Source organism: Stegostoma tigrinum, chromosome 6 (genome assembly GCF_030684315.1).
Source record: "Stegostoma tigrinum isolate sSteTig4 chromosome 6, sSteTig4.hap1, whole genome shotgun sequence".
Lineage (NCBI taxonomy): Eukaryota > Metazoa > Chordata > Chondrichthyes > Orectolobiformes > Stegostomatidae > Stegostoma > Stegostoma tigrinum.
Window position 1 is genome coordinate 93,605,886 of NC_081359.1, and position 72,089 is coordinate 93,677,974.

A 72,089-nucleotide genomic window follows, 5' to 3' on the forward strand; every position below is an offset into this window, starting at 1 on the left:
GGCTATATGACAGGAAACAGACAGCAAGCATAAATCAATCATTTTCTGGTTGGTAAGTTGTAACGAGTGGTGCGTCAGAGGGATCAGTACCAGGACATCAACATTTTACAATTTATATAAATGACTAGGATTAAGGGACTAGAGTTACAGTTGCTAAATTTGCTGATTATACAAAAATAAGTAGGAAATTAAGTTATGAAGAGGACATAAGGAAGTTACAGAAGGATGTAGAAAGGTATGATGAGTGAACAAAGAGCTAGCAAATGAAATATAATGTAGGATAATCTGAAATTGTCCATTTGGTGGGAAAAATAAAAGAAGCACATTATCTAAATGGCAAGAGATTTAGAGATTTGAAATGCAAGGGGATCAGGATGCCCTCGTGCATGAATCACAGAAGCTTAATATGACAACACAGTACTGTAATTAGGAAAATTAGTAGAAAGTTGTCCACTGTGAGTGAAATTGAATACAAAATTAGTCTACAGAAGGCTCTCTGGTCTCAAAAAATTAACTCAGCGTTCCCATCACACATCTGGAGAGTTGTTGCTGAGTTTCTCCACCAATTTCTGTTTTTGTTACAGAAGTAAGGATGTTATACTTCAGCTGTACAGGACATTGGTGAGACCATATCCTGAGCTCTGTGTACATATTGGTCTCCTGATTTAAGGAAGGGTGCAAATTGGGAATTCATGGCCTAGTGGTATTATCGCTGGACTGTTAATGCCGAGCTCCACATAATGTTCTAGAGACTTGGGTTTGAATCCTGCCACGGCATATTGTAGAATTTAAGTTTAATAAAATTCTGGAATTAAAAGTCTAATAACGACCATGGATCAAATGCCAATTGCAAGGAAAAGCCAATCCGGTTCACTCCTGCCCTTTTAAAGATGCCCTCATTCCGTGAATGAAAAAATGTATTAGAAGCAGTTCAGACAAGTTTCAAGAGGCAATACGTGAAATAGGCAGTTATGTCAAATAGGGAAAAGTTGGATAGGCATCTGTTGGCATTTGAAATGTGCTGGAGATTGATTGAAAATTATAACTTATTTGAAATATATAAGATTCTGAAGGGCCTTGATAGGATGCATGTGGAAAGGATGGTTTTTGTGAGCGATTCTAGAATTAGAGGTAGTTGTTTGAAAGTAATTTACATAAACAAGTATGAGGGGCATAGATAAGGTGAATATCCACGGTCTTTTCCCCAGGGTAGGGGAGTCCAAAACTCAACGGCATAGGCTCAAGGTGTGGGGTAAAGATTTAAAAGGAACCTGAGACCCCACCTTTTCACATAGAGGTGGTGTATGTATGGAACAAGCAGCTGGAGGAAGTGGTAGAGGCAGGCACAATTTCAACATTTAAAGAAAATTTGGATGGGTACATGGATAGGAAAGGTTTAGAAGGATATGGGCCAAATGCAGGGAAATGGGACTAGCTCTATCTAGCAATCCTGGTCGGCATGGACAAGTTGGGCCAAAGGGTCTGTTACCATGCTACAGGCCTCCACAAGTCCATATGTAAAAACAAAGGGTGTACCAGAAGATATACAGATAAAGGACAAAGTTCCAGACCAACAAAATTGGTGAGTGTTAGTCATGAAAGAGTCAACATGGCAGAGGAAACCATCATTGGAAAAGATACTGGAGGCATTTCCAGAAGAAACTAGTCATTCAACTGCCTCAAGTTCGATAGAACTTCTTTATGCCAATGGACATCGCATTGATTTTAAGCTTGATACAGGAATGCGTGTCACTGTCTTGTCAGATCAAATATCAAAGCACTGGAGACATGAAGCTAAATGGTACAGGAGACATAAGTACTAATATTAATTATGTGCTTTGAGTAACACTACAACATAAAGGGTACCAGATAGAAAATACATACACAATTCATATTCCCAACCTGACTCTTTGGTATTAACTATAAAACAGTGGTACATGATTTTAGAAACAATGGAAGTCAGTCTGAGACGTTTATGCTCATATCTTTGAGCAGGAAACATTCTGTAGTTATCAGTTCCAACTTAAAAATAACTAGCAAAGCTTTAGTCTTAAACACGATCAAAGAGTAGTTTATTACACAACTACTGTGAAAAGTTACTAAGTACAAAGTTGTTAGTAAAAATCTCGATACAAAGACTGCAGGTAGGCATGGATAAAAGATATTCATAAAAATCAGAGTAAGATTATTGCAGAACTGGGTTGCTTGAAGATTTGTTTCCAAGTTGAAAACTTGAAGCCAGAATTCTGCAGCTACTGCAGTCGAACAGATGGAGGTTTCTTCCACACGTGGACTGAGAAGATTCTGAAAGACAGTGAAGGATCCATTGTTTTACTTTAACATCACTGTTTGCTTTGATCCCTCTCAACCTTGTTCAGCATAACAGTCCCATTGCTAGTACACCTCCTTCCATTTCCTTATTGAGAATACCTACCCTCTGATTGTAACTTTCAGATTTCTTCTTGGACTTCTGAAAAATGAGTGCCTCACAGCTTGTCTTACCAAAGCAAAATGACTGCTACGTGAACCATTGTTCATAAAACAAAGTAAGTTACCCTGGAATTTCCTATGGTGTCCTTTCAGTCTCTTGTTCTCTGAGAAGTTTTGAATTCTTATAGAATGGATCTATAGAAGGATCCATTGTGTATCAGATTTGAAGTGTCTCCCTATGTGATTGATGCAGAGATGACACATCAATCTGATTGTTTGTCTGGCTGCTGTGAATCAACAACAGCAGTCATCTGACATCAGCTATGGTCATATTAAATGGTGATGCAGGCTCAAAGGGCTGAATGGTCTATTCCTGCACTTGCGGTCTACGTTTTCTATCTTGGGGGCACCTTTTTACTTTTCTGTGCCCATTTAAAGTTACATTAGCCTTCTTTACAAAGTAGGAAGGGAGTCAATTCACTCAGTTGGCAAGTTTGCTATGCAGTGATACCAAAAGCCTGGGTTCAAATGCTGCACCAGCTGAGATTGCCATGAAGGACTCTCCTTCTCAACCTCGCCCCTCACCTCAGGTGTGGTGATCCTCAGGTTCAATCACCACCAGCTGCCTCTCTCCAATAAGAGAGCCGCCCTAAGCACTTAAAGAAAAACACTTGCGATATTATAATTACATGGTTGTGACAATAAACTGAGCATAAAGTTGGACTCACACTGATTCCCTGAGCTCTCACCTTGCTTGAATGTGAGCACCCACTTCTCCTACTGGCGATTAAATTTCTATCCATGCTGTTGTTGTCCTTTCTGCAACAAATGCCTGATTTTTCTAACAAGTATCTTAGAAGACACCATTTTTTTCTTCTGTTGTGGATATGAGTGTTGCTGGTGGCCAGCATTTTACACCCAACCTTAGTTGTTCTTGAAAAGGTAATGGTGGGCTGCCTTCTTGAATTACTGCAGTCCATGTGCTGTAAGTAGACCCCAATGCTGTTAGGGTCTTTGACTCAGCAAGTGAAGGAATGGCGATATATTTCCAAGTCGGGATGGTGAGTGACTTGAAGGGGATTTGCAGATGGTGGTGCTCTCATGTATCTACTGCATTGTCCTTCTAGACAGAAGTTATCATGGGTTTGGAAGATGCTGTCAAAAGATCTTGGATGTATTTTTGTAGTTATAGATTGTAAACACTGCTGCTATTGAGCATTGGTGGTGGAGGGAGTTGACGCATATGGATGTGGTGCCAATCAATCTTTGTGCAGGATGGTGTCAAGCTTCTTGACAGCTGTTGGAACTCCACACATCCAGGCAAGTGGGAAGTACTCCAACGCACTCCTGGACTTGTGCCTTGTAGATGGTGGACAGGCTGTGGGGAGTAAGGAGATGAGTTACTCACCACAGTATTCCCAGTGTCTGACCTGCTCTTATAGCCACTTTATATGGCAAGTTCCAGTTGAGTTTCTGATCAACCATAGCCTCAGGATGTTGATAATTGGAGATTCAGTGATGGTAATGCCATTGAATGTCAAGGGGCAGTGGTTAGATTGTTTCCTATTAGACATGGACATTGCTTGACATTTGTGTAGCATGCATGTTACTTGCTGTTTGTCAGTCCAAGCCTTGATAATGTCCAATTCTTGTTGCATTTAAACATGGAGTGCTTCCATATCTGAAGAGTTTTGCAGAACATTGTGCAATTATCAGTGAACATCCCCACTTGTGACCTTACGATGGAGGAAGGTCATGAATAAGGTAGCTGAAGGTATTTTGGCCTAGAATACTACCCTGAGGAGCTACTGCAGAGAAGTCCTGAAACTGAGATAACTGACCTCCAACAACCATAACTATCTTATGTGCTAGGTATGACTCCAACGAGCAGACATTTTGCTCCATGATTCACAATGATTCCAGTTTCATTAAGATTCCTTGATGTCACATTCAGTGGTATGTAGCCTTGATGTCAAGGATTGTCACCCTCACTGTACCTCTGGAATTCAACTCCTTAGTTGGTGTTTGAACCAAGGCTCCAATGAGGTCAGGAGCTGAGTGGCCCTGATGGAATCCAAATTAGGCTTCAGTGAGCAAGCTATTGCTCAGTAGGTGCTGTTTGATTGCGCTGTTGATGACACCTTCCATCATATTACTGATGATTGAGAGTAGACTAGTGGGGTGATAATTAGATGGGCTGCTTTGTCCAGGATGGTGTCTATCTTCTTGAGTGCTTTTGAGGTTGCTTTTACAGGATATACATGGGCAAATTTCTACATTGTCAAGTAGATGCCAGCTGTACTGGAATAGCTTGGCTAGGGATTAGGCAAGTTCTGGAGCGCAAGTCTTCAGTACTATTGCCAGAATGTTGTCAGGGCACATTATTACCCTTTTTGGTATCCAGTGCTTCCAACTGTTTCTTGATATCACATGGAATGAATCGAATTGGCTGAAGATTGGCATCTGCGATTCTGGGAACCAGTGGCAGAGGCCGAGGTAGCTTATCCACTTCTGGCTGAAGATTGTTTTGAAACCATATCAAAAACAAAAACACGTGCGACAAGTACTGTGTTCCCTCTGATGAATTGGTCTTTTCTACGAAAAAAGTAACTCAAACTTTTAAATAAGATTTACTATTAATGTGTGGCTTACTCAACACCATGCAGTGTTCTAGATAACCCATACGATTTAAACAGATTTTAACTTGAACAAAGTTAGCCTTGAACCAGAGGATGTCAGAGTTTGCGCATGACTGGTGTTAGATTAGTTAGTTATTTCATAATTGATAAACTTCTTAAAACAATACATTATATTGCCAATCATGGTCCCATTAATTAATGAAATGAAGCAGAATAAAGTTACAGCCTGGGCCACCTCCACTCTTAAAATATCATTTTTATTTGGGAACTCTGCTATATTTTCTGAAACTCCAGGTAATTGTGATGGTACCAGTTCAGACTAAACCTTAAAACTGTACTGACAGCTTGTCCAAGGAATTTGCTCTCTAAATCTCTCCACATAATATCCAGAGATGTGCAGGTGGGCTTGCCATGGGAAAAGCAGGGTTACAGGGACAGGGTAAGGGGTTCGGCTGGGTGGGACAAGTGGCCTGCTTTCACACTGTAGGGATTCTACAATTCTATGATTTCATCTCATCTCCCCCTTCTCCTTTAAGACAGTCTTCAAAATTGACCACCTTTTTCAAGTTTTAGGTCATGTATACTTCCACTTCTCCGCATTTAAAAAAAATCTATTATACTGCCCTGATGTTCTGTGGGATCTTTATTCCATTAAAGGCGCAATATATATTACAAATTGTGTCATTATTGTTTTGCTACCATCTGTCTATACCCACTAAGTCAGTCAGCAAAGGTAGTATGTCACATTTCTACTCTGAGTTAAGATAGTTTATCCAGCATTAGAAGCATTTTAACCGTTTCCAGGAAGCAACACAAACTCAACAAAGATTTCTGAAGAAGGGTCCTGAGCCGAAACCTCAGCTTTCCTATTCCTCTGATGCTGCCTGGCCTGCTGTGTTCCTCCAGCTCCACACTTGTTATCTCTGACTCCGGCATTGGTAGTTCCTACTATCTCAAAGGCTCTGTTGCTGTGATTATCCAGTGATCAGGGCTAAAGCGGGCATGTAGAAATTTGGTGCTGTGATTGTAACAAGGTCAACCAGCTGGACCCCATAGAATATGACATCCCTGATCGAGGCTGTTAACCTGATCTGTTCAGGGAGCCCTGGCCGACAGGGAAGAACAGGAGTCTCAGACAGTCCACTCTGTGTGCTGACTCTGATGAGGCTATGCTAGGGTGAAGGAGTTTTCATGTGTAAGTAGAGAGTGACTTGGAGTTATTTCATCGGGTAAATCTGATTTAGCTGTGAACATTAGCACTGGTCTGCCAATATTCAAAACCTGCAGTAAAAAATGAAAATGAACAGGTTGGATGATTTAGAAGAGAGCCCCTACAATCCAGTGAGTCCCACCCTATGCTTTTAGAAAAAAATATTAAGGGAAGTGGCACAAATAGGAAGCAGTGAAAGAAACATTCTCGCAATTCTATAGGAAACAGGAAAAATAACTTGTCAACAGAGGCAAAGACACAACGAGCTCTCTAGAAAGTCTATCGTTAGTTGTGATCAATTTTCTTTTTGCTGATGTTATTAAGCCTGCTACTTCAGAGCAGACATCATGAGCTGCTTTAACTTCTCAACATCACATTTTGTCATAATAAAAGCTTGATTTTCTTTTTGTAGTAGGTTAAGTGTATCCACAATCATCATCCCTCTGGTCACTGAACCTTGTAACTCCACGCTTACTCCATATCGTATGTGTTCTGTGACAACACTCTCATCAATTGCAGCTGCCATTGCAAAAGAATCACAGGACACAAAGCCAGGTTCAAAATACATCTCTCCTTTGCTTTGCTTGCCTTTGGCAAATTTTTTACTGTGAGCAGTTATCTTCTTCATGAAGCAAGCTTTCTCAGTGTCTTGGTTTACCCACTCCTCAAAAAACTCCTATAATGGATACAGAGAAAAGCAATCAATTTCATACATCATCCAAGGTAATTATCTGGAAAATGAAAGAACAGTCAATCAAAGGCTAAAATTCTTTGCAATACATGGAACCTCTCAATATAACAATGAATATCTTAATAAGTTGAAAATCTTCCTTGTGGTTACTAGGCAAATTCAAAATCCATATGCTTTCCATTTATAGCCTCAAAAGAAAGGGCAAAACCACTGAATTGGTGAGTAACCATAGAAAGCATACCATCCAGTTGCATAACGGCCTGGTACAGCAACTGCTCTGCCCATGACTGTAAGAAACTACAGAAGGTGATGTGTACAGCCCAGACCATCACAGAAGCCGACCTCCCATCCATGAGCTCTATTTACATGGCTCACTGCCACGGAAAGCCTGCCAAAATCATCAAAGACCCCTCCCACCTCAGAAATGCTCCCCATATGCTCTTCCATCAGGCAGAAGATATAGAAGCCTGACCACACGCACCAACAGGTTCAAGAACAGCTTCTTCCCTTCCATTGTTGGACTAATGAATGGAGTCTCTAACTCAAGCAATGTTGATCTTGCTTTGTGCACCTCCTGTGCAATGTAACCTGTATACCTCAGTCTGTCTATGTACTCTATGATCTGTATGTCCTTGCTAACTATGATCTACCTGTACTGCTTGCAAACAAAGCTTTTCACTGTACTTAGGTGCACGTGACTACAATGAATCAAATGGAAATGCTGAGCTGTCTTGTTACAATGGTAAATTTTGGGTTATATTTTCAATTAGCAACCTCACATTAAATCACTATCATTTATAAACAACTGTTGCTCTACATTTGTGAATGGTTTTGAGATAAAATTAGGTATGTATTTGAAGGAGATAAAACTACAGGGCCAAGGAAAATGAAGAAAGGAATGGTGTAATTGGATTGGTCCACGAAAAATCAATTAAAGGCACAATGAGTTAAATTCGATCCTTCTTTCGCATATTATTCTATAATCCTAAGAAAGGAAGCAGACAGCTATGTAATTCAGAATTGAAAAATAAGCAGTGAGAGCAGACCGTTGTAAGTGTAAAATGGCCCACATTGACACCAAGATCAATGAATACAAATTGGACAAGTTTGTAGGTGGTGACAAACCAGGAGAACTAATGGATTGAGAGGAGGCACTTCTGAAATTGTAAAAATAATTGGACATGTATGTCATGGGAGAATAATGGGTGGTCAGATTTAATGTTAGGAAGTGCATAGTCCTACCCATGACAAGCATCAGCGGCCTTTCAATAGTACTTCGACCAAAGACTCTTCTTCCACTGCCTTTTGATGAAGAGAGTTCCAAAGACTCTCAAACCTTGAAGAGCAAAGATTTTTCATCAGCTCTGCCTTCAATGGGTGACCCTCAACTTTGAAACAATGACTCCTGGTTCCAGATTTTTCCACAAACAAAAATATCCACATTCCACATCTTGTCAAGACCCCTCAGGATCTTAAATGCTTCAGTCATTTAAGTCACCTCTGAGTCTTCTGAACCCCATGGATACACGCACAGCATGTCCAAACTTTATTCATAAGGGAACCCATCCATTCCAGGTATTAGTCTAATAGGCCTCTGAACTACTTCCAATGCATTTCCATCCTTCCTTAAATAAAAAGACCAATACTGTACACAGTGACCCACTTGGAGTGTCACCAAAGTCCTGTATAACTAAAGCATAGTCTCCTTGATTTTATGGTCAATTTCCCTTCCAATAACCAATAGTATTCTGTTAGATTTCTTAATTAATTGCTGTACTTGCATATTAACGCATTGAGATTTATCCACCAGGCACACAGATCATTTTGCATTTCAAAGATCTGCGATTTCTCATTGTTTAGATATTATGATTCCTAATTCTTCCACCTGAAATTTATAATTCCATATTTTTTGATATGACCCTAGCTTGGCCCACTCACTTAACCGAGCTATATTCCCTTGTAGCTTCCTTGTGTTCTTCTCACAATGCGCTTTCCCTTTGGTCATCAGCAAATATCATACCAATTCCATTAGTGCCTTCATCCACGTTTTATTATAAAAATTTGAGGCCCAGCACTAACACCTGTGGCACATGATTAGTTGCAACAATTACACAAAGACCCGTGTTATGCTCCTCTTGCTCAATGTGGTAGGTCAGAGACGTGGCTGATGTCCCTGACTCCTAAACGTGCAGGAGATGTGTCCAGCTGCAGCTCTTGTTAGGCCACATGACGGCTCTGGAGCTGCGGATGGACTCACTTTGGAGCATCGATGATGCTGAGGAAGTCATGGATAGCATGCTCAGTAAATTGGTCACACCGCAGATTAGGATTGCTGAGGGAGAAAGGGAATGGGGGGCCAATAGGCAGAGGAAAAAAGCAGGAAGGCAGTGCAGGTGTCCCCTGCAGTCATCTCCCTCCAAAACAGGTGTACTGTTTTAGATACTGCTGGGGGAGATAGCTCACCAGGGGAAGGCAGCAGTAGCCTGGACAGAAGGGCGGGAAAAAAGTAGAAGGGCTATAGTCATAAGGGACTCGATTGTAAGGGGACTAAATAGGCGGTTCTGTGGTCAACAACGAGACTCCCAAATGGCGTGTTGCGTCCCAGGTGCACAGGTCAGGGATGTCTCAGATCGACTGCAGGACATTCTGAACAGGGAGGGCGAACAGCCAGCTGTCGTGATGCATATAGGCACCAATGATAGGGGTAAAAAACAGATGAGGTCGTACGAGCAGAATTTAGACAGTTAGCTTTAAAAAGTAAGACCTCAGAGATAGTGATCTCAGGATTGCTACCAGTGCCACGTGCTAGTCACAGTAGAAATTAAAGAATAGGCAGGATAAATGAGTGGCTTGAGAGATGGTGCAGGAGGGAAGGGTTCAGATTTTTAGGACATTGGGACCGGTTCTGGGGGAGGTGGGATTATTACACATCAGACGGCCTACACCTGGGCAGGACTGGAACCAATGTCCTAAGGTAATAAAATGTGAGGCTGGATGAACACAGCAGGCCCAGCAGCACCTCAGGGGCACAAAAGCTGACGTTTCGGGCCTAGACTCTTCATCAGAGAGGGGGATGGGGTGAGGGTTCTGGAATAAATAGGGAGAGAGGGGGAGGCGGACCGAAGATGGAGAGTAAAGAAGATAGGTGGAGAGAGTGTAGGTGGGGAGGTAGGGAGGGGATAGGTCAGTCCAAGGAAGACGGACAGGTCAAGGAGGCGGGATGAGGTTAGTAGGTAGCTGGGGGTGTGGCTTGGGATGGGAGGAAGGGATGGGTAAGAGGAAGAACAGGTTAGGGAGGCAGAGACAGGTTGGACTGGTTTTGGGATGCAGTGGGTGGGGGGGAAGAGCTGGGCTGGTTGTGTGGTGCAGTGGGGGGAGGGGACGAACTGGGCTGGTTTAGGGTTGCAGTTGGGGAAGGGGAGATTTTGAAACTGGTGAAGTCCACATTGATACCATGAGGCTGCAGGGTTCCCAGGCGGAATATGAGTTGCTGTTCCTGCAACCTTCGGGTGGCATCATTGTGGCACTGCAGGAGGCCCATGATGGACATGTCATCTAAAGAGTGGGAGGGGGAGTGGAAATGGTTTGTGACTGGGAGGTGCAGTTGTTTGTTGCGAACTGAGCGGAGGTGTTCTGCAAAGCGGTCTCCAAGCCTCCGCTTGGTTTCCCCAATGTAGAGGAAGCCACACCGGGTACAGTGGATGCAGTATACCACATTGGCAGATGTGCAGGTGAACCTCTGCTTAATGTGGAATGTCATCTTGGGGCCTGGGATAGGGGTGAGGGAGGAGGTGTGGGGGCAAGTGTAGCATTTCCTGCGGTTGCAGGGGAAGGTGCCGGGTGTGGTGGGGTTGGAGGGCAGTGTAGAGCGAACAAGGGAGTCATGGAGAGAGTGGTCTCTCCGGAAAGCAGACAGGGGTGGCGATGGAAAAATGTCTTGGGTGGTGGGGTCGGATTGTAAATGGCGGAAGTGTTGGAGGATGATGCGTTGTATCCGGAGGTTGGTGGGGTGGTGTGTGAGAATGAGGGGGATCCTCTTGGGGCGGTTGTGGCGGGGGCGGGGTGTGAGGGATGTGTTGCGGGAAATACGGGAGACGCGGTCAAGGGCGTTCTCGATCACTGTGGGGGGAAAGTTGCGGTCCTTGAAGAACTTGGACATCTGGGATGTGCGGGAGTGGAATGTCTTATCGTGGGAGCAGATGCGACGGAGGCGGAGGAATTGGGAATAGGGGATGGAATTTTTGCAGGAGGGTGGGTGGGTGGAGGTGTATTCTAGGTAGCTGTGGGAGTCGGTGGGCTTGAAATGGACATCAGTTACAAGCTGGTTGATTGAGATGGAGACTGAGAGGTCAAGGAAGGTGAGGGATGTGCTGGAGATGGCCCAGGTGAACTGAAGGTTGGGGTGGAAGGTGTTGGTGAAGTGGATGAACTGTTCGAGCTCCTCTGGGGAGCAAGAGGCGGCGCCGATACAGTCATCAATGTACCGGAGGAAGAGGTGGGGTTTGGGGCCTGTGTAGGTGCGGAAGAGGGACTGTTCCACGTAACCTACAAAGAGGCAGGCATAGCTGGGGCCCATGCGGGTGCCCATGGCCATCCCCTTAGTCTGTAGGAAGTGGGAGGAGTCAAAAGAGAAGTTGTTGAGGGTGAGGACGAGTTTGGCTAGGCGGATGAGGGTGTCGGTGGAGGGGGACTGGTCGGGCCTGCGGGACAGGAAGAAGCGGAGGGCCTTGAGGCCATCTGCATGCGGATTGCAGGTGTATAGGGACTGGACGTCCATAGTGAAGATGAGGTGTTGGGGGCCAGGGAATTGGAAGTCCTGGAGGAGGTGGAGGGCGTGGGTGGTGTCACGGACGTAGGTGGGGAGTTCCTGGACCAAAGGGGAGAAAATGGAGTCCAGATAGGTGGAGATGAGTTCGGTGAGGCAGGAGCAGGCTGAGGCGATGGGTCGACCAGGGCAGGCAGGTTTGTGGATTTTGGGAAGGAGATAGAAACGGGCCGTGCGGGGTTGGGGAACAATGAGGTTGGAGGCTGTGGCTGGGAGGTCCCCTGAGGTGATGAGGTCATGAATGGTGTTGGAGATGATGGTTTGGTGCTCGGGTGTGGAGTCATGATCGAGGGGGCGGTAGGAGGTGGTGTCGGAGAGTTGGCGTCTGGCCTCGGCGATGTAGAGGTCAGTGCGCCATACTACCACTGCGCCACCCTTGTCTGCGGGTTTGATGGTGAGTTTGGGGTTGGAGTAGAGGGAGCGGAGGGCTGCCCGTTCTGCCGGGGAGAGGTTGGAGTGGGTGAGAGGGGTGGAGAGGTTGAGGCGGTTAATGTCTCGACGGCAGTTGGAGATGAAGAGGTCGAGGGAGGGTAGGAGGCCTGGGGGTGGTGTCCCGGAAGAGGACTTGTGTTGGAAGCGGGTGAAGGGGTCAGTGGAGGGAGGGTTAGGCTCCCAGTTGAGGAAGTAGGCATGGAGGCGAAGACGGTGGAAAAACTGCTCTACTCCCTACGAGTCCTGAAACAGACACTCGCGGCCATGCGCCGACACCTCCAGGCACTGCAATCCAGCCTGCCCCAGCTCAGAGCCTCCCTCTCCCAGACCTGCAGAGGACCCCTGCTGTTTTTTATCCTCCACAGGATCCACAGACTAAACACCCAGTTCCACTCAGCTTTACTGGACACCAAAAATCGTAAGTACAACCAACTCACTGGCCCCTGCCACCCACCAGAGGATTCCTGCGCCTCCCAAATCCCAAATCTGTCCTGCCCCTCCCCCACCATGCACCCGCCACCATTGACCATGAGGACACGGCCGGAGACCCCATCGATGACGTCACATCCGCCTCCGCCGGCCACAGAACTTCCGGAACCGCTGCTGCAGTCACCACCTCCACGTCCAGGTACTACAGCCCACAAACCACCCTCACCGCAGCCGCTGCCGCCCACCCCGATCCTCCAACCGCCGACGGAACCCCGCCCACAGCCGACGCCGACAGAACCCCGTCCACGGCCGACGCCGACAGAACCCCGTCCACGGCCGATGCCGACAGAACCCCGCCCACAACCTCCACAGCCAGCAACCCCAGAGAAGACAGCCACACTGAGCCCTGCCGCATCTTCACCATCCCCCCAGACCTCCCACTGACTGAGGACGAACGGTCAGTCCTGAGCAAGGGGCTCACCTTTGTCCCCCTACAACCACACATCAACGAATACCAGTCACGATTGGACATGGAGCAGTTTTTCCGCCGTCTTCGCCTGCATGCCTACTTCTTCAACTGGGAGCCTAACCCTCCCTCCACTGACCCCTTCACCCGCTTCCAACACAAGTCCTCCTCCTGGACACCACCCCCAGGCCTCCTACCCTCCCTCGACCTCTTCATCTCCAACTGCCGTTGAGACAATAACCGCCTCAACCTCTCCACCCCTCTCACCCACTCCAGCCTCTCTCCCGCAGAACAGGCAGCCCTCCGCTCCCTCTGCTCCAACCCCAACCTTACCATCAAACCCGCAGACAAGGGTGGCGCAGTGGTAGTATGGCGCACTGACCTCTACATCGCCGAGGCCAGAGGCCAACTCTCCAACACCACCTCCTACCGCCCCCTCGATCATGACCCCACACCCGAGCACCAAACCATCGTCTCCAACACCATTCATGACCTCATCACCTCAGGGAACCTCCCACCCACAGCCTCCAACCTCATTGTTCCCCAACCCCGCACGGCCCGTTTCTATCTCCTTCCCAAAATCCACAAACCTGCCTGCCCTGGTTGACCCATCGCCTCAGCCTGCTCCTGCCTCACCGAACTCATCTCCACCTATCTGGACTCCATTTTCACCCCTTTGGTCCAGGAACTCCCCACCTACGTCCGTGACACCACCCACGCCCTCCACCTCCTCCAGGACTTCCAATTCCCTGGCCCCCAACACCTCATCTTCACCATGGACGTCCAGTCCATATACACCTGCATTCCGCATGCAGATGGCCTCAAGGCCCTCCGCTTCTTCCTGTCCCGCAGGCCCGACCAGTCCCCCTCCACCGACACCCTCATCCACCTAGCCAAACTCGTCCTCACCCTCAACAACTTCTCTTTTGACTCCTCCCACTTCCTACAGACTAAGGGGGTGGCCATGGGCACCCGCATGGGCCCCAGCTATGCCTGCCTCTTTGTAGGTTACGTGGAACAGTCCCTCTTCCGCACCTACACAGGCCCCAAACCCCACCTCTTCCTCCGGTACATTGATGACTGTATCGGCGCCGTCTCTTGCTCCCCAGAGGAGCTCGAACAGTTCATCCACTTCACCAACATCTTCCACCCCAACCTTCAGTTCACCTGGGCCATCTCCAGCACATCCCTCACCTTCCTGGACCTCTCAGTCTCCATCTCAGGCAACCAGCTTGTAAGTGATGTCCATTTCAAGCCCACCGACTCCCACAGCTATCTAGAATACAACTCCTCCCACCCACCCTCCTGCAAAAATTCCATCCCCTATTCCCAATTCCTCCGCCTCCGCTGCATCTGCTCCCATGATAAGACATTCCACTCCCGCACATCCCAGATGTCCAAGTTCTTCAAGGACCGCAACTTTCCCCCCACAGTGATCGAGAACGCCCTTGACCGCGTCTCCCGTATTTCCCGCAACACATCCCTCACACCCCGCCCCCGCCACAACCGCCCAATGAGGATCCCCCTCATTCTCACACACCACCCCACCAACCTCCGGATACAACGCATCATCCTCCAACACTTCCGCCATCTACAATCTGACCCCACCACCCAAGACATTTTTCCATCGCCACCCCTGTGTGCTTTCCGGAGAGACCACTCTCTCCATGACTCCCTTGTTCACTCTACACTACCCTCCAACCCCACCACACCCAGCACCTTCCCCTGCAACCGCAGGAAATACTACACTTGCCCCCACACCTCCTCCCTCACCCCCATCCCAGGCCCCAAGATGACATTCCACATTAAGCAGAGGTTCACCTGCACATCTGCCAATGTGGTATACTGCATCCACTGTACCCGGTGTGGCTTCCTCTACATTGGGGAAACCCAGCGGAGGCTTGGAGACTGCTTTGCAGAACACCTCCGCTCAGTTCGCAACAAACAACTGCACCTCCCAGTCGCAAACCATTTCTACGCCCCCTCCCACTCTTTAGATGACATGTCCATCATGGGCCTCCTGCAGTGTAACAATGATGCCACCCGAAGGTTGCAGGAACAGCAACTCATATTCCGCCTGGAACCCTGCAGCCTAATGGTATCAATGTGGACTTCACCAGTTTCAAAATCTCCCGTTCCCCAGCTGCATCCCTAAACCAGCCCAGTTCGTCCCCTCCCCCCACTGCACCACACAACCAGCCCAGCTCTTCCCCTCCACCCACTGCATCCCAAAACCAGTCCAACCTGTCTCTGCCTCCCTAACCTGTTCTTCCTCTCACCCATCCCTTCCTCCCATCCCAAGCCGCACCCCCATCTACCTACTAACCTCATCCCACCTCCTTGACCTGTCCGTCTTCCCTGGACTGACCTATCCCCTCCCCACCTCCCCACCTATACTCTCTCCTCCTATCTTCTTTTCTCTCCATCTTCGGTCCGCCTCCCCCTCTCTCCCTTTTTATTCCAGAACCCTCACCCCATCCCCCTCTCTGATGAAGGGTCTAGGCCCGAAACGTCAGCTTTTGTGCTCCTGAGATGCTGCTTGGCCTGCTGTGTTCATCCAGCCTCACATTTCATTATCTTGGATTCTCCAGCATCTGCAGTTCCCATTATCTCCAATGTCCTAAGGGCTGCTTTTGCTCATGCTGTCGGGGAGGGTTTAAACTAATGTGGCAGAGGGATGGGAACCAAATGAGTAGGTTAGCAAACAGTAAGGAGGTAGTAACTAAAGCCTGTAAGGAAGTAGATAATGAAGTCAATGTGACTAAGGGGAAGAGTAGGCAGAGAATAGATGATGAACGCAGAGGGACAGGTGGTCTGAGGTGCATTTGTTTTAATGTGAGAAGTGTAGAAGTTAAGGCAGATGAATTTAGACCTTGGATGAGTACCTGGGAGTATGATGTCATTGCTATTACTGAGACTTGGTTGAGGGAAGGGCAAGACTGGCAACTAAATATCCCAGGATATGGATGCTTCAGGCGGGATAGAGATGGAGGTAAGAGGAGTGGAGGAGTGGCATTACGGGTCAAAGAGGGTATCACAGCTGTGCTGAAGGAGGGCACTATGGAGGACTTGAGCAGTGAGGCAATATGGGCAGAGCTCAGAAATAGGAAGGGTGTGGTAACAATGTTGGGGCTGTACTACAGGTCTCCCAACAGCGAGTGTGAGACAGAGGCACAAATATGTAGACAGATAACAGAAAGATGTAAGAGCAACAGGGTGGTGGTGATGGGAGATTCTAATTTTCCCAACAGTGACTGGGATTCGTTGAGTGCTAAGGATTTTGATGGAGCAGAATGTGTAAGGAGCATCCAGGAGGGTTTTCTAGAGCAGTATGTAAATAGTCCAACTCAGGAAGGGGCCATACTGGACCTGGTTTTGGGGAATGAGCCCGGCCAGGTGGTTGAAGTTTCAGTAGGGGATTACTTTGGGAAGAGTGATCACAATTCTTTAAGTTTTAGAATACTGATGGACAAAGATGAGAGTGCTCCTAAAGGAAGAGTGCTGAATTGGGGGAAGGCCAACTATAGCAAAATTTGGCAGGAGTTGGGGCATGTGGATTGGGAGCAGCTGTTTGAGGGTAAATCCATACTTGATATGTGGGAGGTTTTTAAAGAGAGGTTGATTAGAGTGCAGGACACACATGTCTCTGCGAAAATGAGGGATAGAAAGGGCAAGGTTAGGGACCCATGGGTGACAGGTGAAATTGTCAGGCTAGCAAAGTGGGAAAAGGAAGCATACATAAGGTCTAGGTGACTGAAGACAGATAAAGCTTTGGAAGAATATTGGGAAAGTAGGACCAATCTGAAACAAGGAATTAAGAAGGCTAAAAGGGGTCATGAAATATCCTTAGTCAACAGGGTTAAGGAAAATCTCAAAGCCTTTTATTCATACATAAGAAGCAAGAGGGCAACTAGAGAAAGGATTAGTCCACTCAAGGACAAAGCAGGGAAGTTATGTGAAGAGTCAGAGAAAATGAGTGAGATTCTTAATGAGTACTTTGCGTTGGTATTCACTGAGGAGAGGGATGTGAAGGATATTGAGATTAGGGATAGAAGTTTGATTACTCCAGGTCAAGTCAGCATAAGGAGGGGGGGAAGTGTTGAGTATTCTAAAAGGCATTAGGGAGGACAAGTCCCCAGGTCTGGATGGGATCTACCCCAGGTTACTGAGGGAAGCAAGAGAGGAAATAGCTGGGGCCTTAACAGTTATCTTTGCAGTGTCCTTGAACACGGGTGAAGTCCTAGAGGACTGGAAAATTGTTAATGTTGTCCCCTTGTTTAAGAAGGCTCCAAAGATATTCCAGGTAATTATCGACCGGTGAGCCTGACGTCAGTGGCAGGGAAGCTGCTGGGGAAGATACTGAGGGATAGGATCTATTTACATTTGGAAGAAAATGGGTTTATTAGTGAGAGGCAGCATGGTTTTGTGCAGGGAAGGTCATGTCTTACCAACTTGATAGAATTCTTTTGAGGAAGTGACAAAGTTGCTAGATGAGGGAAGTGCTGTGGATGTCATATACATAGGCTTCAGTAAGGCGTTTGATAAGTATCCTCATGGTAGGCTGATGGAGAAAGTGAAGTCACATGGGGTCCAGGGTGTACTAGCCAGATGGACAAGAGAACTGGCTGGGCAACAGGAGACAGAGAGTTGTAGTGGAAGGGAGTTTCTCGAAATGGAGATCTGTGGCCAGTGGTGTTCCACAGGGATCCGTGTTGGGACCACTGTTGTTTGTGATATACATAAATGATCTGGAGGAAGGCACAGATGGTCTGATTAGCAAGTTTGCTGATGACACTAAGATTGGTAGAGTAGCAGGTAGTGAAGGGGACTGTCGGAGAATGCAGCAGAATATAGATAGATTGGAGAGTTGGCAGAGAAATGGCAGATGGAGTTCAATCCAGGCAAATGCAAGGTGATGCATTTTGGAAGATCCAATTCAAGAACGAACTATACGGTAAATGGAAATGCCCTGGGGAAAATTGATGCACAGAGAGACTTGGGTGTTCAGGTCCATTGTACCCTGAAGGTGGCAACGCATGTGGATCAAGTGGTCAAAAAGGTGTATGGTATGCTTTCATTCATCGGACGGGATATTGAATATAAGAGTTGGCAGGTCATGTTATTGTTGTATAGGACTTTGGTTCAACCACATTTGGAATACTGTGTACAGTTCTGGCTGCCACACTAACAAAAAGGATGTGGATGCTTTGGAGACGGTGCAGAGGAGGTTCACCAGGATGTTGCCTGGTATGGAGGGTGCTAGCTATGAAGAGAGGTTGAGTAGTTTGAGATTATTTACATTAGAAAGATGGAGGTTGAGCGGGGGGACCTGATTGAGGTCTACAAAATCATGAGAGGTATAGACAGATTGGATAGCAAAAAGCTTTTTCCCGGAGTGGGGTCTCAAATACTATCACAACTTCAAGGTGAGAGGGGAAAAGTTTAAGGGAGATATGCGTGAAAAGTTCTTTACGCAGAGGGTGGTGGGTGCCTGGAACGCATTGCCAGCGGAGGTGTTAGAGACGGGCACGATAGGGTCATTTAAGATGTATCTAGACAGATACATGAATGGGCAGGGGGCACAGGGATATAGATCCTTGGAAAATAGGCAACAGGTTTAGATAGAGGATCTGGATCGGTGCAGGCTTGGAGGGCTGAAGGGCCTGTTCCTGTGCTGTAGTTTCCTTTGTTCTTTGTTCTTACACATTTCTGCCTACTTCCTGTTTTTAGTTAGCTAGCCATGTGGATAGGTTACCCATTACTCCATGAACTACTAGGACAATATCGCCTTTCTCACTCAAAATCCACCTAGTGGGTGCAGTGGGTTCTCAATTAACAGAGTTGGAGTTAGATCTGGTCCAAGTGTATTGTGATCTAATATTAATTGGCAAAACATTAACTCAACAACGAGATTCCTTCAATGAGAATATATTTCAAGTAGACAAATTCCCAAGATGGGCAAAGCAAGATTATTTAAAGCTCAACTGCCGAGATGAAAAAAGACATTGATGTTAAAATGACACAGAAAGGGAGGGTTAGGATAATTGTAAGGTACAGATGCAAGACGGCAGCAGGGTAAGTGGCTCCGTTTAGCGCATCATGCTGCATACCAGTTCCCTTTCCTTTTCTTTTTTCTCTTCTTCTTCTCTCCAGTTTAATCTGTCAAGATGCATTTTGAATTTGTTTCCTATCTGGCTGACATAATGACATACGACTCAGTCGGTGCTATTGTGGACATCTCCCACTCCCTAACACCCCACTTTTTGCCAACCATTCTGCTACAGCCTGTCCTGCTCCCAAACCTATTCTCTTGCTGGCAGTCAATGCTTGTGGCCTTTTTGCTACCTAACATATGCTTCCTGTTCTCGGGATTGTGACCCTTGCCACTCCCAAAGTCACCCATTGACTGAGTGCCCACTTCCTGGCTGTCCTGCTCATTCATCTCCTGCTCTTGATTTGGTGTTCATGGTCTACATTCATGTGCAATTTGAAGCTGAGCTCTAATAATGCAATATTGTCGGCCCTGAAGGTGCTGAAATGCCAATGTTTTCACTGCTTTCCTGTCCTGAACTCTCACTGTCAACAATAGCTTTGGAAATGAGCAATTAGAGGCAGGAGTACCAGCTTTAACCATCAATAGCACTGTCAATAAACTGGCAAAGGCATGAAGGGCCAAATGGCCTACTTGTATGAAATATCAAAATGAAACTCAGTTTTACAAAAATAACTTGCATTTATAAAGTGTTTTTAATACAGATAGCAATGTGTCAACATAGTTTGTAGATGAGTGTGGAAAGAATGAATGCTAAGCTAAAGAAGGAGATATTGGGATGGGTCAAAAGGTTTTCAAGAGGATTATAGGAGAACAGGGAGTTGGATGGCTTGGTGAAAGCAGAGGAGATGACAGGACAATAGCACTCATGAGTCCATGTGAAAAAGTGGATCTGAGTGGCAGACAAATCATGTCTGTGAAAGGGCAGCAGGATTTTGTATCACAAAGGCATTGTAGAGATGCAAGAAACATTTTCTGGTTAGAAACAGTAATGCTTCCTCTTATCAGAAGTGTTTTGTACTGAATAAACCAAGGAATAAATAAATAAATAAACAAATAAATAAATAATCAAAAACACTACCTTGAGGCCCTAATGTGATATTTAATAAACATACAGGTGCAAAACATCACAGATTCACTTCTAAAGATCCCAGATGTGATTTGTTCGAGATCTCTCTTAGATTAATAATAAAACATGTAGTGCATTGAAACATCTGCATTTCCCTCCAGATGCAAATTTTACTATTAGATTAAAATCTTGTACACCACAATGAAGCCAGCAATTCACTCCTAAGATCCCAGCATCAGCCAACTGCTGTTACTTGTTGTAATTACCCTGTGGCAGTAGAACTTTTCTCTTCCTCTCTTTAGGTTAATAAAAACCAGTAGGGGAAATGAGTCTAATTATCAAACTCCACAGCAAAGAGCACTACTTTCATCTGGGATGCATCTCATGTCTGTCAGCAATTTCTCTATTTTCCAAATCAAAAGACGTGTGCATGCATTGTTATGATCCTGGCTGATATTATTACCAGTTAAGTCAGGTCCCAGATTAAAACTTGGCTTGATAGATAACATTTTGATTTGTTTTGCTTCTATCAAAGTGGTCTCCTGCTGGAATACGAGTACAACAAGCTGCAGATTTTGCCTTAACAATAAAAAAAGTTATTAATAAAATAAATGACGATAAAACAGAATAAATCAAGCTGTCTATTTATAACGTAAATTCAAAACTTTTTAAACACACAAAGTATAATCCCCATTAACCCCCAAAGATCTCCTTTATAAACTGAAAAAGAAAAGGAATAGCTTCTGTATAGTATTCAAAATCATCCAGTACTCGTAACAGTGTCCCTACCTTTAATTTGTTGGTTGGTTTAATTCATAGATTAGAACGACAAGTAGCTTCTTCCTGGAGCTGTTGTATTTCTGAGTTTAAATGTGCTTTAAGTAACTTCTTCAGGATTTTATCTCAACAGCTCTTGTCTACGACTGTAACAAAATCCTTGCTCTAAAATAATCTAGTATCACCTTTCCATCTCAACCACATTGGTTTATACAGCAATCTTTATCTAAGAACTGCACAGGAGTATTCAAAATTCCAAGTAAAGCTAAAAAATAAGTTCAAAGCTATCCTTAAGCTTGAAAAAAAACTCTCCTTCTAAACTGAAGTTAGATATTCTTGTTAGGTCACTAATCCTACTAACATGCGCAAAAAATAATTCGTTCTAAAGCACGGCCTCAAATATGTTTCAAGAGAAATCACCTTGGCTACAGTTAGTTATTAACTTTAAACATACTGAAAATCCACATGTTAAAAACAGAAAACTAAAACCCAATTTTACAACAAATTATACTAAACATATATATAGAATTAAGAACTATGATGAACTGAATCATGATTTTACATTTACAACTATTGTTTTCAATAGCTTACCCAAGGCAGTACATGACGAATACAGTATTCCCAAGTTGCAATATACATGGGGCAAGCAAAATGATTCAAGACAATATAAGCTGCTTCAGGGTCTGATGCAAAGTTAAATTCAGAACAGATCGCAACATTCCCCCTGCCTGTCAAAGATAAAAACATGAAATGAAATTAGTTCATTACAATGTCAACTTCCTGATCCAGGCACATTTAACAGTCTGGTCAAAACATAAATGCTTGGCATTGATTGATAAATACAACATTGGGTGGAATTTTCAATAGCCTAAATATCAAATGCACACTCTTTAGGAAAACAAATATACAACAATACCATTGTCACATTTCAGAAATTCTGAAAATGTTTCCATGGACCAAGTTTGATGCAGCATTGGTTACAAAATACTACTCCTGAGCTGAATTTGACTTTGAAGATTTAAACTTGATCAGGATAAGCCCGGAAGGTACGGCAACACACTGATAAGGTAGAATTGTAACTTACACATTATTTTGCATTCATATATGCAGATGTATTGAATGGAAAAATTGATGATGAAATATTTCCTTTATATTAACCTTCTTCTCCCTGAGTGTGCTAGCAGACCACCTTCATGAAAACAATGCAAACAGGTGCATCTGCAATATTTTGATCGTGCTGTTCTAGATGCTGATAAAGGGCATAGTAAAAGTACTTAGAATGCTCATAAGAATGCTTGATGCCATAAAATCTAGAAGGTATGTATGGCAGAATAAACTTGTAAAAGCTATTATCTGCAGTAATACTGTTATTCCAGATGTAGTTCACTAACACAGGAAACTGCTGTCTGTTCAGCATGATAATATGGTCCAAAGACATACAAGATGATGAATTCTATTGAGACAAAGATGACTGAGAAAATATGAAAATGGATTACGATAAAATAGCCCAGTCATTAGGAAAATTGCATGCACTAACAATACAGAATCAATTGCGTATAACAAGATAAATGTCCTATACTCTAAACTAGAAAATATTATTTTCTGAGTTTCCCCAATGTGTCATTGAACAAGTGCACATGAAGGGCTGCTGTATTGTAATGATCAGGAAGCAATCAGCATGAATCTCTGCTTGCCGTGGTCATTGCCTTACATCAATCAACATTGCACTGTAATTAGGACATAGGAATAAAAAAATTTCCCAAGCGTGGATTACTGCTAGTATATATATTCAATATCAGGTGAGGGTGTAATCAGGCTCAGGTGTGATGCCACCCACATTTAACAGAATGATGCAATTAGCTCTTTAGCATACTTTCCATGTTTCCTCCCATGATGTATAAATGCTTTAACTTCGATGGAAATGTGCGGTCCATTTTAAATGCCAGAGCAACATTGGTCAGGGGGCCAGTAGCCACAAGTGAGACCTGTTGAGTAACACATAAATACTGATCAAAGTGACTGAGAGATACAGAAGTCACATTAGTATATTGTAAACTTCAGAAGTTTAATAACTGTTCATGGATTGACAGAATCCACACAAATAAGCACAAGGAAAGCAATATCTCTGTCTGGAATAAGCTGTAAAGGGACAAAGAGAAGCAGTTACATAGGGGATTGAAAGCAATTAGCCATGTCTGGGCATATAAGGAGTCAAGGCAATTTGAACAAAACTGTTTTGACACCTGATTGATAACAGGCTGCCTTATGCCAAAAGGACAAATGAATGATTGCTAAAGAATTTAAGGTGTTAATTGTAAGACATGCTGGGTTTTCAATAGACAGTTAAGGCCAAATGTAACAAGGAACAGAGGAGTTACTTCTGATAAGGAAGTAAGCTGCAGACTCAAAAACGCCAGAACAGTAATCAATGTTTTGGATGGAAGAATCCAAATGATCACCAATAATGTCACCGCACAGATATGTAGATTGAAAAAACTATGAGAATCCAATACTTGAACTCCTCAGCAGCAGAACTTTGAAGATCAACACTGCACAAGAATCAAACCCTGGACATCAGAGGCAACACTGTTGGTTGGATTCACAGCTAAATTCCACCATGAATCAGGTACTAGCCAAATTGAATTGTAAGGCTAAACTTGCTTATGTGAGGTGTCCTAATTTAGTTGCTACATACATTAAAGATTCCATCATTGTTTCAGCTTTTGATTGTGAGATTTTGTAATATGTAGCTGGACTAAAGGTAGTTTGTGTTGATTTACCCATAACAGTAGCCTTTCACAATGGACTTGTGCAATAGGAAACTGTACATGTTTTTATCTCTTTTAAGATTAAGTTCAAAACAAGGATGGCATTACTTTAGAATTAGGGCTAGGCTGTTCAGTGGTGATCTCAGAGAGTACCATACTGTATAAAGTCTTGGCTAAGTTGGCAATTTAGCGCCTTACAAGTATTGGAGAATAAGTAAATTGAAAATTTAAAAAACTAAGATTTACATATTTTTGTTCAGTAACATTCAGTAATACAGTGTCAAGGTGTGTTGTTATGTATCAGTCATGATCTAATTGAATGATGGAACAGGTTTCAAGAACTGAAATATATCCTATTCTCTGTCGCACTGACTACCGAATTGTATTTCATGATATATATACATCTTACCTGACCAGGATGTTCAGTGACTGTTCTTATGATGGCATTTACTGCATGTTCAGCTTGTATGTGTTCCAAACCTGGAGCATTACAATCTGGAACATCACCTAGACCATCCTTTCCATGGTACTGGCCACCATTTAGCTGATCTTCTAGAATAGATGCATCTGCACCACGATATACAGGAATCTGCAATCATAAGGATAAAAAACATCTTTAACAAAATTCATGGGAATGAAATGTAGTGGTTGTTACATAGAATGATACCACATAAATATATGGTTCTGGACTTCAAAGCCCTGTGTTACTAAAGTGTCATAAGGCAGGATTTCTGGTCACAAACTGGCCTATCCTTACTGCCAGATGGCTACCCATCCCAGGAGCTTGATTCTTTTTACTTTGGGAGGAGGGAAATGATTTTAAAAAGTACCCTTTCTGCTGCTTTTTGGAAACCAATCGGCCTGTGATTGGTTGGCAGCTGTAAGCTTATAACTGACACAGTCACTGTATGAGGCAGGTATTCCTTATATTGGCCACAGGAGATTTTGACCAGTTGAGGTTTTTAATCACAAGCATCAGTTCACTGCTTCTGCATTCATCTCATCTGTCAGAAATTTGAATTCAAATTAAGATACCCCTCCTAATTCAATTTCCCAGCACCATATTCAATCCACTTTGCTTCTGTCTTCGTAGGTTCAAGAATTCTGGGGCAGTGGGCCATGAGGTTGTGAATTGTGTTTGAGTACAGTTCTGCTGTTGCTGCTGTGAATGGACTGCAGCAGCTTATGGATGCCGAGGTTTGAGTTGCTCAGGCTGTTCAAAGTCTATCTCATTTAGCACAGTGATCGTGGTGCACAACAATATGGGGGTCATTCTCACAACAACATGGGACTTTGCCTCCACAAACTATGTGCAGCAATCACTCTTACTTTTCCAGAATGGGCAAAAATCTACCAAACAGAGGGATTTAGGAGTTTTCATCCATGAGTCACAAAAGGCTAACATCCAAGTTCAATGGGTAATAGGGAGAGCAAGTGGAATGTTGGCTTTCGTTTCAAAGGGATTGCAGAGAAAATAAGGAGGCTTTGTAAAAACTATACAAGGCACTAGTCAGACCACAACTGGAATACAGCAAACTGTTTTGGTCATCTTATCTAAGCGAAGATATACTGGCATTGGTGGCAGTCCAGAGAATGTGCCAGATATGGAGTGACTGTCTTATGTGGATGGATGGAGTATGTTGGGTTTGTGCTCATTGGCATGCAGGAGAATGAGAAGTGACCTTATTGAAACATCCAAGAATCTTAGGAGACTCCACAAGGTAAATGCAGTACTGTTGTTTCCTCTTGTGGGAGAGTCTCAGATCAGATGCACAGGTCACACATTTAAAACAGAAATGAGAAAGAATTTATTCTCTCAGAGGGCAGTAACTCTGTGGAATTTTTTGCCACAGAGAGCTGTTGAGGTTGGGTCATTAAGTAAATTTAAGGCTGAGAGAGACAGATTTTTAATCAGCAAGGCAATCAGGGTGAAAAGAGAAAAGGCAGGGAAGTGGAGTTGAGAATGGTCAGATCAGCTATGATTTCGTTGAACTGCGGAGCAGACTTGATGGGCTGAATAGCCTACTTCTGCTCTTACATCTTCTGGTCTCCTGGTTTGACCAGCCATTGAAGAAAGTGCAGCAGATGATGTTATTTGACCTTAGACTTCTGAGATTGCATTCCCAATACCTACTGTTCACACATGGAAGAACAACAATCCTGTCAATCATTTTAATGGGCAGATTATTATTAATGGTGTTCAAAAGTTTTATATTGGGTCTCAAATATTCACAAGATTTATGTACAAATTGGAATAAAAAGCCACATTTCCAAATATGCAAAAGACAAGTAGCACATTAATCATTGTAAATTAAAACATGCAGTTTCAAAGAGATATTAATAGGTTAGCACATTTCAGGGTAAATGTGAGATCATAAACTTTTGGGTATCTTTTAATCAGGCAAAGGCCTGAAACAGTGGAGTTCCAAAGAGATTGGGGTCTGGGTGTGGTCATCATTCAAATGTAATGAGCAGTGAATTTTACAAGACAATTGCATTTTAAAACGTCAGTTCAGAGAAATACCCCAATGATCCAGTTGCTGTTGGGAGTTAAATTCAAAAGGAAAGCTATTAAGATGTCAAGTGACTGTTTAGACATGTTTGAACAATATCTCACCAATAAAGGACAGCTGCAGGTGAGACAGAGAAACAGAGAAGGTACTGCTGCCATGCAGAGAGAGCTACTTTGTGTTACTAACCAGACAGGATGGTTTCAAGAGATAACAAGGTGTAGAGCTGGATGAACACAGCAGGCCAAGCAGCTTCAGAGGAGCAGGAAGGCTGATGTTTTGGGCCTAGACCTTTCTGGGGAAACAGAACAGGTGTGACTCTTGAAGATTTAAGGAATGGGGAGCCATTACAATCTGCCTTGATGTTGACAATTATACCCAGGAAAGCTTGGAGGGAGAGGAATGATTGTTGAAGGACACTGGAACTTTCCACTTGGATTGGCATGGAGAGCTGGTCCTCCACTGACAAGCTCACTTTGAGTGGCTTTGGTACTGTTCCTGTAATGTTAAGGATGTATTCCTTGGAAGTAGAAAGATTGGGGTGATTTTACAATTTTCAAATTATTAAGGAATCCATAGAAAATAGAAAGGAAAATGCTATTGGCACTGACTAGGGAAGGTGGGGAGTAGGGACATTGTCTGAAATTTAGAACATAGAACATAGAACATAGAACAGTACAGCACAGAACAGGCCCTTCAGCCCACAATGTTGTGCCGACCATTGATCCTCATGGATGCACCCTCAAATTTCTGTGACCATATGCATGTCCAGCAGTCTCTTAAATGACCCCAATGACCTTGCTTCCACAACTGCTGCTGGCAACGCATTCCATGCTCTCACAACTCTCTGCGTAAAGAACCTGCCTCTGACATCCCCTCTATACTTTCCACCAACCAGCTTAAAACTATGACCCCTCGTGCTAGCCATTTCTGCCCTGGGAAATAGTCTCTGGCTATCGACTCTATCTATGCCTCTCATTATCTTGTATACCTCAATTAGGTCCCCTCTCCTCCTCCTTTTCTCCAATGAAAAGAGACCGAGCTCAGTCAACCTCTCTTCATAAGATAAGCCCTCCAGTCCAGGCAGCATCCTGGTAAACCTCCTCTGAACCCTCTCCAAAGCATCCACATCTTTCCTATAATAGGGCGCCCAGAACTGGACGCAGTATTCCAAGTGCGGTCTAACCAAAGTTTTATAGAGCTGCAACAAGATCTCATGACTCTTAAACTCAATCCCCCTGTTAATGAAAGCCAAAACACCATATGCTTTCTTAACAACCCTGTCCACTTGGGTGGCCATTTTAAGGGATCTATGTATCTGCACACCAAGATCCCTCTGTTCCTCCACGCTGCCAAGAATCCTATCCTTAATCCTGTACTCAGTTTTCAAATTCGACCTTCCAAAATGCATCACCTCGCATTTATCCAGGTTGAACTCCATCTGCCACCTCTCAGCCCATCTCTGCATCCTGTCAATGTCCCGCTGCAGCCTACAACAGCCCTCTACACTGTCAACGACACCTCCGACCTTTGTGTCGTCTGCAAACTTGCTGACCCATCCTTCAATTCCCTCGTCCAAGTCATTAATAAAAATTACAAACAGTAGAGGCCCAAGGACAGAGCCCTGTGGAACCCCACTCACCACTGACTTCCAGGCAGAATATTTTCCTTCTACTACCACTCGCTGTCTTCTGTTGGCCAGCCAATTCTGTATCCAAGCAGCTAAGTTCCCCTGTATCCCATTCCTCCTGACCTTCTGAATGAGCCTTCCATGGGGAACCTTATCAAATGCCTTACTGAAGTCCATATACACCACATCCACAGCTTGACCCTCATCAACCTTACTAGTCACATCCTCAAAAAACTCGATAAGGTTTGTAAGGCATGACCTACCCCTCACAAAGCCGTGTTGACTGTATTTGATCAAGCCATGCTCTTCCAGATGGTCATAAATCTTATCCCTCAGAATCCTTTCTAACACCTTGCAGACGACAGACGTGAGACTTACCGGTCTATAATTGCCGGGGATTTCCTATTTCCTTTCTTGAAGAGAGGAATTACATTTGCCTCTCTCCAGTCCTCAGGTACGACTCCAGTGGAGAGCGAGGATGCAAAGATCTTCGCAAGTGGCGAAGTAATTGCATTTCTCGCTTCCCAAAGCAGCCGAGGACAAATCTGATCCGGGCCTGGCGACTTGTCAATCTTAATGTTTGACAAAATTTTCAGTACATCAGCTTCCTCTATCTCTATCCATTCCAGCATGCACACCTGCTCTTCAAAGGTTTCATTCACTACACAGGTCGTTTCTTTCGTAAAGACAGAAGCAAAAAACTCATTTAGGGCTTCCCCTACCTCCTCAGGCTCCACACACAAGTTCCCTATGCTATCCCTGATCGGCCCTACTCTTTCTTTGACCATTCTCTTATTCCTCACGTAAGTGTAAAATGCCTTTGTGTTTTCCCGGATTCCTTCTGCCAAGCCTTTCTCGTGCCCCCTCCTGGCTCTCCTCAGACCATTTTTGAGCTCCTTCCTTGCCTGCATGTAATCCTCTCTAGCTGAACTTGACCCTAGCTTCCTCCACCTTATGTAAGCTACCTTCTTCCTTTTCACTAGAAGCTCCACCGCTCTCGTCATCCAAGGTTCCTTTATCTTACCCCGTCTTGCCTGTCTCAGAGGGACATATTTACTCATCACTCCCAACAACTGTTCCTTAAACCATCTCCACATGTCTATAGTTCCCTTACCATGGAACAACTGCTCCCAGTCCATGCTTCCTAACTCGTGTCTAATCGCATCATAGTTTCCTCTTCCCCAATTAAATATCCTCCCATTCTGCCTAATCCTCTCCTTCTCCATAGCTATGTAGAATGAGAGAGTGTTATGGTCACTATCACCAAAATGCTCTCCCACCACAAGATCTGATACCTGCCCCGGCTCGTTTCCGAGCACCAAGTCTAGAATGGCCTCTCCCCTCGTCGGCCTGTCAACGTACTGCGTTAGGAAACCCTCCTGAACACACCTTACAAAAACAGCTCCATTCAAATCTTCTGCTCGAAGGAGGTTCCAATCAATATTAGGAAAGTTAAAGTCACCCATTACAACAACCCTACTGCGTCCACACTTTTCCAAAATCTGTCGACCTATGCTTTCTACAATCTCCCTGCTGCTATTGGGGGGCCTGTAGTAAACCCCTAACGAGGTGACTACTCCCTTGCTGTTCCTAATTTCCACCCATACTGACTCAGTAGGCAGATCTTCCTCGACAATGGAAGCTTCTGTAGCTGTGATACCCTCTCTGATTTAGAGTCAGAACTTTCAGGAACGAAATCATGAAATGTTTCTACACATAAAGTACGGTAGAAATTTGGACCACTGTTCAGCAAATGGCAATTGATACGACATCAACTCTAAATATTAATTCTGTTGATAGATAGACTGGTAGTTTTTTTTAATAACCAAAGGCTATTAAAGAGAAACAAACAGAAATGGACAAAGTTATAACAGGGAAGAAAGTGATGGCAGACCAATTAAATATGTATGTTGTTTCTCTTTTTAGGACACAAAGGAGGACACAAATGACTTCCCTAAAACACTGGAGAACACAAGGCCTAGGGAGAGGAAGAAATTTAAGGAAATCAGTAGTTATAGGGAAATGGTGCAGGGGAAGTTGATAGGATTAAAGGACAATAAATCCCCAAGGCCTGATCCCAGATTATATAAGGAAGGGGCCCTAGAAATAGTGAATTGTGAATGAAATGTGGTCACCTTTCAAGATTCTGCAGACTCTGGAAGAGTTCCTAAAGGTTGGAAGATTACTACTGGGTGGCTCTGTGGTTAGCACTGCTGCCTCAGAGCGCAAGGGACCCAGGTTCAATTCCAGCCTCGGACAATTGTCTATGTGGAGTTTTCAAGTTCTCCCCATGTCTGTGGGGTTTCCTCCCACAATCCAAAGATGTGCAGGCTAGGTGGGTTGGACGTACTAAATTGCTTGTAGTGTTCAGGGATGTTTGGGTTAGACATGGGAAATGCAGGGGTAGGAGGAATGAGAAGCTCTTGGAAGGGCCGGTGTGGACTTGTTGGGCCAAAAGTCCTGTTTCCACACAGTCAGGGTTCTATGGTTCTAACGTAACCACACTATTTAAAAGAAGAGGTAGAAAAAGAATGAAACTTATAGACCAGCAGGTCTGATGTTGATGTAGGAAAAATAATCATGCATTAGAGAAGACTTGATAGCAGAGCACATGGTAAACAGTGACAGGTTTAGACAGAGTCAGCATTGATTTACAACAGGAAAATCATTCTTGATGAATGTATCAGAATTTTGCAAAGATGTAACTACTGGAGTTGATACAGGGAGCAATTGGCCGTGGTTTACTTGGAATTTCAGAAGGCTCTGGAAGGGTTCCTAAGGTTTGGACAATTGCCAAATTAATCACACTATTTAAAAAGTGATGTAGAGAGAAAAAACTGAAATTTTTGACTGATTAGCCAGATACTGGTATAGGAAAAATACTCTAGCATTGGAGAAGACTTGATAGCAGAGCACTTAGTAAACAGTATCAGAGATAATGGGAACTGCAGATGCTGGAGAATTCCAAGATAATAAAATGTGAGGCTGGATGAACACAGCAGGCCAAGCAGCATCTCAGGAGCACAAAAGCTGACGTTTCAGGCCTAGACCCTTCATCAAATACCAGTTCTTCCTCTCACCCATCCCTTCCTCCCACCCCAAGCCGCACCCCCAGCTACCTACTAACCTCATCCCACCTCCTTGACCTGTCCGTCTTCCCTGGACTGACCCATCCCCTCCCTACCTCCCCACCTACACTCTCTCCACCTATCTTCTTTACTCTCCATCTTCGGTCCGCCTCCCCCTCTCTCCCTATTTATTCCAGTTCCCTCTCCCCATCCCCCTCTCTGATGAAGGGTCTAGGCCCGAAATGTCAGCTTTTGTGCTCCTGAGATGCTGCTTGGCCTGCTGTGTTCATCCAGCCTCACATTTTATTAACTTAGTAAACAGTGACAGGTTTAGACAGAATCAAAATTGATTTATAACAGGGAAATCATGTTTGACAAATGTATTGGAATTTTTCAAAGATGTAACTAATAGAGATGATACAGGGAGCCAGTGGACTTTCAAAAGGCTCTCGATCAGGTCCCACACAACTGATTAGCATGTAAAATTAAAGTGCATGGACTAGTGCGTCGATCCCAGCTCTTCAAATATATGATTGATTAAGACGAAGAAGCTCAAAGAGATATCCCTGAGTTTACAGGTGAACAAAACTGGGTGGTGGGGTGAACGCAGTGTAGAGCTGGAGGAACACAGCATGCCAGGCAGCTGTAATTCTCCAGCTCCATACTGTATTGTCTCTGACTCCTGCATCTACAGTTCTTGCTACCTCTAGATGGTGGGGTTAGTTGTGAGTAAGGTTAGGTTATCTGCTTTAGTAGCAAAAACAGGAAGGCAGTTTTTTTTATCTGAATGGTGAAAGGAGGGGGTGCAACAAAAGCTAGATGTCCTTATATATCAGTCGCTTAAAGTAAGCATGCAGGTGAAGAAGGTGGTGAAGGAACAAATGATGTGTTGGCCTTCATAGCAAAAAGATTCAAGTCGTGAGGCAGGGATGTCCTGCTGCAATTGTGCAGGGCCTTGGTGAGAACACACTTGGAGTATTGTGTGCAGTTTTGGTCTCCTTATCTGAGGAAGGATCTTCTAGCAATGGGAGGAGTGCAATAATTCTTGGGATGGTAGGTTTGTCATGTGAAGAGAGACTGGATTGCACCTATAAATTTCTAACAGGACTAGACACAGTAAATACAAGCAGGATGGTCTCCATTACCTGGTAGTCCAGAACCATGGCTTACAGTCTAAGGATACGGGGTAGGTAGGCCATTTAGGACTGAGATAGGGAGAAATGTCTTCACCCAGAGAGTGGTAAGCCTGTGGAATTCTGTGCCATAAAGCAGTTAAGACAAAACCATTGAATATTTTCAAGAAGGGGTTAGATATAGTTCTTAGAACAAAGGGTCTCAAAGAGCTTTGGGAGAAAGTGGGAACCAGGTATTGAGTTGTATTCTCTCACTGGCAGTATTGTGGGTCTACCCACTGCACAAAGGCTGTAGCAGTTCAAGAAGGCAGTTCATCTCCATCTTCTCAAGGTCAACCAGGAATAGGTACTGCCCGCAACTCACATGTCCCATAGGTGAATACAACATCAGCCATGACCATATTGAATGGCACAGCAGCCTCAAACAGCGAAATAGTATATTCCTACAGGATCAGAGGGGCAGGAAGGCTGATGTTTCTGGCCGAGACCCTTTTTTTTCTGAAGAAGGGCCTCGACCCGAATTGTCAGCCTTCCTGCTCCTCTGATGCTGCTTGGCCTGCTGTGTTCATCCAGCTTCACACTGTGTTATCTCAGATTCTCCAGCATCGACAGTTCCTACTATCGCTATTAGTGTATTCCTACGCTGATTTTCTAATTTTCTACGAAAATGCACCAAAGGTCACAGATAAGCAATGATCTCACAGTATGGTTGAATAGGCTGAAGGGACTAAATGGCTTATTCTTATTCAGATGTTTCACAATAGCTAGCTTTTAATTGGTCTGCATTTTGAAAAGGCATGCTAATTCACTTATAAAACCCACTTATGAAAAGAAGATTCTGGTAATGATAAAAAGTTATCTTCCAAAGCACACAGTACCCTTGACCACAATTGCCATCACATACCTCTGTCCTCTGGCAAACCTTCAGCACTCGAAGTACATTCTTACACAAATGTTCAATGCTTGTATTTCCATGAGTGCATGTTATACCCAGGATCTGCACGTTAGGAGCTGCAAGAGCCATCATAATTGCTTGCGCATCATCCACCCCACAGTCAACGTCTAAGAGCAACAGCTTCTTTGACATCTTGAAACTTGTGGCCTAAAAAATGGTAAGATTGAATTTAAAACATCAGATTGTACAGCAGGAGTGGTACCATTCAGCTACTAGGCCTGTTGTGCTAACTTAGATCAGGTCTGATCATCAACCATAACTCCATATTCCCGTTCTGTACCCATATACCTTGATGTCTTGTGTAATTACAGATCTATTAATGTCTAACTTGAAACAGAAGTTATTGGCTTTATGATCTGGGATTAATACACTGGCTGCATTGAACACTGATGAGAGAACGGGAAGCAGTAAGATATTAGCATTGCAAGCATTGTTTATTTGCTGCTTCTTTTAGTATGACTTCAAACCAATCAATATGAGTTGGGTTTGAGGCAGGTTGGTCAAGGAGAAGTCACTGTCAATGTCTGTCTTCAGGCTTGGGCTTCAAAGTAACACTATTTATTACACTTTAATACATGGTAGACCTAATATCTGATTTAGAGTTACATTAGATAATAACTAATCTTTCTTCATTTTGTGCTCATATCCCTGTGCTATTTGTGATTCTTCCAGGCAGACTGCCCTCATCTGTTTAATTCCACTGTTTGCTGGGCAAAGAAGAGACTGATGGAATTCAACCCAGAAAAGTGTGAAGTGATTCATTTTAAAAGGTCGAATTTGAATGCAGAATACAGGGTTAATGGCAGGATTCTCGGCAGTGTGGAGGAACGTACGGATCTTGTGGTTCACATCCATAGATCCCTCAAAGTTGCTACCCAAGTTGATAGGGTTGTAAAGAAGGTGTATGGTGTGCTGGCTTTCATTGGCAGGGAAATTGTGTTTAAGAGCCATGAGGTTATGTTGCAGCTCTATAAAACTCTGCTTAGACCATACTTGGAATATTGTATTCAGTTCTGGTCACCTCATTTTAGGAAAGATATGGAAACTTTAGAGAGGGTGCAGAGGAGATTTACCAGGACGCTGCCTGGACAGGAGGGCAGGTCTTGTAAGGAAAGGTTGAGGGAGCTAAGGTTTTTTTCATTGGAGCAAAGAAGGATGAGAGGTGACTTGATAGAGGTTTACTAGATGATGAGAGGCATAGATAGAGTGGATATTCAGAGACTTTTTCCCAGGGCGGAAATGACTATTATGATTGGAGGAAGGTATAGGGGAGATGTCAGAGGTAGGCTCTTTACACAGAGAGTGGTGGGGATGTGGAATGTGCTGCCAACAGTGGTAGTGGAGTCAGATACTTTAGAGGCTTTTAAGCGACTCTTGAATAGCATGGAGGATAGTAAAATGTAGGGTATGCATAGCAGTAGATTGAGCTTAGCAGGATAATAGGTTGGCACAACATTGTGGTCCAAAGGGCCTGTACTGTGTTGTACTGTTCCATGTTCGATGTTCTTAACTACAGGTGACCCCACCACACTATATGCTCTCACACATGTATACAGACACACTCACTCAGACATACACACACACATGTGAATCTATGGGGTGCATTTGTATTTGCACATACATTTTATTTTCTGAAAAATGCTCACAATTTATAGACAGTCAGTCAATATGGTGTTTTATAAATTCCTACTTTAGAAATAAATCCAGTCTGATTCCAAACTAAAACACAAACAAGGCCTCACACCTAGTCTAAGTCAGTGATAACACAGTGTGGAGCTGGATGAGCACAGCAGGCCAGGCAGCATCAGAGGCGCAGGAAAGCTGACATTTCGGGTTGGGACCCTTCTTCAGACTCTACTTCTGAAGAAGGGTCCCAATCTGAAATGTCAGCCTTCCAGCTCCTCTGCTGCTGCCTGGCCTGCTGTGCTCATCCAGCTCCACACTGTGTTATCACTGACTTTAGTATTGGCAGTTCTTACTATCTCTCACACCTCACATGCATTGTGTGACATACAATGTCACCTCTTCTTTACATTGATTAAACATTTAGTACTCTCAGGACCACTGTGACTTGAAAAGAATTCAGGGATTCACATATACAAATTAATCAGTTAAAACCTTCTAATGGATTAAAGATTTAACAGCATCTTAGGTTGTTTAGTAAAGCCTCATCAATGGTGTGACCCATTGATCTTTTAGTTATAAATTCTGCACCTGATTCTATCTCTCTCACTAACACCTGAAGAAGGATTGAGGCTTTGAAAGCTTGTGTTTTCAAATAAACCTGTTGGACTATAACCTGACGTTGTGTAATTCCTGACCTTGTCCACCCCAGTCCAACACCTCCACATCACAACTCCAATTGCATTGTGGTATCTATACCCCATGCATTTCCATAACATCATCACAAAGTTACTCCAGATTCCAAATGCACTTACACAACACCCCATCCCAAATTTCATTACATTTGCCTTAACCACTGACACATGACACTATCAAGTTTAAATTTGGTTGGATGACAATTTATATTTTCAACTTCTGTCAAATCTACATCAGGTAACTGTTTGAATTCTCCCTGGGAATGGAAAGAAATATATTCCATTGCAGTACTGACCTGTTCTTTAAGGACCTCTTCCAAGGTATGAGTCTGAATGTTGGTTGGAGACAATTTAATTTAATTTAGTTGGATTTGATGCTTGGTTTATTGTTCAGACTGGCTGGCAACTTTGAGAAATGACCTATTTCACTACAATGTTGCTGTTGGAAGATTAGACAGTTTTGTTCTCATTGATATAAGAGTTTGGAAACACATTGGTGACAAAATACTGTTGTATTTGATTGCTTAGAGTTTCATGTTGTTGCTGTCACATGTAGCATATCGTTCAGATTAGATGCCTGTTATTTCTGGTCAGATGATTTATTATGTTTCACATAGTCCACATCCTGTAGAATGTTCTGCATTAAATTTAACCTTTGTTGTGTAGTATTTCTTTCTACAGTTGGATCCTCTTTCATCTAAAGAAATTCACCAATTAATCTAATTGAGAGATCAAGGACAATGTTGTCATAAATGCCCTGTAGATGTGGGTTTCCAGAAATACATGGTTCAGATAGAATGTACAGGTCATTAACAAAACTATCTACAGGTTCTCCTGGGATTTGATGGAGCTCTCAGGGAACAAAAAAACCCCAGCCTATTCAGCCTCTCCCTATAGCTCAAACCCTCCATTCCCAGCAACATCTTTGTAAACCTTTTCTGCACTCTTTCAAGTTTGACAATATCCTTCCTATAGAAGGGTGACCAGAATTGCTTTATCTGGTCTGTGTTCTGTTTGTTCTTGATGTAAAATATTAATGAAAAGCTATTAGGAGTTTCTCAAACAAAATTACTTCTCATCTGTTGTCTGTGTGTGTAGCACATGGCCTGATATCCTTCCCATGCGGTAGAGAAGTGTGCTCACCTTTGATTTGGTGTTCAGTGCTGAATTTATTCAAAATCTTAGGAATGGTGCTTTTCACTTTTGTGAGCTTGTTGGTGGAAAGTTTGAAATAGGTGAATTTTGTCACATTGGCTTTTTGTTGATAAGCACTTGATGTTGTTATGTTCTTGGTTGGATGATCATTACTAGGATTTTGATCTCCTTGTTTACAGGCATTTTGTTGTCCTGTTGTATTCTTTGTTGGTTAAAATTGTTATTGAATTTTTGTTGTTGTAAAGATTGTAATTGTAGCACTAAAACTGAAAGTTATTAATGTTTCTGCTGCTCTAAATGCTGTTTTTAATATAAAGTTCACTTCTCAACATGAGATACGAATGAGCATGAATGAGCGCTTTGTTCCCCAATATGACTGAAGGACCTATCAAAGATCTGTCGATCGAAGCTTTCCCAAAAAGGGGAGTCAGTCAAGAAGATTCAGGGAATGTCTGCTGACATCCCGAAAATACTCTCAGTAGAGATGTACAGTGCCCCCCCCTACCCTTGCACTGCCAGTGACATCATTCTGTCCATATTTATTGTGCTTACTGGGGGTCAGTGCTTTTGTCACTGGCAGGCCAGTTCACATTGCATGTATAATCTGAACCCATGGAGTATGTCAGGAGACATAGTGTAAGATTCAATTTATTTTTTGAACATATTAAAGATAACTGCTGGTTTTTTGACTGCGTCAAAGATGTATGGCAAAAAAAGACTTCTATGTTACTGAATAAAAGTTGCTTTTTTTTAGATTAGATTCCCTACAGTGTGGAAACAGGCTCTTTGGCCCAACAAGTCCACATCACCCCTTGAAGCATCCCACCCAGACCCATCCCGCTACAACCCATACACCCCTGAACACTACGGGCAATTTCCCATGGCCAATCCATCTAACCTGCACATCTTTGGACTGTGGGAGGAAACCAGAGCACTCGGAGGAAACCCACGCAGACACGGGGAGGATGTGCAAACTTCACACAGACAGTCACCGAAGGACGGGATCGAACCTGGGTCCCTGGTGCTGTGAGGCTGCAGTGCTAACCACTGAGCCACCGTGCCATCCCTAAAATCTTGCTCAAAATTCTGTGATCACAATGATTTTGAGTGAGAATGAGTGGAAAAACCATCACCTGAAAGCTCCCCTCCAACCATTCACCATCCTAGCTTGGAAACATATTGCCATTCCACAGTGTCATTGGGACAAAACCCTGGAGCTCCCTCATTCATGGCGTTGTGGGTCCATCCACACCAAATGGACAGCAGTGGTTCCAAGAAGGCAGCTCATTACCACTTTCTCAAGGGCAACCAGGGACAGGCAATACATGCCAGCAACATTCAAGTCCCACTAGAGATTTTAAGTTTTAACTAACTTCACTCCTTAGCTGCCACTATCTTCTTTCATGTGCTTTCATTCCATATTATGTGTTGGGATTCAATAGACACTGGTCAAGGAGAAGGCAAAGTCAAGGACTACTGTAGAGTCAAACAGCACTGAAATAGTGTGGGGCAAACAGCCGTGCCAACCATAATCCCAAACTAAACCAGTGCCACCTGCCTGCGCTTGGTCCATATCCCTCCAAATATTTCTTATTTGTGTACTTATCCTGTATCCACCAATTCCTCTGAAAGTTCATTCCATGCAGGAGCCACTCTCCGAGCAATAAAGTTGCACCTTCCTGTGAACAGAGAGAGAGAGAGAGTGGCTGATAGCTCACTGAAACAGCCAGGCAGGAGCATTGCAACAAAATAGTCCGTAAAATCAGTTTTTTTTAAAAGAAAACCCTCTTCCCCAGTCCTGTTCCACCAAAAGCAGTGGAGATGAGCCTGTGTTATAATTAACCGTCTCCTAAGACTTATTCTGTTGTTAGCATCAATTTAAACAGCTTTCTGAAGTAAAGTCAATCTGTATTTGGAAGTCTGTTTACCATGCATTATTTTAAACACCCCTCCTCCATTTTTTTGGCTCTTGTTACAATGTGATACATTGTAGCCACCTCATCATTTCTCTGGGTACTTTGTAACCTTGAGTCCACCTTCTCTTTGTCTCACTTGTTACATTGTGCTGCAATCGTTACTTTGTGTCCAGAGTTTATTGCTTTGTTGTAGAGGCAGGAAGAAGGGGCCTGAGGTTGTGCTGTTGTTGCTGTCCACTTTGCCTGCTCATTGGGTGCCTGTCCTACTTCCCCAGTCATTCTCATTGACCACACCAGCTATCAGTCATTCTCTGCCCCACACCCCAAAACCCTGAGATAACAAGGTGTAGGGCTGGATGAACACAGCAGGCCAAGCAGCATCAGAGGAGCAGGAAAGCTGATGTTTCGGGCCTGTGCAGTTTGGCCATCAAAAGTGCTGGAAGAATGGAGCGAGAGAGAATCATTCCTTTCAGGTCATTGTAGCCCCTGGGTTTGCCAAATCTTCCTCCAACTGGAGAAGGTTTCTGTGGCATTATTCCTGGGGCACTGGGATTCTCTCTCTCCTCAGTGCCCAGGTAGGTTAATGTGCGTACCTCTTCTTCAAAAACATTTGGTCACTTTGCTGTCTGTGGAATCCTACTGTATTCAAATTAGCCATCGCCTCTCCTACATTGCATTCATGGCTGCACCTCAAAAAGCGCTTTGGAATGTCAGCTGGTTGAGTAAGTGCAAGTCTTTTTAAATCCCTGCTTTCAAAACTATATTTTTTCATTCAACAACAAAAACATAAGTTTCTGGAAAAGGTCAGCAGGTCAGGCAGCATCTATAAAGATAAAAACTCAGAGTTGACATTTTGGGTCCAGTGACCTTTCTTCAGAACTGATGGTAGTTAGGAAAATATTGTTTTATATGCAGAAAATAAGGAGGGGGTGGGGGAGGGAGTAAATGATAGGATAGGTTAGGGAGGCTGGGTCAAATTGGGCTGGTTTTGGGATGCAGTAGTGGGAGGGGTGATTTTGAAGCTTGTGAAGTCCACATTGATACCATTGGGCTGCAGGGTTCCCAAACGGAAAATGAGTTGCTGTTCCTGCTTCTGCAACCTTCAGGTGGCATTGTTGTGGCAATGCAGGAGGCTCAGTATGGACATGTCGTCTGAGGAATGGGTGGGGGGGAGCGTTGAAATGGTTCACTACTGGGAGGTCCAGTTGTTTAGTGTGCACTAAACATAGGTGTTCTGCAAACTGTCCCCAATCCTTCGCTTGGTTTCTCTGATGCAGAGCAGGCCACAACAGGAACAGTGGATGCAGTATATCACATTAGCAGATGTGCAGGTGAACATCTGCTTGATGTGGAAAGTCTTCTTAGAGCCTGGGATGGGGGTGAGGGGGGCGGTATAGGGCAGGTGTAGCACTTCCTGCGGTTGAGAGAAAAATGCCAGGTGTGGTGGGGCTGGAGGTGAATGTGGAGTGGACAAGGGAGTCACTGAGTGGTCCCTCCGAAAAGCAGATAAGGGTTGGGAGGGAAAAATGTCTTTTGTGGTGGGGTCGAATTGCAGATGGAGGAAGTGTCAGAGGATGCTCCCCTCCCCATACCGCATCCCAAAACCAGCCCAGCTCATAGCCACCTCCCTAACCTGTCCTTCCTCCAACCTATCCCCTCCTCCCACCTAAGCCTCATCCCCATCTCCTACCTACTAACCTCATCCCATCCCCTTGACCTGCCTGTCCTCCCTGGACTGGCCTATCTCCTCCCTAACTCTCTACCTACACTCACCTTTACTGGCGCCATCCCCACCTCTTTGACCAGTCTGTCTCCTCTCCACCTGTCTTCTCTTCTATCCATCTTCTATCCACTTGCCCCTCTTTCCCTATTTATTTCAGAACCCCATTCCCCTCCCCCAATTCTAAAGAAGGATGTAGGCCTAAAACACCAGCTTTCCTGCTCCTCTGATGCTGCTTGGCCTGCTGTGTTCATCCAGCTCTACACTTTGTTATCTTTACAACGATGTTGCCAGGATTGGTGGATTTGAGCTATAGGGAGAGGCTGAATAGACTGGGGCAGTTTTCTCTGGAACACTGGAAGCTGAGGTGACCTTTGTAGAGGTTTATAAAATCACAAGGAGCCTGTATAGGGTGAATAGCCAAAGTCTTTCCCTTGGGGTAGGAGAGTTCAAAACTAGGTGCCATAGGTTTAAGGAGAGAGGGCAAAGATTTAAAAGAGACCTAAGGGGCAACCATTTCATGCAGTGCATGGTGTGTGAATGGCATGAGCTGCCAGAGGAAGTGGTGGAGGCTGGTACAATTACAACATTTAAAAGGCATCCGGATGGGTTCAGAGGGATATGGGCCAAATGCTAGAAAATGGGACTAGATTAATTTAATCTGGTTGGCATGGATGATGTGGACCGAAGTGACTGTTTCCATTTTGTATATCACTATTACTCTTTGACTCTGTGTCTATTTTAAATCTTCATCCTCTCATCTTAAAGATATGCCTCCTAGTCTTGAAATTCCCCACCTGAGGGAAAAGACACCTGCCATTCACTTTATCTATATCCCTCATTATTTTGTAAACCCCTATAAGGTCCCCTCTAAACCTCCTATGCTCCAGTGTAAGGATTCCCAGACTATCCAGCCTCTCCTTCTAACTCAAACCCTCCATTCCCAACAACGCCCTGGTTAATCTCTTCTGAACCATTCAAGCTTAAAGGTAGGCCAGAACTGCACACAGTACTCCAGAAGCGGCCTCACCAAGATCCTGTATGACCTCAAAGTAATGACCCAAGTCATCGGCCTAAGGTCTGAGAATTAAAGTTAAGCATGCTAAAAATGCCTTCTTATCCACTCCACCTATATATGGTACAAATCCCTCTGAACTCTTCCTATTCATTAAATTAGATTAGATTTAGATTTAAATAGTCATAGAACCATGCAGCACAGAATCAGACTCTTCCGTCCAACAAGTCCATGCCGAACGTAATCCCAGACTAAACTAGACCCACCAGCCTGCTCCTGGCCCAAATCCCTCCAAACTTTTCCTGTTCATGTGCCTGTCCAAATGTCTTTTAAATGCTGTAATTGTACCCACAGCCACCACTTCCTCAGCAAGTTCATTCCACACGCAAACCACCCTCTGTGTAAAACAACTGCCCCTCATGTCTTTTTTAAATTTCTCTCCTCTCACCTTAAAAATGCACCCCATAGTCTTGAAACCCCCTATCTTAGGGAAATGACAAATACCATGAACTCGATCTATATATCTCGTTATTTTAATTTCTTAATATTTGTCCTGAAAGGTAGACTTCTACTTCTGAAACAGTACCTTCAGTACCATGGGTAAGAGACCTTGGCTATTCACCCTATCAATGCCCTTCATGATTTTATAAACCTCCATATGGTCACTCCTCAGTCTCTGCTCTCCAGGGGAAAAAAAACCCAGCCTACTCAGTCTCTTCCAATAACTAAAATCCTCCAGTCCAGCAACATTGTCTTAAATCATGCCGGAAGATAATCAGTTGAAAAAAAAATGTTGCAATTAACCTGTTCATTGACATTATTACATGCCTCTCTCCCAGTTTAAACACTTGCAGTGCAGCAGGGACGTCAAGGTTCACACTGGTAGGCTCATTGTACATTATCTGCAATATTTAGGCTTTGTCATGTGTATTCAAGTACGGGGTACAAGAATACAGTGAAAATTGTGCCCTATACAGCATCATCTTAGGTGCAAAGTACCTAAATAAAAAAATCTTAGTTACAAAAGTAGAAAAGTAATGAAAAATAAAGTTAGAATGTTCAGCACGATAGTTTTTTTAGTGGAAAAGTAGGAAAAAACAACAAATAAAGTTTAAAAAAAATCAAAACATTGCAGTCCTTTCTTAAGCCATGGGCCTGGAGATGCTCCGAGCTGGGCTTTCCCTAAGAGGACTTGCTCTCCCCTGTGTTCGGCATGCTTTCACCCACACTGCCTGTTTTTGCCAACTGCCCTCTCCACTGACTGTTGTTACGGACCTCCACTGAGCATGTCAGAGTCTGCCGCCACTCACGAGACTTTGGCCCTGACCGCTGCTGTTGCCTCATTGCTGACTGCCTCTGCCATCATTCATGCAGCCATCCAGGTGCCTTTTAAATGCTGTATATGTACTCACCTTCACCACTTACTCTGGCAGCTCGTTCCCAAAACACCATCCACTGCATGAAAAAATTTAACCCTAATGTCCTTTTTTAAAATCTATCCCCTTTCACTTTAAACCTATGTCCTCTAATTCAGACTCCCCCACCCTAAGGAAAATACTTTGGTCATTCACCCTATCCATGCCCCTCATGATTTTATAAACCTCTATAAGGTCACGCCTTAGTCTCCGGTGCCCCAAAGAAAATAGCCCAAGCCTATTCATCCTTTCCCAATAGCTTCAATTCTTCTTTCTGAGCAACATCCTTGTAAATGTTTTTTGCACCCCCTCAAGTTTAACAAAATTCATACATGGCTAACCAGAATTGTGCACAGTATTCCAAAAGGGGCCTCAGCAATGTCCAGTACAACAACAATATGATAACCCAACTCCCATACTCAATGTTACGACCAATGAAGGCAAGCATGCCAAACACCTTCTTCGGCACCCCATCTATTGACATGCACTTGCACCCCGAGGGCTCATTTTTTGGTAACACTCCCCAGGACTCTACCATTTACTATATAAGTCCTATCCTGGTTTATCTGACCAAAATGCAGCACCTCACATTTATCTAAATGAAATTCCATCTGTCATGCATCGGCCCATTGACTCATCTAATCAAGATCTTGCTGTATGCGGAGAGAATCTTCACTGTTCACTACACCATCTATTATGGTGTGATATTCAAAATTGCTAACCGTTCCTCTGATATTCACATCCAAATCATTTATATAAATGACAAAAAGCGGTGAACTGAGCACCGATCTTTGTGGCACACCATTGGTCACAGGCCTCCACTCTGAAAACCATCACTCCTCAACTATCATCCATCTCCCACCTTTTAGCCAATTTTATATCTAATTGGCTCATTTCCCCAGATCCCATGTGATCTCACCTTACTAACCAGTTTTCCATGCAGAACCTTGTCAAGCACTTCAGTCAAGTCCACATAGATAACATCGGCCTCCATCAACCTTCTTTGTCACCCCTTCAAAAAACACAATCAAGTTAGTCAGACATGGCCTCCCACACACAAAGACATACTGACTGTCCCTAATCAGACCCTGCCTTTCCAGATGCATGTAAATCTTTTCAGGATTTGACTTCAAAATAACACTATTATCTTTCTTTCTGAATACTATTATATACATAGTTATCACATCCCAGGCCCTGCTTTATAGTTACACTAGGTAATGACTAACAGAACATAGAACATAGAACAGTACAGCACAGAACAGGCCCCTCAGCCCACGATGTTGTGCCGACCATTGATCCTCATATATGCACCCCCAAATTTCTGTACCATATGCATGTCCAGCTGTCTCTTAAATGTCCCCAATGACCTTGCTTCCACAACTGCTGCTGGCAACGCATTCTTTCTTCTTCATGCATTCAAGTCCATGTGCTCACTGAACACCTCGCATTCTAGTCACAATAGTCTCACCCAGACTGATCATTCTAGTCAGTTCTAATTTTTCCCACATTGTGGTACTTATACCCAGTGGATGTGCAGCTCTGTAATATTATTACATGGTTGTACCAGCATCTTAATGCCCCTACACAGCACTACTGACTGTAAAACTGTAATGTGAATGAAAAGTTAACATTTAGTTTTCTAATACTCAGCCCATTGCTCCTAATTAACTGAACTAAAATGGACCTTAAGCTCCTGTGAGTTTGGAGGTCCAGTATAATCTCTGACAATGCCAGGACAAAAATTATGAAAATATACTTTTGACATTTTTTTTCAGCACAATGACATAAGCTGCAATGTCCTGGAAATTTCTCCATAAATTGCCTCAGCTGAGCTTGAAGGGCTGTGTTTATTTGTGGCCCAAATACTATGGGGAACCCTTTCTGCAGATGTAGGGTAGTGTCATGTTTAAAGTGAGAGGTGCCTTTAAGTATTAAATACAGCTCTGTTTTCTGCTGCTGAGTTATGCTATTTTTTTGCAAGCCACTATCTCTTAATTGTTTCTTGCACAACAGATAATTTGAAGATTTATTTATGATGCAGAGTTTTATTGAAGGTTAAGGTTTGCAAGTTATTGAGTAAAACCAATGATTTTCAAATAATTTAAGTTGTGAATACAAGGCACCTGGAAGTGGCAAGTAGGTAATTTCCACCATGGAACCATTGTTGTCTGTGAGAAAAACCCATCAGGATCATTAATGCCCTTTAAGGAAGAAAATTGCTTTCTGTACCTGGTCTGGCCTATGTGTGATTCCAGACCCAAATCAGTGTGCTCAAGTCTTAACTGCCCTCTGAAATGGCCTGGAAAGTCATTCAGTTGTATAAGGTCTAGCTAAAAAGAAGTTGACCTTGTATTTTTCTAATACTCAGCCCGTTGCTCCCACTTAATTGAACAACAATTAACCATGATCTCCCAATAGTTGGAAAGAATCAAAGAGTGAAAATGGGTGGACCACCTGGCAACTACCTAAGAACTAGAAACGACACCAGAAAAACAGCCCTATCAGCCCTGCAAAGTCCTCCTTACTAACCATCAGAGAGTTGCCCTGAGATTCCTCAATATTGATTCTGGACCCCTTCAAGTCTCATGGCATCTTGTCAAAAATTGGCAAGGAAATCACCCATTAATTATCACATCCACTTTTGGCTGGTGAATCAGTGCTCGTCCACATTGAGTAGCACTTGAAGGAAGTACACAGGGGTAAAAAATGCACAAGAGTGTACTGTGGGTGGAGGATTTCAATGTCCACCATTGGAGTATCAGTGGCAGTTGGTTGAGTCCTAAAGGACATTGCTTCCAATCAGGGGCAGCAGCAGAAGGGATTGGAGCCAAGAAGGGGGAAAAAACATATTCACTCATCCTCACCAAGCTGCCTGCCACAGATGCATCTGTCCATGACAGTATCAGTCAGGTGATCATCACACAGTCCTTGTCTCTATTATAGTCAGGTGGCCAGCAACAGAAATTGCGACAAGTCTGATTAAGAGCTACAATCAAGCATGCTGGGAATTTTGATTTCTCAGGAGGAGCCTTTGAGACCAATATTTGAGAAGCTCATACCCTGAAGTCATTTTCAGAGGAGACAAAGGACCATGAGGCAAGATCAACACTGAGAAAAAAGTCACCCACTTTACTCAAATTGTCAAACGTGTAGAGTTAAAGTTAGTTAGGGTTAAATGCGAATTAAGTCAAAGATAATGTAGTTAAATGAAGTAAGCTAAAGTTGAAATTAAGTTAGAATGATGTAAGAAGTAAATGTTGCAATAAATGTATGTTTTATATTGAATCTATTAAAGAGTTAAATAAAGAAGGAAAAACAAAAATTGCTGGAAAATCTCAGCATCTGTGGAGGGATAGCACAGTTAATGTTTTGGGCCCAGTGACCCATCTCCATAACTGACTGTAGCTAGGGAAAGGTTGGTGTATGTGTTCAGGAAGGGGCTGGGCTAAAGGGAAGGAGTGAACAACAGTTGGAGATGGGGCCCAGAAAGAGAGAAAAACAGTTGGGCAGAGAAAGGAACGGGTAAAGATCATCCTGGGAAGATTGAATAGCTGCCATTGAGCACTATTAGTAGCTGACAATGGGTTGTTTGTGATGACAAGGCCTGGTCTTTGGAGTTTAGGTTAAGGACATGCTCAAGCCCTAAGATTCTTCTCAATATTGATTCCAGAAGGTTGCAAGCCTGAGACAGAGATGATGGATGGAACACAGTAGTGAGTTGAGATGGCAAACAACTGGAAGCCAGGGTTGTGTTTGCAGACAGAACATACACATTCTACAAAGCTATCAAGTGACAGTCTACGCTTCGTTACCCCAATGTACAAGAGGCCACATTGTGAATAGCAAATGTAGTAGATTAGATGGAGTGAGGTACAGGTAACACATTGCTTCATCTGGAAGGCATATCTGGCGACTTGGATAGTGTGGAAGGGGGTGTCAAAAGAGCACCTTGTGAGATTATACGGAAAGATGCTGTCAGGGTGTGGGGAGATATTGGAAATGAAGTGGACCAGGGTTTCCGGGAGGGAATGGTCCGTGTGAAAGGTTGACAAGGGAGAGGAGGGGTATAAGTGTCTGGTGGTGGCATCTGCTGGATTTGGCAGAAATGGCAGTTAATGAGACTTTGGGTATGGATGCTGGTGGGATGATAAGTGAGGACAAAGGGGATCTATCTCTGTTGTGGGAGGGAGGGACAAGGTGAGAGCCAAAGTGGGAGAAATGGGTTGGACATGGCAGGGGGCTCTGTCAATCATGGCGCATAGTGAAATAACTCCACAGAGGCCAGTAGCCTATCACCAAGTCACCCTTTATTTACAAATGGAAAGTTCTTAACACTGGTCCAGCTTTCTGAGAGGCAGCTCTCAGAATGAACAGAAACTCTTCCACTCCTGCTTATACTGTCAGCCAAGGCTCCCTGTTTGGACCAGATTGGGAATTTCCAAGATTGGGGGGCACATTTTTAAGGTGAGAGGAGAGAGATTTAAAAAAGACGTGAGGGGTAATTTTTTACACTGAAAGGAGTTGGTTTGTGGAATGAACTGCCTGATGAGGTGGATGCAAGTAAACTATAATGTTTAAGAGACACTTAGATAGATACATGAATAGGAACGGTTTGGAGGGATATGGGCCAGGAGCAGGCAGGTGGGACTAGTTTAGTTTGGCACGGACTGGTTGGACCCGAGTGTCTGTTTCCATAATGTATGACTTTATAACAGCCCCAATCAGGGAACTCGTCTTCCTGGCTGACCTCATTACAGTCACTACAGCAAGGACTCCTTGGTTAAGGAAGACGGTGGACATATCGGAGGCCCCCTTCTCACAGTTGGTATCACCCAAACAGATAATGACGGAGTCAGAGGGCCATAGATGCTGGACAGCCAGTGACGGCCAGTCCTATGTCTGATTAAAAAACTGAGATGACCAATCTTTGTCCTGGGCATCTAGTTCATTAATAAGACCACACTTACTCGGAGGACAAAAACTTTCCCTTTCTTTTAATGACTGGATATATGCAGTAAAACAAGGTTCTCACCTTAAACAGCAGTTCCTGTTGTCAATGTTACAAACACTAATAAATGCAGTGTGCAGACTGACAACTTTGAAAAGACCCTGAACAGTGCCTGGGCGCACACCCACTCGCAACAACGTACATTTGGTTAGCACCTACAACAACATACCTGCGCAGTGAGAGGGTGAGCGAAGGCCAGTTCGAACCGTATGTCTGCTTTTCCAGCCGAGCAAGTGATGCCACTCCAGCCTCCAGTTTTACCCTCGACAAGAGGCCAGCTTGTAGTTTGACAATATTGCTTTCTGGCTCCAAATCAAATCAAAACTCACCGCCTCTTCCTTCCTCACCCATTTACTTCCGCTATCCTTGTGTCATTTATTACAAATTACATTTTAAAGTCCCCAACTGGGTAATCGTGACAAATTCAGAAATGTTCAACAGTAAGGCACAGAACTGGCTTTGGTTGAGCAGGTTGTAAAGTTGATAACTGTAAAGATTGTACAATATTAATCAAAAGTGTTTCGTTTGCCTTTATATTGGTGAAAAGATTTTTAACCTTTTGTCAATCTTTAACCATTGACTCTGTGCAAATATGCATTTTTTTGACAGCAGAGGCGTGGGAGTTACTCCTTTATCATAGTGAACGGAGTTTCAAACAGACTTGCTAATAAAAACATTAATATATTAAAAATGTAAAATAATCAAACAATTAAATGCAATCTTTAAAACAAAACTTCCATGCCCACCTTCGACACAACATTTTGGAGTGAGAGAACAATTACAGGTGGTGGAATAAGATCATAATTACACTTTAATTACAGTTACAAACACAAAGTTTGCATCCTTTAAAATTGAAGGATGGCATTTAAATGCTTCATGGCGGAGTTTGGAGTAGCAATTTAATGTTCACAAATCTGAGAACATAGAGGATAATTCAGAGATGTTGGACTAGGTTTGCTAACTTTTCTTGGAAAAACTCAGCAGGTCTAGCAGCATCTTTGAAGAAAAAATCAGAGTTAACGTTTCAGGTCCGGTGACCCTTCCTCTTGTTCTGAGCAAGGGTCACTGGACCCGAAACCTTAACTCTGATTTTTTAATTAACAGTTGCTGCCAGACCTGTTGAGCTCTTCCAGCAACTTCTGTCTTTATTTCTGATTTACAGCATCTGCAGTTTTTTTCAGTTTTTACTTGCTAAATTTTCTTCATGGTTTTGGAATGGGCAGTGGCTCAGGTTGATCTGAGACACATTCTCCCCACAAACACAACATTATACATGTTCTTCCAGAAGTTGTGTGTCCCCCAAAATAAAATTAGTGTCAAATTTCCTGAGGCCTGTGTCTGATTTTCACATAATGCAGAATAGAGAGACAGGCAGATATATTTGACATTTAATTTTGCATTGCAGGGACACCGTTAAGAGCCCTGGCTGTATATCCTGTGTAAATAATTGTCTGCAAACACTTTTCTCTGCTTGTTTTATTGGAGACGCTGGATTTCCTAACTCAAAGTGTCACTTCGGCATCCAATATGAAAGGTAAGGCTCTGATGAAGGGTCTAGGCCCGAAACGTCAGCTTTTGTGCTCTTAAGATGCTGCTTGGCCTGCTGCGTTCATCCAGCTTCACATTTTGTTATCTCGGATTCTCCAGCATCTACAGTTTCCATTATCTCTGACAGGTAAGGCCACGCTTGGGAGCTCTGAATCAACCTGGAGGAGTGAGCTACATGTCACATAGTCGTAAATCACAGTGCAGATGTGGTCAGGAGAGTGCTTTCAATTTATTCATTGAAGTAACCCACTCATCAAATTTAATGCCATTTTAAGGTAACATTGTAATCTTTATCAATTTTCTGTCATGCTGGACCGGAACAGTGTTCTGAAAGACTGCTAGTACCCGAGGCCAATGCAATGTTTCAACACATTCGCTATCACTTTGAGTCAATGTTTGCAAGCACCAGCATTGCTGTGCACATCTTACCGCTTCTAATGAGATTGAGGAAGTGTAATCAGGTAGACCACAGGCTGTAGGGAAGGAAGAACAAGTAATGATGACAGAAAAGGAGTAGTCACCATTGCCAGTTTGTGAAATGCAGTAGTGAGGTGTCAGTGGGCAGCAGGATCACACTGGGGTTGCAGGCATCTGGCAAATGTGAAGTAGTGAGCTAAGCTTGCAACTGGATTAAGAAAGAACTTCCATTCGATTACTGTCGATACAGGAACACTGCCACACTGAGTCACACACAGCTTTGATGTCGAGATCTGTCATTCTCACTTCACCTCCGGAATTCAGCTCTTTTGTCCATGTTTAATGAAGGGTGAAATGAGGTCAGAGCTGAGTGCCCCTAGCAGAACATAAATTGAGTGTCACTGATCAGATTACTGCCGAGCAGGGGCTAGTTGATTACACCTTCCATCACGTCACTAATGATTGAGAGTAGACTAATGGGGTGAAAACTGGCAAAGATGTTTTGTCCTGCTTTTTGTAAATGGGATATTACCTGTGCAATTTTCCACATTGTCGGGTAGATGCAAATGTTGTATCTGTATTGGAACAGCTTATCAAGGAGAGTGGCAAGTTTTGGATCACAAGTCTTCAGTACTATTGTCAGAATGTTGTCAGGGCCCATGGCCCATGCAGTATCCAGCATTTCCAACTATCTGTTGAAATCACACAGAGGGTATCAAATTTGTTGAAGGTTGGCATCTGTGATACCGGGAATCTCTGGAGGTGGCCAAGATAGACCATGCACTCAGCATACCTGGCTGAAAATTGTTACAAATGCTTCAGGTTTATCTTTAGCACTGATGTGCTGCGCTCTAATCCACCAGTGAATTGTTTGACTATCCATCACCTTTCACACCTGCATGTGTTAAGGCTGCAGAGCTTAGAAACAGAAAGAACTGTAGGTGATGTAAATCAGGAACAAAAACAGAAGTTGCAGGAAAAGCTCAGCAGGTCTGGCAGCATCTGTGAAGAGAACGTAGAGTTGATGTTTCAGGTCTGGGACCCTTTCTTAGTACTGAAATGTTAACTCTGGTTTCTCTTCACAGATGCTGCCGGTCCTGCTGAGCTCTTCTCGGCAACTTCAGTTTTTGTTTCTGCAGAGCTAGATCTGATCTGTTGGTTGCAGGATCACTTAGCTCTGTCTCTCATTTGCTGCTTGTGCTGTTTGGCTTGCACATGGCCTTGTTTGGTATCTTCACCACGTTGATCCCTCATTTTTAGGTATGCCTGCTCCTGCTGTAGACATTCTGTCTTGCATTGTTCATTGAACCAGAGTTGATCCCCTGGCTTGATGGCAAAGGTTGGGTGTGAGATATGCTGGGCCATGAAGTTGCACGTTGTGTTAGAATATGATTCTGCTGCTGCCAATGGCACAGAAGACTCCATGGATGCCTGCTTTTGAGATGCTGGATCTGTTTGATGTCTGTCCCCGTCAGAACGGTAATAGAGCCACACAACAATTTATAAGGTGTTGTCAATGTGAAGTCAGGACTTTGCCTCCACAAGCATTGAGAGGCTATCACGCATATCAATACTGTCACAAGTAGATGCATGTGTGGTGGACAGATTGATGAGGATGAGGTCAATTGTGTTTTTTCCTCTTGTTCATTCTCTCACCACCCGCTGCAGACCCAGTCTAACAGCCGTGTCATTTAGGACTTTACCGCTCGATCAGCAGTGCTGCTGCCAAACCAGTCTTGGTGGTGAGGATTTCAATGTGGGCATACATTCTGCCACCCTCAGTGCTTCCTCCAAGTGTTGTTCAGCATGGAGGAATACTGATTTATCATTATATGATAATCAGCAAGAGATTCCCGTACTCATGTTTAACATGATACCATGAGATTTCACCGTGACAGAGCTCAGTATTGAAGACTCCCAGGGCAACTCTCTCCTCCTGTGCACTTGATGAAACATACACCTTGAGATGGATTACCCTGAGGCCTTGTTCATTGTGGCCTGTGATTTCAACCAGGCCAGCCTCAAATTAGATTAGATTCCCTACAGTGTAGAAAAAGGCCCTTCGGCCCAACAAGTCCACACCGCCCCTTGGAGCATCCCACTCAGACCCATCCCCCTATAACCCACACAGCCCTGAACACTACGGGCAATTTAGCATGGCTGATCCACCTAGCATGCACATCTTTGGACTGTGGGAGGAAACCAGAGCACCTGGAGAAAACCCACGCAGACACGGGGAGAATGAGCAAACTCCACACAGACAGTTGCCCGAGGCTGGAATTGAACCTGGATCCCTGGTGCTGTGAGGCTGCAGTGCTAATCACTGAGCCACCATGCCGCCCCGAAACAAGACTTCCCAAGGCTCAGCACTAACCGGACCAGGAAATAGGCTGCATCCAGACTTGAACTCGGATTGCAGAGCTCAGAAACCAGCGTGCTCACCATTACACCATGGCAACCAGGGCAATCAAGATTCCATCAACACATTTTCTGTCCCATCAGAGACTCAAACACCCTTGGCCATTTCTACACAACCATCAGCGCTCCATTTCCCACCTGTATTTTGCTAAATCAGACCATGAGGCCGCGTTCCCTCTCCTGGCTTCCAAGCAGAAACTGAAACGAGAGGATCAGGTACAGAATATCATACTGTGCTGGTCCAAGGTAATGGACAAGTTCCTGCATGACCGGTTGGAACCAACGGACTGGTCCACATACAAGAACTCAGCAGCCAACGTAAATGAGTATGCCTCTACCACCTCAGACATCATCAGTACGTGTGTAGAGGACAGTATACCAAAGAAGTTCATCCAAGTGCTCCCCAATCAGAAACCAGGGATGAATCAGGAGATCCACCCCCTATGGAATTACAGATCTGAAGTATTCAAGTTGGTGATCCTGACCAAGACAGGAAGTCAGGGTGAGATCTTCACAATCAGGGTGAGATCTTCACAAATCCATAAGGGACACCAAGAGACAATAGCAGAGTAGAGTCCCAGACTAGCCATAAAAACACAGTGGCAAGGCTCACATGATATAGCAAGCGACAACGTTAAAAATGAGTAGAATCACTGACAACAATGCATCCCTACCCAGTCAGCTCAATGCACGTTCTGCTCATTTTGAAGAGAAAGTCAGTGAAATGATGTCACTGGACCCAACAGTCTCGGGTGCCCCTGTACCCATCTTCACTGCTGTGATCGTCAGATTGGCCTTCTTCAGCCTGGAGGAAGTCCCCAGCCATGCACTCAGTTCCTCCACGGACCGGCTGTTGGAAGTATTTGTAGACATCTTCAACCTCTCCATACTTCGGTGTGAGGATCCCCACCTTCTTCAAGAAGACCACTGTCATTCTGGTTCCAGAGAAAAGTCAGGTAGCTCTGACATCCATCATTATGAAGTGCTTTGAGAGGTTAGTAATGGCATACATCAACTGCAGCCTCCCAGATTGCCTTGATCCACCATAATTCATCTACCATTGTGATAGGTCCATGGCAGACACCATCCCCCTGGCCCTACACTCATCTCTGGAACATTTGGATAACAAGGATGCCTACATCAGGCTTTGACCTACTGTCAATAGATCTAGCTTCAATACCATAATTCCAACCAAATTCATCTCCAAACTCTGAGACCTTGGACTCTGGTCCACCCTCTGCAACAGGATCCTCAACTTCCTGACCAGTAGACCGCAATCAAGAAGAATAGGTGACATCATCTCCTCCACAATAATCCTCAACATCGGTGCCCCGCAAGGAAGCGCACTCAAACCCTTACTCTACACCATGAACACCTGCAGCTGTGTGGCCAAATTCAGCTCTAATTCCATTTACAAATCTACCAATGACATTAGCATATGGGCAGGCAAAGGCACTGGAGCGTTAATCCAGAGACTCAGCTAATATTCTGGGGATCCGGATTCGAATACCGTCATGACAGATGGTGGAATTTGAATTCACGTTAAAGAATATAATGATGACCATGAATCCATTGTCCATTGACAGGAAAAACCCATCTGGTTCACTTAAGTCCTTTAGGGAGGGGAACTGCTGTCCTTACCCAGTCTGGTTTACATGTGACTCCAGATCCACAGCAACATGGTTGACTCTTAACTGTAATTAGGGATGGACAATAAATGGTGTCTGGTCAGCGATACCCTCATCCTGTGAATGAAGGAGGTTTGGTTAGTTGGCCATGCTAAATTGTCAATAGTGTCCAGGGCTGTGTAGGTTATGTGGCTTGATGTTGAGAAATGCAGGAATTGTGTGGGATGTCCTCCGGAGGATTGGTACGGACTTGATGGGCCAAATGGCCTGCTTCCACACTGTACAGATCCTATTCTATAAAGGACACTAATGAACCAGATGGGTTTTTCTGACAATCGACAATAGTTTCATGTTCATCATTAGACCCTTAATTCCAGATGTTTATTGAATTCAAATCATACCATTTGCCATGGTGGGATTCAGACCATGTCCCCAGAAATGAATTTCAGGATTAATTGCTTAGCGATAATACTGTATGTCCACCACAATCTTTTAAACTGTAACAACTAAGCCACCACGATGATTGATGGACAGCTTCAAAGCTGATGGGTCTAGCTGATGAGTGGAAGGAGGTGGAACCAATAAAGTTGTGAGTGGGTATCCGTGGCTGAAACCACAAGCCTTTACGTAAACTGGTATTAGAGCTCCCTGCATTAGGAGTCATATTTTCCCCCTGTTTGGAGTCAGTTTCCTGTAGCAATTGTCAGAGCCTGGTTACATGTTTGGCTACATGTCACCAATGTGGCTGCATTATCATCATCTTGTTCATCTGATACCAGTGAAAGAATGAAATACAATGATTGAAGTGGTTTTAAAATACATCCTCATCATTAAGGAAATGGTAACTCAATTAAAGACAGTTAGCAACAGCAGTTTGGGATAGTTTGCATGTAAATGTTATTAAACATCCTACATTTTAGGAATTCATAGAATCATGCAGTACAGAAATGGCCCTAAAGCCCATCAAGTCTGTACTGCCAAAGCTAAGCTAAATTTACACTACTTTCCAGCACTTAACCTAGAGCCTTGAATGTTATGACACTTCAAGCACTCATCCAAGTACTTTCTAAAGTTTTGAGGTTCTCCACCTTAACTTTGCTTCTAGCAAATGCTTTCCAGATTTCTCACCCCTCTCTGGGTAAGAACAAATTTTTGTCAAATCCCCTCTAAACTTCCTATCTCCACCTCAAAAATGTTCTTCCTTGCTCTTGATTCTTCAACTACAGTGGTCTATAAATACTGTATAGTGATTGTAACAAGGCCAGCCGGGTGGACATTGTAGAATATGAGTTCCCTGATTGGAGCTGTAATCTGGTCCAACCAGGGAACCCTGGCTAACAGAAATAAACAGGAGTAGAAGGGTCTAGGTCCGAAACGTCAGCCTTCCTGCTCCTATGATGCTGCTTGGCCTGCTGTGTTCATCCAGCTCTACACCTTGTTATCTATTATCAGAAGTTCTGTTCTCTCTGAGAGTAGCTCTGAGGAAGCCAGACCAGTGGCAAGTACTATGCGCGTGTAAACAAAGGGTGACTTGATGACCAGATACCAGCGTCTGTTGTGTTATTTCAGTGGCGACAAGAGAAAAAAATATGCTCCTAACAGTCATAATTGAGTTGACGTAAGCATTTCAGGCTTCATGCTGCTATTTGGGAAGCTTGACTCGTTCGATCTTGCCATTGTGGACTGGGCCCAGTAAGTGGAAAGAATGCTTTAGTTTTTCTGGGCAAATGACATTGATTTTTATTCAACCAAGGAGTCATTTTGAAACAGAGGTGAAGGGAACAGATGGCAAAGAGGAGTGAAAGCCCAAGGACAAGGAAGCAAGCCAAGATGATCACAATGAGCTGCTCAATGGCCACAACTATCTTGGGGCTGTGACCACCCACACACCAAATTTTCAGCCCTTTGCTTCACTTTGGGATGTCCCAACTACCCTCCACTTTAGGAAGTCCTGGTCGGTTCCTCTTTCCGATCATCTTGCTCCATTGTTTTTGTTCTTAGTTAGAACTATGGCTCTGATAGATGGCCCACAAGCAACCACAGGCTGATATAAGGTGGTCACCCTTCTCCAGGGCAAACAAGGAGCATTCACGAATGCTAGCCCAGACAGTGAGGCCCACACACTACCAAAGAATACAATAAAATCGGAGACAATAAGGACTAAGGATGCTGGAAGCCTGAGGTTATAGGTGTGAGGTTGGAAAAGTACAGCAGATCAGTCAGCATTTGAGGAGCAGGAATGTCATTGCTTCAGCCTGAAACATTGACTTTCCTGCTGCTCAGATGCTGTCTGACCTGCAATACAATAAAATCAATTGCCTAGTTAATAAATATTAAATTACTGTGATCCGCCTGCTCTCAGGTTCAAAGTCATTTGATATTGTGAGCAAGTGCAGCTATAAGCCAACACGTGATTAAAACCTCTGGCACACTGAGCTTTGTAAACAGGGGCAGGGCATTGGAAAGTTGCTAAACACTTTTCCAAAAATCCTGCTTCAGCAATTTCCAGGCAGCACTCCCTGCAGGGAAAGCAAGGGACTTACAGAATCCCTGCAGTGTAGAAGCAGGCCATTTCGCCCATCAAGTCAACTTTGGCCGTCCAACATGCATTTCACCAAAACCCACCCCCCTGACCTAACCCTGTAACCCTGCATTTCCCATGGGTAACTCATTTAGCCTGCACATACCTGGACACCAAGGGCAATTTAACTTAACTAACCCAACTAACTGGCACACGTATGAATCATGAGGGGAAACCCACACAGTGAAGGCAAGAACATGTGCATGCTCCACAGAGACAGTCGCCTGTGGGTGGAATCAAACCCAGGTCCCTGGGGCAGTGAGGCAGCAGCACTAACCACTGAGCCATCCACGACTTAGGTGAGGCTTCTTCAAAGGTTATTTCCCAGACGGGTGGCGGGGTCACCGGCTGCCTGAAGGGAGGGGGAGAAACCAGCAAAGCTGGGATCAATCTCCTCCGTTTAACATAGAGCAAGGCTTTGAAGTGATTGAAATCAGGAAGGGGTTTGAATGGGGGTCACCAGAAGAAACTGTCTCCGATAGTTGGATGGTCAGGAAGCAGAGGGACACGGATTAGAGAGCAAATCAGGATGAGAACCCAATATGGGTGTAGCTGAGGGGGGGGGCGCAAATGTTTATGAAGTGAATAGGGGAAACAGTGCCTGAGAGGGCAGAGATTCATCAGGAATTTTAAAAAGGGAGGGTGGAGGCGTGGGTAGGGTTCAACCAGAAAAGTACTGGGAGGGGAGAAACATTTCAGGCTCTGGGCAAAGTGCAGGGGAGTGGGATGAAATTGAACAGCCTGATAAAGAGGGGTGCATAGGAATTATAGGCTGAATGGTCTTCACCTGGAGGGTTGCACTGGACCAGGATCCAGTGACTGATTACTCAGGAGAAAAGTTGTCCAAACCAGTGGAAGGAAGCAAGAGGAAATGGTTACTGTGGCTCAAGCCCCAGAAAGTGAGGTCTTTGGAGAAATGTATACCTCCAAAAAGATACAGGTGTTGCAAAAAATAAAATCCTGCTAAGAAGTGGGATTACAATGGCAAGATTACAGCCCATGAATTATAAAATACCAGGAGCTGAGCTCAACTTAGGTGGATGGGAAAGATTGTGTTACCCTGTCATGTCTCGCACCCTCCACATCCCAGCCCCAACTGCCTTCCCCGAAACTTACAGAGAGCATTCTATCCAAAACAGCAAATCTACTCCGGCCCACCCAGACTGTGGTGAGGCCAGAGGATCTCTTGCACTCAGGGGCATTTGGATTCTGGGATCTGAGTACTTTGGAATGCTGTAGAGGTCATGAGTGCTGTTCTCCACATCCAAGTCAGAACCACTAAAACGAAACATATAGTTAAATGGTCACCTGGTTCTAATTGAGGTCCATACCAGCGTAACCACTTCAGTGATTGCAGGACCAGTCTTTAACAAAATTCGCTGTGGATTCCAACCCTCAAGTTTGCTTAAGACCTCGGCTAGACTGAGAACGGATACCAGGGAAGCCCTACAGATAAAAGGATTTAACTTCATTCCTGGTCTCATTCTGAAGAAGGGTGCCAACGCAAAACATCACTTTCCTGCTCCTCTGATGCTGCCTGACCTGCTGTGTTCCTCCCACTCCACACTGTGTTATCTCTGACTCCAACACCGGCAGTTCTTACTATCTCTCGTTAGGAGAAGCAGCTGGTTCAGTTACCACTGATTGTTGTAAAAGTCTTGCGCCCAAGCTTGGTGGGGCAAAATTCACCTTGATTGGCTGAACATTTTCTGATGGGAAAATAGCTACTTGAGCAATGTTTGATTTAAATACTCAAAAGTTTTCAGGATGGTCTAGGAAGTCTAAAGAACTTGTATGTTGACCAGAAAGGAATTCCACGATTCAGCAAGGATCATTCAGTGCCATTTGCCTTGTGTGCAAAAGTAGAATCAGAAATCAGAAGGCTCAACGAGTCCAGAAAGGCAGCACTGGTCATACTGATTATGAAGCCCAATGGATCGGTTTGCCTTTGTGGGGATTTTAAACAAACCGAAAATTGCTTCTCTGCAGTTGAATAATTACCCAATCCCTCGCACAGAGGATTTACGCACATGGAAATTGAGAACTACCACATCATCTATAATCTCAATGAACAGTGGGGAAGACTTAAAGGGCCAAATGGCCTACTTCTGCTCCTATGTTTATAGTCTTACAATGGCTGGTTAAACTAAGGGGGACATTTTTCAATAATATTGCATAAACTGATTCAGACCCTAAAAGAAAATAAATACAATTTGAGGAATTGAGTTACATGCTACTCATTTTCTTATTTCTTCACAACACACAGGAATAATATTTGTCTATTACAATCTAAAGCTAACACAACACCATCGGTAAAATTAAATTCCACTTTTGTGAAGGTACATTGCTCGATGAGATTAAATGCAGAAAGTTTCTGGAACTGAAAATAGAATACTGCGAATGCTGGAAATCAGAAATTAAGGTTGCAAGTCTTGGAGAAACCCAGCAGGTCAGGCAGCATCTGCAGAGAGTTATTTGAGACTGAAGAAGAAGAGCCATGTTGGACTGGGTGGAAGGGTGAACTGTGAAGAGGTGGCAGAGATAGTTCAACGTAATTTAGACAAGTTGAGTGAATGGGCAGATGCATGGGCATGTGAAGTATGATGTGGATTAATATGAGGCTATCAATTTAGGTAGCAAAAAACAGTGAGGCAGATTATTATCTGAATGGCGATATATTGGGAAAGGGAAATGTCCAATAAGACTATGGTTTCAAGAAGTGTGTTTTTTTTAATGAAGAAAGTTTGAAACAGAGGCATCAAGCAGTCTGTTCCAGAGCCAATAAGGTAAGCTGCTTATGAGGCCTTGGTGTTTTTTTAAAGTTGGAAGGGTAGAAGCAGCCTGAATGGATGGGATCAAGCTCTTACAGACCCAGAACTTTTTTTTCAGTTCTAGCCTTCAAAAGTAGTTGCTGGGGTCTTGAAACTGGATGTGGAAGCTCCTTTCCTCTGTCTGTTACAGCTAAAAGCTGGTATTCTTTTTCTGCTACTGGAATTGCATGTAAGACTATCTATTTTACTGAATTTGCCTTTGCCATGGATGTGTTTATGGGATGTTACCACCTTGAAACAATTAATTAATAGTAGCTAATATATCTATAATTTTGTTAAGCATTTTGATAGTTGCAAATTTAGCCAATTCTTTTTATCTTTGTTTTGTCTGTATTTTATCTGTAGCAGAAAAATAAAGTGTGTTTTACTTAATGTCAGTTAGCTTGATCAATCGAATTGTATCTGGAATATGATGCCTTACACTTAACTTTAAAATTAAAAAAAAAATTAGGGTCTAGACTATCTTCTTAACATATTTTGAGCTGTTTGTGTCTGGCACATCATGAATTGGGGGCTCTTGTTAGGATCAAAATCCAGCTTGGGTTTGGGATTATTGGACTCAATGTTTAAATAGGGTGTGCTTTATGTAGTGATGGCTCTTTCAGTCACAAAGGTTTCCTGGGGGTGGAAGAAGTCACTCCGGGGGTTTTACAGAAAGTAAGCAAGGCTAAGCTTTTAGAATTGGCAGACCAGCTGAAATTGGGGGTTGTCCTTGCCTGTGCGAAAAGGGGAGCTAACTGTAGCGATGGCCCTCAACGTTTCCGATTGTTGGAAATGCTATCGGAATCATTGGAAATGGCCAAAACTCAATTACAAATGAAACAACTTGAGCATGAAAAGGAAATGAAACAGTTTGAACTCTGATTAAAAGCAGAGGAAACGAACAGAAAAAGAAGGCCCAAGCAGAAGAAAGGCAGAAAGGGAAAGCTTTTCAATTTCAGAGGTTTTAGTGTCATAGAGTGTACAGCATGGAAACAGAGCCTTCAGTCCAGCTTGTCCATGCCTACTTGATATACTAAATTAATCTAGTCCCATTTGCCAGCATTTGGTGCTTATCCCTATAAACCCTTCAAATTCATCTACTCATCCAGATGCCCCTTAAATCCCCCATCATTATTCTAAATTCCAACGAGTGAAAGCCCAGCCGATCTAATCTTTCTCCATATCTCAGTCCTGCTATCTCGGGAATCAAACTGGTGAACCTTTGCTGGACTCCCTCAATAGCAAGCATGTCCTTTCTCAGCCTAGGAGGTGAAAACTGCACACAATATTCAAGACATGGGCCTCACCAGAGCCCTGTATAACTGCATCCTTGCTCTGTTGCTCAAATCCTCTCACTATGAAGGTCAGCACGCTTTTGGCTTTCCTCACCACCTACTGCACCTGCATGCCAACCTTCAGTAGCAGTACCACCATGATACCCTGGTCTTGTTGAACATCACCTTTTCCTAAAGTGCGACCGTGCAGATAATAAGCTGCCTTCCTGTTTTTGTGACCAAAGTAGATAACCTCACATTTATCCAAATTATAATGCATTTGCCAAGTATTTGGTCATTCAGCCAGTCCATGCAAGTCACCCTGCATCCTCTTAGCATCCTCCTCACAGCACACAATGCCACCCAGCTGAGTGCCATCTGCAAATTTGGAGATATGGCTTTCAATTCCTTCATCCAAATTGTTAATGTACATTGTTAACACTGAGGTCCCAGCACTGAACCCTGTGGCATTCCGCTTGTAAATGTCTGCCGCTCTAATAGGTTCCCGTTTATTCCAATTCTCTGCTTCCTGTCTGTTAACCAGTTCTCTATCCGTATCAGTACATTATCTCCGATACCATAAACGTTAATTTTCCTTACTAATCTCTCTTGTGGTACCTTGTCAAACGCCTTTTGAAAGTCCAGATGCACAATATCTACTGATTTACCATCACCCACCCTACTGGCCACATCCTCAAAAAACTCCAGAAGCTTTGTCAAGCATGATTCACCTTAATTGAATCTATCTTGAGTAGGACAAATTCTGTCACTGCTTTCCAAATTTTTAGTTATTACATCCTTAATGATTGACTCCAGCATTTTCCCCAACACTGATGTTTCACAGTGGAAGCTAAAAAGCTACAAAAGAATGTACAACCTGATCAGGGGTTGGTTGAGAAGAAAGTGCCATGCCTCTTTAAAGAATTTACTTGCATGAGTAAGGTTTACTCATGTAACCAGGAGGAGTAGGTAAAGGAATTAAGATTGCAGAGATGCGGGAGCAAGTCAATCTTTGATTGCGAGAGATGAGGAGATATGTAAGCCAGAATGCGTATTGCTAGAAAAGAATGGTAATATGTAGAACTCATGGTGAGAACAGCAGTGTTCCATTATTATAAATCAAGTTTAGAGAGGCCAGTAGAAAGTGGTGAAGTGGCTAACTTTTTAACACGAAGGGTGGTGTGTTTATGGAATGAGCTGCCAGAGGAAGTCATGGAGGCTGGGAGAATTACAAAATTTAAAAGGCACCTAGATGAGTGTATGAATAGGAAAGGTTTGCAGGGCTATGGGCCAAATGCTGGAAAATGGGATTAGATTAATTTAGGATATCTGGTTGGCATGGTCAAGTTGGACGAAAGAGACTGTTTCAATGGTGTACATAACAAAGGTTCTATGAATCTAAGATTTGGTGAATTTTTGCAGTGCATCTTGTAGATGATTTACAATGCTCCAACTAGGCATCCGTGGGTGAGGAAATGGATGTTTGTGAATGCAATGTCAATTAAACAGCATGTTTTGTCCTGGGCGGAGTCAAGCTCCGAGTGTTGCTGGGGCTGCACAGATCCAAGCTAATGGAGAGTGTTCCATCACACTCCTGATATGTACCTTGTAAAAGGTGAACAGGCTTTGGGGAGTCAGGAGATGAGTTACACATGGAAGGATTCCTAGCCTGTGAGCTAATCCTGTAGCAGCTGGATTGACATGGATGTGGGCATACACAGCTCACTTAGTTGGTTTGCAGTGCAGAGTACAGCTAACAGCACAGGTTCAATTCCAGTTCTGGCATACGTAATCATGAAGATCCTACCATCTCAACCTCGCCCCTCACCTCAGGGGCAGGAACCCTCAGTTTAAACGACCACGAGTCATCTCTCTCTCTCTCTCTAATGAGTGAGCAGCCTATGGTCCACTAAGACTATAACTTTATCCTAACTTACCATGTTACAGCTTGTACTGGGCACAGACTTTGGTTTGAATAAAGCTGTTTGCATTTCATTGCATGTACTCCAGTTTATTGAATGATAATCTAAAGTCCACAGAGTATTGTACATTCTCAACGTAAACTGCCTGAATCAGATGTCGTTGTATTCAGTGCACAGCAGAAAAGTGCACTTGAATCCAATTTATTCCAACCTTCCACAATTAAAGCACTTCCAAGATATGCCCTTTTATCCAGTCTTTTTAAGAAAACCATCCATCCTGATGCATCGTTCCCAAAAATTTAACCGTTTAATAATTAACCATTTAAATCTCCAAGTCTAATTAGAAGAGACAGCCAAACCAATTCAAAATCTATGCACAGTGATATATGTAACTGGGACTGCTTTAATGAGTGCATGAAACAGCTAGATTTATTCCTACCATGTATCCTATTGGAAAGGAAGCTAAACACTTTTGCCGATACCGATTCCTATGTTGCATGAACCAGCAACATGACACAGAGTGTTAATGTGAGCGCCCAGTACTTAACTCACATCTGAATCCTGACTTTTCTTCACTAGGGTGGGCTGGTGAGCTCTCTGATGAAGGGTCTAGGCCTGAAATGTCAGCTTTTGTGCTCCTGAGATGCTGCTGGGCCTGCTGTGTTCATCCAGCCTCACATTTTATTATCTTTTCTTCACTGGGACTGGACATGGTCCCAACAAGTGACCACCACACAAAGTGGTGATGCTAGGACTACAATGTTACCAGCCAAACAAAGAGGCCAGCGGCTCCCTCAGGCAATGCCTCGTCCCAAGTGACAGACTGAGTATTAAAAGGCTGAGGGACAGCTGACAAATTGTGCCCCTTGTTTTGGGATTGTTGCCGTATATTTTGAACACCTTACCCATGGTAATTGATGGTTTGAAAGTGGGAGGTAAAGGGCGGCAGTGGAAGTTTACTTTTCAGGGTGAATGATTGTCACCAGCAGTGAGCTGCAAGGATCGGTGCAGGGGCCATTGTTTTTTGTGATTCATATGAATGATGTGGGCGTGGTCATAGGAGGAATAGTTAATAGGTTTGCAGGTAACACCAAAATTGGTGGTGTAGTGGACAGTGGAGAAGGTTACATCAGAACACAATAGTACCTTCAGCTGAATACAATTAGATGAGCAAATGGTCAAGGAGTGACAGTTGGAGTTTGGTTTAGATAACTGTGCTGCAATTTGGGAGGGCAAATTAGTACCTGACATTTTTTGCTTCCTTATTAGCAATCTCTTTGCCTACCTATCTCTTGTTAACCTCTCTTTCTCTGGACTCCTTCACATCCACCATGCCATCACCACCATAAATACTACCCTTTCCCAGGTTTATTCAATTCTGAGGAAGGGTCACTTTTTCTACAGCTCTTCCTGATCTTGTTCTTGTCACTGATGACCATCGGATCACTGACTCGAGCTTCATTTTGTGAAGTAATTCATGTAATCTTCTTGCCATCATCCTCAAGCTTGTGATATTCAAAATCATATGTTTTTGAATGTAGGAACATCAGAACGAGAAGCAGAAGTAGCCTGCGCCATCATTTTATACAATCATAGCTGATTGAACTCCACTTTCCTGTTGGTCTCCATCACTCCTTTTTCATTCAGAATGGGACGCAGACTTGCTGGCTGGACCAGTATTAATTGCCTGCCCCTACTTGCCCTTGAGAAAATGGTGAGTCCATCTGTTATAAGTTGAATCACTATGCCCTTAGGAAGTGAATTCTAAGATTTTGGCCCAGAGACAGTGAAGGAACAGTGATATATTTCCAAGTCAGAATGGTGAGTGGCTTGAAGGAAAACTCACAGGTGGTGATGTTGCCATGTATCTGCTGCTCTTGCCTTCCTCCCAGATGCATGTTGTATGATGCTGGAAGGTGCTCTTTAAGGAGTTTTGGTGAAAATCTGCAGTGCATCTTATAGACAGTACACAAAACCAGGAAGAACTGCGGATGCTGTAAATCAGGATCAAAAACAGAAATTGCTGAAAAGCCCAGCAGATTTGGCAGCGTCTGTGAAGAGAAATCAGAGTTAATGTTTCAGGTCACCTGAGCCTTCCTCTCGAACTGAAACGTTAACTCTGATTTCTCTTCACAGATGCTACCAGACCTGCTGAGCTTTTCAGCAATTTCTGTTTTTGTTATAGATTACACACACTGTTGCTACTGAGCATCTGTGGTGGAGAGTGTAGATGATTATAGATGAGGTGCTAATCAAGATTCTGCTTTGTCCTGGATAGTGTCAACTTTCTTGAGTGTTATTGGAGCTGTACCCATCCAGGCATGTGGGGAGTATTCCATCACATTCCTGACTTGTGCCTTATAAATGGTTGATGGACTTTGTGCCTTTCTCACTACAGAATTCCCAGTCTCTGACCTGCTCTTGCAGGGACTGAATTTATATGTATTTCTGGTCATTGGCAACCTTCAACCATTACTAATGAAAAATCTTTCTCTCTATGTCTTCCTTGTTGCCCCAAATAATTTTTCTGTGTCTCCTGACAGCCCAGATTAAGCTTGAAAGAGATTGGATTATTATTGTTCAATTTAAAGGCTAGGCATAGAGAGTTTTGATCTCCAATCTAGACTTTTTGACATGGCACTAATGTTGATAAATTCAACATTATGCCTGGAGCTAAACCAGTTCTTCAGTGTTTTGTCTTTGATTCTTCTGCAGATATCTTAGTTTCTCCTGGCAATCTGATGTAATATTTGAACGTATATTCCATTGCTCATTCACAGGAGTTACATTTGGCTAAAGTCTTTTTCCTATTTTTAAGTGTCGACTTTTCCAAACGTTCCTTCTGGTGGTCTGTAATGTTTTGGAAAAGCCTTCAATTGTAGAATATTAAATGCGTACTTGCAACATCCAATATTCTTCATCGTGTTTTCTCGGCGACATCCCTCACTGGGGAAGAAGCAAGTACAGGGAATGATAGAAGCAAAGAAAAAAAAATACAAAAAAAGACTTAAGACAATGGTAAGATGTGTATTTTGTTCATAAAAGAGGCAACAGAATGGTAAGCGGTGATTATGTAATATGAGATTCACAGACTATTATTAAATTGCCAGATTTGTATGCATGAGTTTTTATTTACAAAACAGATAAGTTTTAAGTTAAATTTGAATCTAATTATAACACACTTAAAATAATTTTTATTTAGATTCCTCTTCAGATTTAATCATTGTTGTAACTTGGCATCAAGTATACATGTTAACGCTACAAGTTACAAATTGCAGTTGAAATATTATAGGCGATTATAAATACTACCAATTTGTTGATTCATGAATGTTACTTGAAATACTGGCAGCTCAATTCGACTCAACTCAATAGAGTCAGAGCTACCAGAAAAAAGGGAGGTATATTCCAAATCAACTCCCCATGCATTAAATGCAAGTTCATTTTACGTTGAATGGGTAATTGCTCCGAGAGTGTGGATACCAATGACAGACCAGGGAGGTGGTAGGGATGATTTTTGCTATGTGCCAAAATGAGCAGAAACCAGAGCACAGAAAGCTGTTTACGCATCCATGAAACATAACTTTCAGAAGATTGAAGTGAAGAGTACTGCATTTCTTAAAAATAAATGAAAGTGCAAGTCACTGCATAGAGCATTCAGTCATTAGTCATACAGTATGAGGCAATCAATAAGCTCACAAGCTGGATTTTTGGAAAACTATCTATTTAGTCCCATTTCCCTATGTTTTCTCTGTAACACTGTACAAGATCTAAGCCTAGCTTAAAATGTAATAAAATTACCCACTAATATAGGCTAAACGGGTGTGCTATAAAGCAGAAGCAGAATGCAGCACAACAGATCTTTTGCATTTAGACAAGCAAATTAGTTAAGTGATATCCCCCTTATTCTCACACACCACTCCACCAACCTCTGGATACAACGTATCATCCTCTGACACTTCCACCATCTACAATCCGACCCCACCACCCAAGACATTTTTCCATCCCCACCCTTGTCTGCTTTCCGGAGAGACCACTCTCTCCGTGACTCCCTTGTTCGCTCCACACTGCCCTCCAACCCCACCACACCCGGCACCTTCCCTTGCAACCGCAGGAAATGCTACACTTGCCCCCACACCTCCTCCCTCACCCCTATCCTAGACCCCAAGATGACTTTCCATATTAAGCAGAGGTTCACCTGCACATCTGCCAATGTGGTATACTGCATCCATTGTACCCGGTGTGGCTTCCTGTACATTGGGGAAACCAAGCGGAGGATTGGGGACCACTTTGCAGAACACCTCTGCTCGGTTCGCAATAAACAACTGCACTTCCCAGTCGCGAACCATTTCAACGCCCCCTCCCATTCTTTAGAGGACATGTCCATCATGGGCCTCCTGCAGTGCCATAATGATGCCACCTGAAGGTTGCAGGAACAGCAACTCATATTCCGCTTGGGAACTCTGCAGCCCAATGGTATCAATGTGGATTTCACCAGCTTCAAAATCTCCCCTTCCCCCACTGCATCCCAAAACCAGCCCAGCCTGTCTCTGCCTCCCTAACCTGTTCTTCCCCTCACCCATCCCTTCCTCCCACCCCAAGCCGCACCTCCATTTCCTACCTACTAACCTCATCCCACCTCCTTGACCTGTCCGTCTTCCCTGGACTGACCTATCCCCTCCCTACCTCCCCACCTATCCTCTCCACCTATCTTCTTTTCTCTCCATCTTCGGTCCACCCCTCCCTCTCTCCCTATTTATTCCAGAACCCTCACCCCATCCCCCTCTCTGATGAAGGGTCTAGGCCCGAAACGTCAGCTTTTGTGCTCCTGAGATGCTGCTGGGCCTGCTGTGTTCATCCAGCTTCACACTTTATTATCTAGGCAAATTAGTTAAGTCTGCTCAGATGTCTCAATGGATATTTTAAATGGCAAAACATTTATGTAAGCAATTTATGTAAGTCACAAAGCAAGCCATCCCAAAATTGGCCAACATACATTTTAAAGGGTTATTATTTTGCAAAATAACTTTAGATACATCTTATTCTGTTCAATGCAGTACAGGTAAGCAGTTTTGAAGAGGCTTTACCATTTATGTAGTTTCATGCAAGAAAGCGCCATAGTTTCAGCACCCAGCACAAAAATAACATTGCAATAGAACAGTGATGCAAGAACTAACAGAAAAGTTATGTCTGCACCACAATGTATAAAAAGGCTTAAATAAAGTTTAAAATATGGTATATGCACTATCCTTTTACTTTAGATATATTTCAAGAAACTGAGGTAGTGGCCATGTTTCTATTATAAGAGTCTTAATGTGTACGGTTGAAAGAATCTTTCATTTTTCTTCTATTGTAAGCCTTGATAAAATATATGCCAAATAAAGTGTAGTTCAACATTGTTAAGACATATTTTATGGTGGACATTTCTATTGCACATTCTTCCATTTAGTGGCTTTTCAGAAACAAGTAGCTAAGCTTGTTTTGCAAAAAAAAACTTTTTTTAACAAAAATGGCTTCTCTTCACTGGCGTCAAAATTGGGCCAGCAGATAAGCCAGGCTCAGAAAGATGCTTGGGATCATTAAATTGGGGCTAAGAACAAATCAAGGGATGCAATAGAGGAGGCTGGGGTCAAGCCTGCAATCACAGATAGGCAGCAAGCCACACAAGTTCATAGAATCCCTGCAGTGTAGAGACAGGCCCTTCAGCCCAAATGACCCTCAGAGCATCCCACCAGACACATTCCTCATAACCCACCTAATCTACATATCCTTAAACACTATGGGCAATTTAGCATGGCCAATTCACGTAGACTGCACAGCTTTGGATTGTGGGAGAAAACCAGAGCACCTGGAGGAAACCCATGCAGACATTGGAAGAGTATGTAAATTCCACACAGACAGTCACCCAAAGGTGGAATTAAACCCAGGTCCCTGGCGCTGTGAGGCATCAGTGCTAACTACTGAGCCACCATGCCACCTGTGCAGCTGTTCTTCTGTCTGACTACCTCCCACGTTCCAATGCTGTGAAAAGGGAAAATGCAGGAAATGGCAGAGTCATAGATTCATATAGCATGGAAACAGACTCACGTACTTACCTAAATGTCTTGTAAATGTTGTAACGATACCCACATCCATCACTTTCTCTGGAAGCTTATTCCACACACTCTGTGTAAAAAGAATGTCTCTATGAGTTTTTTAAATCTTCTCTTCTCATCTTAAAAATAACCCCCCCTAGTCTTGAAATCTGCCGCCCATCAAAAAGACACCTGCCATTTACCTTACCTCTCATATACTTCTCATTATTTTATAAACCTCTACAAGGTCATTTCTCAACCTCCTACACTCCAATGAAAGAAGTCCCAGACTATCCAGTCTATTCTTATATCTCAAACACTTCAGTCCTGGCAACATCATGGTAAGTCTCTTTTGAACCCTCTCCTACTTAATAGTACCCTTCCTACAGTAGGGACACCAGAGCTAGACACATTACTCCAGAAGACCCCTCATCAATGTCCTGTATAATCTCAACATAAGCTCCCAACTCCTGTACTCAGAGGTCTAAGAAATGAAGGCAAGCATGGTAAATACCTTCTTAACCACCCTATCTATATGTGGTGCAAACTTCAAAGAATTTTGTTCCTGAACCCCTGGGTCTCTCTTGTTCTACAAAACTGCCCAAAGCCCTACTTTTAATTGTATAAGTCTTGTCTTTATGTGTTTTACCAAAATGCAATTCAATATATTTATCCAAATTAAGTTCCATTTGCCACTGTTCAGCCTATTGACCCAATTGATTAAGATCTGTTTGTAATCTTAGATAGCCTTCTTCACTGTCCATTATACCAACAACCTAGGTGTCATTTGCAAACTTACTAACCATGCTTTCTATATTCTCATCTAAATCATTTCTATAAATGAGAAACAAAGCTGGACCCAGCACCAATCCCTGTGGAACACCACTGACCACAGTCTTCCAATCCAAAAAACAACCCTCCACCATCTTGCTCTGTCTCCTGCTGTTAAGCCAAATTTTGATTCAATTGGCTAGACAATATATATGCAAATACCAATAGAGGGGGAAGACGGTTGGGAGCGTGGAAGGAAGCAAAACAAACATGCAGCAAACACATAAATAGAGTAGAAATGAATATTTAAAACAGAAGGGGAGAGGAGAGAAGGCAAGATTTTTTAACCAATAGAGAAATATAAAGTAGAAGATAATTAGGAAATAAAGCACCAAAACCAGCAATGAAGAGTGACCAAAGTAACACATTAGAAAGGGAAAGAGTGAAAAAGGAGAAAAAAAAGAGAAACGTTGAAAACTCAGGAAGAATGACAATGGTTTCTCATGTTCAGTCTGTATGCATCAAATACATGCTGCACCATCATGCCTGGTCATGCTTAAACTGTACAAGCAAACTGAACATGAAAACCGTCCTTGTATTTAGCCCTTTCTCATCTTCAAACAGAAAATATTACAGAAAGTTGCCACAGAAATGAAGCTGTTTGATAGTTCATTTAGAAAATCCCCCGCAGTCTCAGTAACATATTTGTGCAATAATAAGAGAAGGCAACATTCTTGCATAATAGTATGCTTACTGTTAAAGTAGTGTTAAACTTTCTTAGTGAATGTAGAAATATTCCATTTTTATGATAACAATATTTCAAATGTAGGAAATTTGAAGTGGTTGGAATTTAAGTATGATTGTTAGCTTTATATAATTTTTAGATTATAACCATTAGAATGTTTCTTTAAACATTTCAGTTATCTATGAGAATTCAGGGCAGTCATTTATTTGGAGAAATATAGCACACTAACTAAAAGCATCTCTGTAATATTTAGGTGAGACAAGATTAAGTAACAGGTAAACAGAGAAAGAGTAAGAGAGCTACAAGAAACTTTGAGACAAGGCTTTGATACAAGCCACACATAACTTTAAAACATCAGTGACTGCAGCCAGGGTTCAACCACAGTCAGTGTTGGGCCATTTACTGTGTTCTTATCCTTTCTTTGAAACATACAGCAAATTTAGAACATATTGCTAATTAGTGCTGAAATGTTTTCAGTATCTGAGTGCTATTTAAAGAATTTCATGTTAATGACATCCGTAAAACATATAAAGCAAAACTGATGAATGCTGCATGAATGACTGCAGAAATGAAAAGAAAAGCTCCCAGATAATTCTTTAATTTTAGTCACATTCATATAGCTTTTATAAACAAATAACAAGCAACTTCACTGCTGTTGTGAACTGAGTGAATGGAATGAAACAAACTGCAGGAGAGCTTCTTTTACAGAAATTACACCAGATAAACTAAAGTTACATCTACTCTTAGCATTCCAGCTTATCAAGATTTTTCCCTGTTTTCAACTGTCTACTGGTAGAAAATTTAGTTTTAGATATTAAGTTTTCTGCTTTCTGCAGCAATTTAATGATATCTGATTTTGGGAAAGAAAGACAGATTCCTTGTTTTTATTTATTTTTCTTTCTGCACTAACTTTCCTGAAATTTGTATCTACAGAACGGACAACATGAAGCTAAACCTTTGCAAAGTGAACCAGTCAGCAGTAAACCTTCAGGCAAGGGTTGCGTGCCTCCAGTTCATGTTTCTTCACAGAATCAACACAGAGATGGAAAAGCAACTGTTAATTTATCAGAAACACCAAATTAAGCAAACTAGACATTGACACAGTGCTCTCATGTGACACCATGCAGTTATGCTTCTTGTATGAAATGCAGCTACACCTCCCTCATCCCTTTCTTTCTGTTCCCCCATTATTGCCTTAACAAGCCCCTGCTAAGGCAACAGCCAGGTTAAACAAACCAGAAGCTCCATGAATAAACAAACTGTTCAGGGATAGAAACTTGTATTCATTCAGCCCTAAACATAACGGCTGATTTCTGATCTGCAACACTAACACGTATACTACTTGCCCAAGATTATCAAGTATTGCATAAAGAGGTAGTTTAAAAACCATACCCTATTCCAATTAAATGCTACATCAAAAGCTGGATAGCATATTTATAAATGTGGTCACTCTGGAGTTTGAAAGTATTCAAGGGAGCGAAGGAATCAGTGACCACCAGGCCAGTAGTGCAGGAATCTTCCAAGAGCACCCATTCTCCACCCAACATTCAGTTCTGCGTGGTGATGACAGTGATAGATCATGTGGGTGAGCTGTCTGAGGTAGGTGCATGACATCATGGGTGACTCATCTGCACAGACAAGTACATGGCAGGTCTAATGGGCCAAAGTGATAGCTGACTCCATATTCAACAGAATCAACTGATATATCTGCAGTTGCAAACATAATTCCTTCATGTTGTGTTGCCCATGTGCTGCCAGGGTAAGGAGGTCCCTGAGCAGCTTCAGTACACTAGTGGTTGGGAGCATAAACAACCATCAGTTGTGGTCCACACTGGAATCAACATTAGTAGAAAGAGGGATGAGAGCCTATAGTCAGAAATTGGGAGCCGAGTAGAAAATTACAAAGCAGGACCTCAAAAATAGTAATCTCTGGATTTTTTTCTGAAGAAGGGTCCTGACCTGAAATGTCAACTCTCCTGCTCCTCTGATGCTGCCTGGCCTGCTGCGTCCCTCCAGCTTCATACTGTGTAATTTCTAGAATACCCCCAGTGACATTCAAGAGATTATTTGAAGAGGAGGGTAAGAAAGATAAATGCTCAATTGAAAAGTTGGTGCTGAGGTTTGGCTTTAGATCTCTGGGTCACTGGGACAGCCTGTGAGGGAGATGGAAACTGTACAGTCTGGACAGGATGTGCCTAACAGAGGCAGGACTGAGTCCCTAATGGGATATTTTGCTAGTACTGCTGAGGGGGTTTAAATTAGTTTGATAG

The 72,089-nt window shown here is 43.4% G+C and overlaps 1 protein-coding gene across 3 annotated transcripts; it reads right to left on the bottom strand.

Annotated features, from left to right (window-relative positions):
• Nucleotides 1-1,636: 1,636 nt before the first annotated feature.
• Nucleotides 1,637-48,077, bottom strand: LOC132209778 (nucleoside hydrolase-like). Of its 3 annotated transcripts, XR_009445865.1 has the most exons (7): nt 47,801-48,077; nt 33,034-33,231; nt 24,198-24,377; nt 22,894-23,005; nt 21,612-21,748; nt 3,180-6,955; nt 1,639-2,304 (listed from the first exon to the last, which is right to left on the bottom strand). XR_009445865.1 is itself a non-coding variant. In XM_059646778.1 (5 exons), the coding sequence occupies exons 1-5, from the start codon at nt 33,214-33,216 to the stop codon at nt 6,608-6,610; spliced, it is 960 nt and encodes a 319-aa protein (XP_059502761.1). In that variant the 5' UTR covers nt 33,217-34,855; the 3' UTR covers nt 1,637-6,607. The 3 variants fall into 3 exon arrangements, 1 of the variants encoding a protein (XP_059502761.1); XR_009445864.1 differs by lacking the exon at nt 47,801-48,077 and having other exon boundaries at nt 1,640-2,304; nt 33,034-34,855; XM_059646778.1 differs by lacking the exon at nt 47,801-48,077 and having other exon boundaries at nt 1,637-6,955; nt 33,034-34,855.
• Between the last annotated feature and the right edge of the window lie 24,012 nt (nt 48,078-72,089).

Coding starts and splice junctions, on each gene's coding strand:
- LOC132209778 (XM_059646778.1), bottom strand. CDS start 33,216: ATGTCAAAGAAGCTGTTGCTCTTAGACGTTGACTGTGGGGTGGATGAT. Junction 24,378..33,033: donor AGGTTTGCCAGAGGACAGAG/GTATGTGATGGC, acceptor TTATGATTGCAG/ATTCCTGTATATCGTGGTGC. Junction 21,749..22,893: donor CATGGGAGGAAACATGGAAA/GTATGCTAAAGA, acceptor TATCTTTGACAG/GCAGGGGGAATGTTGCGATC.